At 42.7% G+C, this 72,089-nt stretch overlaps 2 protein-coding genes, 1 long non-coding RNA gene and 2 pseudogenes across 3 annotated transcripts; 3 read left to right on the top strand and 2 right to left on the bottom strand.

The window, feature by feature from the left end:
- The first annotated feature begins 8,643 nt into the window (after positions 1-8,643).
- On the top strand, positions 8,644-9,356 carry LOC147457015 (uncharacterized; annotated as a pseudogene).
- A 7,006-nt stretch (positions 9,357-16,362) lies between these two features.
- Positions 16,363-17,649, bottom strand: LOC147457014 (protein SRC2-like). The gene has a single exon (XM_086512060.1). It carries the CDS (start codon positions 17,518-17,520, stop codon positions 16,732-16,734), a length of 789 nt encoding a protein of 262 aa, XP_086368186.1. The 5' UTR covers positions 17,521-17,649; the 3' UTR covers positions 16,363-16,731.
- A 19,980-nt stretch (positions 17,650-37,629) lies between these two features.
- LOC147457013 (crinkler effector protein 15-like) lies at positions 37,630-41,183 on the top strand. Its single transcript, XM_086513494.1, has one exon. The coding sequence runs from the start codon at positions 38,368-38,370 to the stop codon at positions 39,115-39,117; it is 750 nt and encodes a 249-aa protein (XP_086369620.1). The 5' UTR covers positions 37,630-38,367; the 3' UTR covers positions 39,118-41,183.
- Positions 41,184-49,151: 7,968 nt separating this feature from the next.
- On the top strand, positions 49,152-50,297 carry LOC147457012 (uncharacterized). The gene is made up of 2 exons (XR_015188276.1): positions 49,152-49,363; positions 50,057-50,297. It is a non-coding gene; the product is annotated as an uncharacterized LOC147457012 (long non-coding RNA).
- LOC147457011 (uncharacterized) lies at positions 50,229-61,106 on the bottom strand (annotated as a pseudogene).
- Between the last annotated feature and the right edge of the window lie 10,983 nt (positions 61,107-72,089).

Here is a 72,089-nt window from a genome sequence, read left to right as displayed (position 1 = left end):
TCAATAACGTACAGTGTTTCTCTTTGGCCCAAAAAGGCTCAATGAAATACTTCTTTCACTGGATCCCATCATGCTACCCCTTATAGACTAGAACTTTTCTTTTGACGTAAGTGTAGTTATCTTGCTATGAACCAAGAGGATTTGTACACACAATTAATCCCAATCACTAGACAAAACATATATATTATGGTAAGCACAAAATTAGAATTCCAAAGAATAATTTGTAGCCTGTTTGGTCGGCAAAGGTTGAAATCCATTAACTCATCTATTAACCCTTTCATATTACCCATGATACGATATGACCATAGTCATCAAGTTTTCATCTTTGTGTTGTTTTGATATTCTCTTTTGTGTTCTTTCTTTGTGTGTGAGTGCAAGAGAGAAAGACTGGGGCTTCTTTGATTATACTTCCTTCCAAACCCTACACTTCATGGCATCTATGTCTTAGCTCCGTCATATAGTTTTTGAAGTTCTCTCACAAACTCTCACAGCCAAAACCCCGGTGCTTTCCTGGCAAGATCGCAAATTTCTCGACACCGTAGGGAAAAGTCGAGCTCAGGTAAGAGAAAATCCTTCTCAAACATCGATTGAAAGCTATAGACCTCAAGAACCTCAAGATCCCAAGTTCCTCAAGAACTTAAGTACCCAAGATCTCAGTGTACAATCATCACCCGAAGCGAAATGGATACTTTGCATGAAGATGATGAGCATGGAGCTGGTGAAGAAACATTTTTCCCACTAGGAGGATTTTTTGAACCTCCCCCTTTCCCATCTATGCCACGGGTTGTACCAAATCCTATGGAGGCTTTTCTCAAGTCGATGATGGAGATGATGCTACAACAAGAGACGCAACACGCCGCCTTGAATCGCAACCGTGAATAAATAACGGTACCCTTGGAGCATGAGCGTGAGCAAGCACGCTTGGCAGTCTAAGAAATAAGGGTAGTATTGGAGTGTGAGCTTGAGCAAGCGTGCTTGGCGATCAAAGAAAGAAAGGCAACTATCGAGCTTGAGCGTGAGCAAGCACGTGAAGCCCAATGCATAGTGGCTGAAGACAGATGAGCAACCTTGGAATTAGAACATGAGGTACAGAGGACCAATGCATACAAGAGTTGGTCCTATAGGTACTCACCTTCAAGTTTGAGTCACTCATGGAAAAATCATCAGGTAGCACAAGTCAAGAAGAGGATTCCAACAACGCCGTCACTGAGAACTTGACGTTCATTAAGTGTAAAGTTAAGATGGATGCTAACGTTATTAATTCTTTGTTGCATCAATTTTAATGCTTACTTTGTGAAAACTAAGAAAACAAGAAATAGCAAAGTTTTGACGGCAGCCATGTATCTTGCCAGTGATGTCATTAATTGGTGTCAAGTGTGGCAAGAGGCATAGTTGGCCGTGCACCTAGAGAAATCCAAAGAAGACATGCCCCTTTCTTTCAATTGGTCTGACTTCCAAGACAAGCTCAAGGCGCGGTTTATTCCACCTTAGTACTTAGCGTGGTTGAAAGAAGATTGGTGCAATCTCAAGCAAAATGGACGCCAGTCATGTCTTTCTCTAACCATGTTTGCAGCTCGGCACCCAATTACGTAAATCGGATGATGAGCGCAAAGAGGCATTCCTTTTTGGGTTGGACGAGTATATCAAGTTCAATGTTGAAGTCCTTGACCCAATAGATCTCAACAAAGTGGTAGCGATTGCTCTTGCGCAGGAGATGAAGCACAACAAAGGAAAGCCTAAGGAGAACAAGTCTTCTCACAGTATCTCTTAGACTCCTTAGAACCCACCGGTAAGAATGGTAACTCTTCTAGCCAATCTTCCTCTAATCCATTGGAAAAGAACTCTCAAAATGAATCTAAGGGTAAAGCTAAAGCACCTGCTAAACCTAAGCTAACCTCATATGAAAAAGCCACACTAGGAATTATAGGAGGATACATAATGCCAAAAGAACAAGTCATTTATTCTAAGGAAAGTCAATGTTATCAATGTCATGTCAAGGGTCATATAAAGAAGACATGACCTAAGAATGAATCTAGCGAATCTAAAAAACCCACAGAACCCACATTCTTTGTTATGCCATAAATGAGAACACTAGTGTGTCCCAAGTTCCTCATGAAGTGTTATGGTGATGTGAATGGTGAACACATTGTGATCTTGTTTGATTTTGGTGGTATACATGATGTGATTGGTGACTCTCTTGTAGATAGAGTCTGCTTGGAGTAAGACATCTCCTCTCGAGGTGTTGGGCTTCGCTCCCCGTATGGACTCTCTCATTACATGAGAGTGCCTTGATGTGTTATTCACTGTTCAGCAAGCGGCCTTCCGTCAAAATTTTTTAGTGTCTCCTCTTTCAGGATGTGACATGATTTTAGGCATTCAATGGTTTTGTGAGCATAACCCTCTCATTGATTGGGTAGACAATACTCTCTCTCCAAATACCAAAAGTGACTTTCCCATTATCATTCGTGGTGAGGAAGTTATTCATTCTTTAATGTGCATGCAAATCTTGAAAAGAAATAGGAGAAGGAGACTCTGTCAGTCCTTTCTTCTCCAAAGCACGACACACATGTTTTGCATGATAGAGATGTGATCGTTCACAAGGATGATGATTTAGATTATTATTTTTCTAGTGAAGCTAACCTCATTGCAGATACAATCAATCACACAGAACCGATCGAGGTCCAAAGAACCCACTATGAAGTATTGTGTGTTTGCATGATTAGTCAAGCACACATTGTTTGAGTTTTTTATTCGTGACAGTTTCTTGCATTTTTGTCACCATCTTTATGTGTTCCCTTTCCATAGGCATTCCGTATTGTACGATTCACATGATTTACTCGTGGATGAGCATGGATATATGTGGATCACTCTCGAAAATAAAAAATGTTTGCATTCAAGGAATTCACATTGTTTTTGCATCTTGGAAGCTATGATGCCATTCAAAGCACCAGAACGGGCAACAAAGTGATATTGCTAGTCAAAAATGATGGAATTGAAGTCATGAGCAGCTTTGCTTGGCCGGCATGTCATCCCTTACAGTGCCCGAAGTCCCTTTTGTCAATCACTTTTACATGTCTCTTCCTTGGCATGACACAGTCTCAATAAGAGCACGAGCAAGATTGTCCACATCAAGCATTGGCATTTCCGTTGTGATTTTCCACAGTTGATAGGTTTACGTTGACAAGTCAAGATTTGATCTCACTTTTTGCGCATGTTTGGTGAACGGTTTGGGATTGCGTCACTTTGTTCATCTGCATTGCATGCACAGTCATTTAGAAAGAATAGTATTTTTTCAGTTACTCTACGTGGAATGGGTATGATTATGATTTTGTGTTGGACATGGTTTCAGGAATTTTCATCCTCAGAGATTCTTGATGACAGTGGACCCAAGTCCATAGACATAGTTTCCGCATTGAAGCCTCCACAAATCACTTTGTGTCGCTTTTGGTGTGGCCCAAAGAAGCAAGAATTGCAGACCTTCATGAAGTTCAAGAATCGCATGACCCACACATCAGAGTGGGCCGACAAAGCGTTCTTTGCAGGATTCCAAGAGTTGTTGGCACACTCCCTCGATGCCATACAGCTTGATACTAGTACCTCACTTTGAAAAGGAGGGGATGTCACGTGCATATCTAACCCTATGTGCATGTGGACAAGCTACTTCAAGTCTAGGGTTCAGGTCAGCTTAGGAAGTGTTCAAGAACCTTTGTGAGCCTATGCGTAGACCGTGCATGTCCAGGCACTTAGAGTAGTTTCATATCCTCTGGTTGCACATAGCATGATCATCAGAGTGACATTCAATACCCATCATGAGTATTTTACAGTGCATAGAACCCATTTTTCCACTTTACTCATTTTTCACTTATTATTTAATAAGTGACTTTTGTTGGAAAAGTGAGTACGAAAAATTTTCCAAGTTACTATAGAAGAAGCCTAGTGCTAGCACTTTTTGATAGAAGAGGCAGAAGAAGTTCCAACAACTTGCAATGCACCTTCTCAGCAAGACCGGCAGGAGACCCTAGCGTTTTCAACCTACAGAAGTAGATGGCATTTTTGGCTACAGATCAAGCGTGGCGTTTTTGCTACAGATCAACCTAGCATTTTTAGTTTGCAACTTCAGACTAGCATTTGTAGATTCTGGTATCAGAACAGTCCAGCACTTAGACATTGTAGATTCAGCCTGTCCGCAGATTTCAACATATGCGCTTCATCTCATTGTCGTCGGCATCGCCGTCCTCGCCGACACAGTGTCAATATTCAACAAAAAGTCAATGTTTTGCATATTTTAGCCCTACTGCTTTCATATTTCAACCCATCCTCATCCTCGTCATCATTTGTTGTCGACATGTGGTTTGTCATTGCATTTGACCATTGTGTATTGAATTGATAGTAATCAATAGCATAGAAAGGGGGCCATTGAAGGGGGGTTTAGGGGGGGGTTTGGAGAACTTTTTTTCTCTCTCTCTCTCTCTCTCTCTCTCTCTCTCTCTCTCCTCTTCTCTCTCTCTCTCTCTCCTCTTCACAGTAGCATTCATTCATAGCATATTTGTTTTTATTTGTGAAAGAAGGTTCTCCCTTGGTAAGTAGGTATCTGGAAAGATATCTTGAGCTTTAGCATCTTCTTATCATACATTCACTCCGAGCACCTTACATTGTGAGTTGCTATATGGACACTGCATTTGCTCTTGGTCATTGTGATAGTGCATCAACTACTTGATTGTGCTCGCCAGCAATGTGAGCAATATGAAAATTGAATTGTAAAAGTAAATTTTTCCAATTCATTTGTTTGTCGGATAGCTTGGTTTGTATCATGAAGTACTTAAGACTTTGGTGATCCATGCGTAGAATAAATGGAGTCCCCAAAAGAAAGTGCTTCCATGTGTCAAGGGCATGTAGGACAGCTAGTAGCTCCTTCTTGTAGATGCCCAATACTTGCTCGTCAAAATTGAGTCTTCAACTCTCATATGCTATGGCATGCCCTTCTCGAAGCAAAACTGCTCCAAGGCAATCTCCACAAGCATCACATTGAACCTCAAAAAGTTTTGAGAGATCTGGTAGTGTAAGCATGGGTTGAGAGGTAAGCTTTTCTTTAAGCTTGTCAAAAGCATTTTGCTCCTTAGCAGTCCATATGTACTTAACATTTTTCTTTAAGTCATGTAATGGTCCTACTATTGGGAAAAATTTAGCTATGGAGAGTCTATAGTATGCACACATACCAATAAAGCTTTGTAGCTCATGTAGATTCCTTGGATTAGGCCGTCCTTTTCTTACCTCAAGCTTGGCTGGATCCATACGGATATGATCGTGAGAGATAATATGACCTAAGTTTTGAATCTCTTGGAGGAAAAAATCACTCTTCTTTTGGTTAATGAAAAGTTTATTCTCACTCATAGCTTGAAAAACTACTTGGAGATGTTGCTTATGCTCGTCTAAAGATTTGGAGTAGATGATAATGGCGTCAAAGAACACTCCAATGAACTTGCCATAGGGTCTAAAGATTTTCTCCATTGAGCAGTTGAATGTGGCTAGAGCATTTGTCAAACCAAAAGGCATGACAAGATATTCGTAAAGACCAAACATTATGTAGAACACAGTCTTTACCATATCTTCATTCACTATCCTTAGTTGATGATAGCCACTTTTAAGGTCAATTCTACTAAAGTAGGTCCAACCTTGTAGCTTATCAAACAGGCCTTCCACCTGCGGTACGGGAAATCTGTTTTTGATAGTGATTTGATTTAGTGCTCAATAATCCACGCACATGCAGTATGTGTCATCTTTCTTTTTCACCAAAAGGATTGGTGAACAAAAGGGAGAGGAGCTAGGCCTCACCATCCCCTTGTCTACTAGCTCATACACTTGCCTCATAATCTCCTCTTGTTGAGCTTGAGAAACTCTATAAGGAGTTTTATTAGGCAGTGAGCTCCCAGGTAGAAGCTCTATCTTATGGTCATCATCCCCTCATTTTGGAGGTACTCCATAGGGATGTCATTGATAAATACATCTTGGAATTTATTAGAAAATTAGACAAGTCTAATTCTTCTCGATTCCTACCACTTTGTTTTGTTAAAACATTAGCATCATTTAGAGACTCTTTGACGAAAATCACGTACGAGGAAACCGAGTTTTTCATTGACTTACCAAAAGCAGGTGAATTTACAAGTGGTATAGTACGACTAGACTCGTTAGCATCTATTATACATGCTCTTTCCCTGTAGGTGAAGTAGATTCTCCTTTCATGGAACTTCATGTTGGTAGCCATGCGGTTGAACCATGATGCCCCTAGGATGGCATCCTCATGTTGGAGAGGGGAGATAAAAAAGGTCTTCTTTGTCGACATGGCTTTGGACTTGAAGCCTTCATTTACCAATCAATGGGGTAACTGAGGCTTGATGTCCCTTGAAAGCTCCATCAGCAGTTATAGTATCTCCCATCTCAAAATCTTGTATGCCCAGCTTTGTGACCAACTCCGTTGATATGAAGTTGTGAGTAGAGCCAAGATCAAAAAGGATGAAAGCATCATGCTCCCTCACCTTTCCCCAAGCAGTATAGGAAAAAGGGATGGCCCTTTGCAATGAGAATCCTCTTATGGAGCTTCGATCGAGGAAGCTCTAGGAGTCTCATTGCGGGCATTTCTTTTGGGGAAAAAACAATAGACATGTCTTTGCTCCCCACACTTAAAGCATTTGTGATCTTTGCGAGAAGCCTCTAGCTCTTCAGGGGAGAGTTTATTTTTACCTTTATAGACTTCCTTCTCCTTGGTCTTCTTGTTGTTGTTGTTGGAATTGACTTGGGAAGAAATTTGAGCATTGTTCTTTCCGTTTGAATCATTTTAATCTTTGTTTTCCATGGGCTTGTCATTGCCCTTAGCCCCTTGTTGGAAATTAATATGAGAAGCAACCATAGTGTGGTGGATGACTTCAGCGATAGAACCAAGCCGTAGTGACTTGACATACTCGATCATTTCTTCAAGTAACCGCACAAAATTGTTGCGTTTGCTCAACGAAGTCTATCTTTTGAAAGACTGTAGCTTTGAGATGTAAATCCCAAAACTTGTCTGCATATTTGTGGATAGACTCGTTGGAGAGTAGCTTCAAACTCCGCCATTCAGTGAGTACTTTATGTTTGGCATCACTTGCAAGGAATTGCTTCATGATGGAAACTCGTAGAGTTTTCCATGTTTTTTGGAGCTTCCCGTTGCCACCTACGTTGCATTTATTTGACCGAATAATGTAATTTATATCGAATAACTTGTAATTATTTGCATATTATCGTAAATACGAGGTATTTTTGAATAATTTGTAATCTATTGATCGATAGAGTATCGATCAATACGCTAGATTAATTTAAAAAAATGTGCACCGTACTTCGATACGTTTTCGATCGATATCGATTTTTGAGCTTTCTAGTTGTCTACAGCTTACACTCTCTACCTCATACTCTCGAGCAGGCCAGCTTCGCGTCCTGGTAAGTAGATTTTCTCTTCAAATTCATTTTTTTATATGTGAATAATTTAAATACTACTTTCATGTGATTATATTATTGTATGTGTCTCTGATACGCCTTCGGGCCCTCTTAGTCACATAACAGTTTAGAATTTAGGATATAGATATTACTATGGCTTGTCTGATTTTATATCTTACTTCCATAATAATAATAAAAAATTTAGAAATAATTGACTCTTGTTCTAATATGCTTTGTAGCACTCTTACTTGAGTCAATGTTTAGGAATTTAGTTAACACCTTACATTGTTTTGATATGATTGTCGGCACTCATATTTTGTACGGTGTTTTAGGAGACCATTAGATAGCATGTGCATTTGTTTGATATTTCTCACGACACTCTTACTTTGTACGATGCTTTAGGTAAAATAAGTTACAATGAAATGTGAGCTTACAAACTGAGCCTTGATTCTTACAATGGAAGAAGATACTCCTAGACATGATCCGTGCAAAAAAAATATCTAGTGCGTCTTTAAGCTATACACTTTTCAATATACGTAGTCATGGACCACATGATTCGTAGATCTACATTGTAGATCTGTATAATGAGAAGTGTAATATTTAAACTACTCCCCGCGTCACGATCTTCGGTTCTTACAACGGGAGGAGTTTCTCTCAAATACAATTTGTGGAAAAAAACCATTATCTGATGAGCTACTGATTTTTATAGTGTAATCGTTCTCGACGTCTGAATTGAATGTTTATCTTTTGCTCTTACAACGGGAATAAAACCACTTTGTCTAGTGCTTAGGACTTGCTTAGATCCTTACAATGAGAAGGATATACACATGACACCATATTTTACATTAATCTTTGTAATTTGTAAAATAATACGCATTTCTATGACTTCGTCATGTTCCTATTGATAATGTCTCATACATGCGAGGTTTTGATTTCGAAAAATCATAACATATTTCTTTATGATATGAAAAATCATAATTAACATCATGCATAATCGTGTGCATGTTCTTGTGTATATTAATCATAAATTACATTCATGTAAACCTGTGGTCTAGGTTTTAGGGTGATTGCCCAATGGTTGTGTTGTAAAGAATGACTAGAATGTATTGTATTACATGTCACATATACTGCTGAGAAGTTTTGATTTTTTGTTTTTTCGTTTTAGCTTCTACGCACATCATGGGTACTACAGGCAAGATAACAAAAGTTGAGCGCAAATATGTCAAAGAATTCGTATGCACTCATCTTTATGGATTACGAAGTGATCCCATCCAGGAAGTCTCGCAAGAGTCCTCATACAAATCATTTTTGGATGAGTTATGTAGTGTTACATATGCAACACTAGTTGCAAAATTTTGTGGTGCTTCAGGTGGGATTGAAGTCCTTATAGGTGGTCAGTTGGGCCATGACGTGAGTCGAATCATAGGGCAAGTTTGCAGAGTTGCAAAAACCCTTGACAAGCAAATTGAAGGGAAGTCTAGCTTCATGGACCGCATGAAGGAAGTAGAGGTCCTCTACAAAAGCATGAAGCAACAGGGAAAGATACCAAGGATTGAAGAGAGCCCAAGGATATACCCGAAGTGCCTACCACTTTGGAAGTACCAATCTCTAGCAATGATCCAATGCCGCCCAGCATGGGAAGTTTAGACCCATGCAACCTCGTCATCATGCACATGGTTTGCATTGAATTTCCACAAATGGCAAGCATTGGAGAAGGTAGATACGGCATGGTCACGAAGGTGAAAGTCAACCATCAAACCTTCACAAATGAATTTTACACTGGCAAGCTAATCAAGGGTGATGGCCGGAAGAGTGCCAATGACATAGTGCTGCATGAAGCCACAATTATGAATATCACTCATATTGGAATCATTGCTACTTTGGATTGGTGAGACATGCCACGCGAGCGTCCACCCTCATCTTCAAGATGTGGAATGGTGGAAACCTCGACCATTGGCTAGAGAGACTCCAAAAGGAGGGGAAGAATGTGGCCATGAGCAAGGGTTTCAGAGACACCGAGGGGACCATTGAAGGCGTCAAGAAGAATATATGGCCTATCATTGATGGATTGCTCCGAACCTTCATCTTTTTTCACGCGAATAACATCACCTCACAATGATGTTCATGGGACTAATATCTTGCTGCATTTTGGATGGGCTGGAGTATATGTAGGCGTATGTGATTGGGGTAGTGCAACCTTGTTCCACAGAGAACACATTTCCAAAGTTGCCAGATCTTCTCCCATCGACAAGCGAAGCCTGGAGTAATCGATATTGGTAGATGGCTCTCGAATGTATATCAACAAATCCTTCGGTCTTCACGCACAGCCAAGATATCTACTCCCTTTGTAAATACATTCAAGAACTTCTTAAATATTTACCTAAGGATGATGACACTAATTATATCGCTTTCCTCAGACGCTTTTAAGAAGTCATGCGCACTTGTGTATCTACCAATCCCACCCAGCGCAAGTCCTCACATGATCTCCTCAACATGTTACAAGGCATTAAGCGTGTTGGTCGCACACTCCCAGATAGTGCAGGCTTGAGGCCATCCAATGATTGAAATTTGAAATCATACCTTGTAATTTGAAAACGTGTCTATACTTTGCAATGATACAATTTTGTCTTGTCTCATGTCCATTGATTTCAAATTTCATGCTATTTTATTACATTGCTATTGTCAAATTGATGAGATAGATGTGAATTTTAAAATTGTGTGAATGTTACCATTGATTGTAGTTTTTTAATCAATGTGTATCTATTTTTTTCGATCTAATTATTTATTGTCGTATGATTCGACAGGAAATGGCAGCCCCATACGCTCCTCCCAATGTCGACGATGAGCTCGATTACGAAGAGTCTCAACGCATCCTCAGAGAGGAGAGCATGCATTATGGGGCTCAAGACCTTTCCGCATTCTTTGTTGAACGCAGATCTTGAAGAAGTGGTGGATATCATACTTTCTTAAATACATTGTAGACTGTAGTTGAAAATTTTAATGGCAATTTATCTCGTCTTTTTTTGAGACGCATTGTATTCTCTCTATGTTTATGGCAATGAATTTGTTTTGGAGTTGTTAATTTATGACTTTGTTGAGAGTCAAGCAAATGTGTTTTTATTTGATTGCCAAGCAATGTCCTCAATACTTATGTTTATGCGAATTCTCTTCAATACTTGACTTTGTTGCTACTAAATCAAAAAAGTGAGATATATAGCTCAATAGGGAGCTACAATAAGAAAAAGTGAGATACATTATCATGAAAATATGTTTACATTTCGCCATCTATCACATTGAAGGTCCACAGTCTTCTTGATCTACACTCACTTCTTCTATGTTGACAGATGACGCACCTGTCATAAATTGTTGTCTCTTAGGAAAAAGTCCTGCCTGTTTGTATTTCTTTACATACCTTGCAAAATGGACCCATATGTCGTTAGGTGGTGCTCCACATTCTTTCACATTGGGATTAGTGCCGAATAAATGTTCTTTGATGCGAGTTGCATTGCGTGGCACGTTATGCCCACAACGTTTGCATTCCAAAAATGAAACTATCTTGCCTCTCTCTTTTTCCTCCACATACGACCACTCTTTTCCTCACACCATGCTTTCTGACTTCAACAAAATATATCCTACAATCAATAGATACACTATGATTATAATTTTTCACCATAATAGCGCAATGAGAAAGACAAAAGGTTATTGATATGATTTGCTAAATTAAAATGATGAATGAATAGTGTTAAGATAATATTTTAGGGAAGATCACCAATAGATATATCATTCTTGGCTACTAGGTGATAAAGAGCGTTTGCTCAAGACAACCTAAATGAGCGATGAGGTCATCTCACATTCTACTATTTATGTCTCTTGGAGGTAGGAGCTCGATAACATCCTAGGGAATTCTATAGGTAATCCACCATATTCACTTAGAGGTAAGAGCATAAGCTTGATAACAACCAAGTGAATCCTACTTCATACCTTACACCTCACTTGGAAGTAAGAGAATCATCTCATAACAATCAAGAGGCACTATGTGGACCTATTCTATGCAACCAAGTGAATCCTACTTCAGGAAGTAAGAGAATCATCTCATAACAACAAAGAAGCACTAAGTGGATCTATTCTATGTCTATATGGAGGTAAGAACATTTGTTCACGACAACCAAAAGACCCTACATGTATGTGTATATGTTTCAAAATCTATGAACTAACACTATTATTTGTGCACATATTATAGCTATGATAGATTTTAACCATCAAATATCACTTTTAGTATCCATTCTAAAACAAATAGAACTAAGAGTATAGCTTCTAATGTTTAGAATTGTACAATCGTACTATAGCTAGAAAAGTAGCCTCTAATGCGTACAATTATTTATTTATCTATTCTTAAACAAGTAGAGCTAAAAGTATAGTCTCTATTGTTTAAGTAATTTATTTAAACTTAGCAATAGAGTTAAAGAATAACTTCTATTGTTAAGAATTATAGATGATTCAAGTCTATATAATTATTTTATTTTTAATGTATAAAACATTAAAAATAAATGTTTCTTAAAAAATCAAAGATTTTTTAAGTTGACAACTCAACCTTTCTATGTTGGAGGTAACCTGACACTTTGCCGAAGGGAATTGTAGCACACAAATTTGGCCTTTATATACTACTACTATATCAATCGAAAACATATAGATCGATTTAACCTATTGATCGATATTTAATCGATCGATAAACTATCGATTGATATGTAAGCAATAAAACATTTTTTTCAGAAAAGTTGACGTGGCAACGAATAATACGCACGGATAAATCTTAAGAACGTATTAATCGACCATTATTCACGAATAAAACGAATGTCGAATAACGAATCACGCAACCCAAGTTGCCACGAAGGCTAGCCCACTATTGAGCAGATTTGAAAGTGCATAGCTACATGACGTAGCTTGGAGGAATTAGTGAAGCCCTCGTCTCCCCAAAGGCCGCATCGAATTGCTGGATGAAGGCCAATACTTTGCCAGTAGCACCAAAGGTGCCATCATAGGTGAGAAAAGAGATACTCTTTCCTCCCACTTTGAACTTCAAGCTTGTGGGACCTTCTCCAAGCAGGATAGGATTTGCAATGTCCTCTCCACTTGTATTCTCTAGGAGAATAGCCACTGCTTTCATCGGAAGAGGAGGAAGGTGATGAAGAAGGAGAAGAGGATGACCTCTTTCTCGTATTTCCTCTCTTCCCTTTTGGAGTGACGAGGTGAAGGACTATAGGATGATATTTTCCTCTTGGGAGGAGTTGGAGATCGTCGAGACCACCGTCTTCTTCATGCCACATCTTCAAGAGGAAATTTGGATTCTTTTTCTTATTCATTGGATTCCTCCTCTTCTCTTATCGAAGAGAGAGTCTTTCTTGGGAAGAGGCTTTCAAGCTCTCTCTCTTGGAGACGTTCCATAAGCACGAAGTTGTTGGGTAACTGTTGCAAGGCGGTTGCATAGCTTATTGCAACCTGGTAACAATAGGTTACATTGGACATCATCAGTAGCACCTTCATGTGCAAAATCAAAGTTGTCAATATTCATTCCTCTCTTTATTATTGTCAGCCATGCTAACTAAATTTATGTATGTGCTACTTTGTGCTTTGGTGCCCTCAAAAACCTTAGTTGCTAGTCTTCTTTACCTTTGAAAATTCATTCTCAAGCAGCCACACCCATGGTTTAAAGACTGTTGATTGCAAAGAGTAGTGGACAGGGTCTAACATTGCTCGGTTGATTAGGGTTATTGTTGATCTTGCTAGTAGCCCAATAATGGTTAAGCCGAAGTCAAACCCCAAAAGACTCCATTCATAGCCAAGAGTGTTGGTGTAGGCTCTCAACTTCTCAAGCTTGGAGAAGGAGCTCTTGCACTTTCACAAAGTGACAATGTGTGAAATGAGTGTGTGAGAGGGTGTATACCCCTCAAGCAAGCCCCCCCCCCCCCCCCCCCCCCCCCCCCCCCCCCCCCCCCCCCCCCCCCCCCCTTGTAGCTCAAGCTTGAATATGATTGGGCCTCTCTAAGCCTAGCCAATCACATGCATAAAGCATATCAAGCAACAAGGGTAGCATTAGGACAAGTGTCCTCTTTACCCCTTTGAGAGAGAGAGAGGGATTGATAATACCTAGATATTTGATTAATTAATCTAAATGCTCATTGGACCCCTCTTTAGCCTAGCCAATAGGATTCAAGCACACCATGTGGATAAGCATGGGGAGAACCAGACATGTGTCCATGTGCCCCTTGAGGAAGGGGTGTCCTTTGGGTGACTGAGAGGTTAAGTCAAACATTCCCCTAGCTTTGGGGATCGCCCCCTCCTTTGCAGGGCACCTTTTTGACTCAAACCCCTCTTGCACCTTACCCTCCAAGCGTGGGAAGCTCCTCAAGCACCTTAGTCACCAAGTACATGCTTAGTATGAGCATGGATTCTCTCTCTCTCTCTCTCTCTCTCTCTCTCTCTCTCTCTCTCTCTCTCTCGTAGGCTCGTAGGCTCGTCCTTCCTCTTTGTAGGGCTTAGCTTTGACTTGGACCTGGACACCCTCAAGCACGGGGCACTTGGACCTTAGCCATCAAGCATGCCTAGCACTTTAACTATTAAACACCTAAAGCATGGGCCTATCTTAACCTAAGGCCCTAGGTCTAAGTACTTTTAGCACTGACATTTGGAGGTCTTTAATGAAGCTAACCCTAAGGTCTTTCAAGCTCCATTAATTGGCATTGTTCTTTGACAGACCATCTCCCATTTGGACCCATTGCCTTTGGTCCTTTGATGAAGTTCCTATTGCACTACTATCTCATGGAGTTTCCAAGGTGACAAAGAGTTACCAGAAGATTCAACATGTTACAATAAGTCTCAAAAACACACATATGAATGTCCAAATGTCAAAAATCATATTGAGTTATCCAAAGTCCCCAACTAAAAGAGATGAAGCATATACACACACAGACAAAAGCGCAAATTAAAAGATTTGGTAGGCCTCCAAAATCTTCGTAAATACTACATTGTTAGGGAGAAACCAAAAGAAAGAGGTGGGCCATTGATCTAGAGCCACAATTACATCAATGGCCACCTCCTCAAACATAGTCAAAAGATAAGACATTTCTAGGAAGCCCACAAATCACTGAGTGGTGCTCGAGGGTGACACCAATGGAGTAGCACAGACTTATGCTATCACCAATTGCACATGAGTACCCAAGGTGCTTGTGGGCTACTCAGAGCCAGGTGGATACCACAAATTGTGCTCCAAATCGCTTACGAATGTCATCAACAACAATTAGCTACAAAGCAATGATTATACTACTTTTTGTCGTTCATTTCATTTCAAAATGTGAAATTGTCAGCCAAGAAGAAACATGATAAGCGTGGAAGTATAGCTTCAAGTCTTGAGGGTTTCACTTCAGAGTGAGTTAGAAAACAATCAACCCACCCAATTTGTTGTGAAGGGTTTGAACGTCTATGAGTCTTCAAGGAGAATTCCACACATCTATAAAATCCAAAATCTTTAAAGAATTATGGTTTTTTGCCTCTTCTTGATACATACTTTGAGGGAGATAGAGTTGTGAGGTGAAAGAAAACTTAACTCCATGCAAAGTTCTTGTAATCATTGCTTTCTCTAAGCTTTCCATGCTTGTAAGACGGTTATGTTCTTAATAGAAGCTGTCATTTCCCTATCTCCGTTGTTCAAGAATAAATTCTTGGTACTGATTAATTGATGGATTTGCTTTGAAGTTGAGTTGTAAGTAGAGTTTAATCAAGTGATTCTGAGCATGGAGACCGAGGCAGTTTGACTTGTGTGAGAATCTTAGGCTGTGAGAGGATGTTAGGCTGTAACATTCTCACACAGACTGAGGCTAGACTCTTAGTGAATAAAGCTTGGCTTCTTGTTAAAATCACCATAGTTAGTTTTAAGGGTCAATTTGACATTTGGGTCTTTCCATGCTGTGATCTAGTATTGTTGTGGTGGCGCATCCCACAAATTTGAAGGCCTTCCTTTCAAATGAGATGTCAGAGTTATCAATTCCAATTTCTTCAAACTGATAAGTCTTTCATTTTTTCTCCTTAAAAGCGTGATATGTTGTTTCGATGCCCTCCTTGGTGTGAAGGCTCATGTCCTAAGCTTTGTTGATACTCTGCTGATATAAGGAGATCCCCAACTGTAGGAAGGACGGACTCATTCTTGGTTTCTGCTTTTGCCCACACCATCACCCTTGCACACACCTATCAGAATACAAAACTTAAAACGCTACATTGTCTTTGATCTTAATATGAATGTCCAAATTTGGAACTTGAAAGGTTGACAAAGGTCATTCAAGTCTGCACTCAAGCGCTGGGCCAATCACGACCAAACAAGAGAGAAAATACCACACACATAAGCATTGCTAGTGAAAGCCTATTTATCCAACAGCACGGAAAAATCTCCTCATAAACAAGCCATCAGCAGCGTTACAAACTCATTATTAAGACTGTCTCTTCTCTCTTCGCAAAGATGGCAAAGAGCTAGTTTCAAACTAAGGATGAACACACTTTAAATGCCTGCAATTCAACTTCCCTCCTCTGCCACAAGCTGCCCATGCCATTCGCTGACAAGCAACAAGCATAAATTCAAGACACATGATACAGATTGTAACCAATGCGAGGTGTAGGCCAGTTTGGACTCGTCTTGAAAGAAATCCAGAGCCAACCTCACTGCAAATGAGAGATACAAAGCAAACCCAAGCCAAATGAAATAATTGACCTCAATAGACCGCACACTAGAAGGCTGTCAAAGTCCTTAAAATCGGTGGCAAATATTTCTGGCAATAAGACTTTGTATTTATACACGGGTCAATCGACCGCACACTAGAAGGCTGTCAAAGTCCTTAAAAACGGTGGCAAATATTTCTGGCAATAAGACTTTGTATTTATACACTCAAGGCTCTGCTGCTATACACAATTTCAGTAATAGGTAACAATACAATTCGCATCAAACTGCGAACAACTGCTTTCAATTATTTTCAACTACAAAAATTCACTAAAACAAGTGTAATTGTATTGTGCCTGATATGTACAGAATTTTGGCCAGAAACCTAAAAGCCACCGTCAAAGCCACCATCAAAACCACCACCATCAAAGCCACCATCATAACCTCCATCAAATGAATCACCAATCATGTCACCTACAATAAGCCCTCCAAGTGCACCCGCAAGGAGGCCGGTACCCATACCCATACCCATACTAAGAGATATGTACAGAATTTTGGCCAGAAACCTAAAAGCCACCGTCAAAGCCACCATCAAAACCACCACCATCAAAGCCACCATCATAACCTCCATCAAATGAATCACCAATCATGTCACCTACAATAAGCCCTCCAAGTGCACCCGCAAGGAGGCCGGTACCCATACCCATACCCATACCACCCATGCCAGGACGTCTAGGCGGTTGCTGATAGTACTGAGGTTGCTGATAGTAACCTTGCTGTGGAGGATAGTAACCCTGTGAGGGATATGGTTGGTATTGTTGAGGTGGATACGCCGGCAGGGACCCTCCATAACCTTGTGCATGATATGGCTTTTGACCATTCATTGGATAAGCTGTCACAGGTTCTGATGAGCCTGCTGCTGCACCAGGATAACCCATGTTACCCGGCATTGCCGTCTTCTCACCTATGTGCACAGACAGTCTCGCGGCGCCTTTCACCTTGCCTGACCTCCTCCTTAATTGATACATCAAGACCTCTTTACCATCAGACTGCTGCAGAAGCTCTGACAAGGGAATAATAGCCATACCTGCAAATTTGTTGCCCAAGACGGAGCCCTTGCTGAAGATCTCGACATGCAAGGCCGATCCCGGCTGATGAAAGAGATGTTCAGGAACAGAGAAGGAGAGGCGCTCATTCCAGGAAGGGTTGGAGTGGCCATCTTTGTCTACGCGAGTGGTGCGGCGATTCTGAGGATCAACCCAGACGATTGCATAGGGCTGCATCTTGCCGAAAAGGGTGACTTTCTTCAGATCTTCTGCCGAGACAACGGTGACATCAAGCGTACGATACTCCATGGCTAAGCGCAGGAGGAGATGAGGGGGAGCAGGAACGCAGAGAAAAGATCAAAGGAATGAGCTACACCTTGCTTGCCCAAGTTGCCCTATAAACGACGGAGGCTCAGCGTCGGGAACCTATCAACGACGCGTGGTAATATGCATCGGTCAGCGATTACCGTCATTTCTTGTTACCTTCCTTGTACTTTCCGTGAAGTTTTGACCGATCCTCCTGCACCGTTGGATCCAATCACAGGCCCAAAAGCTTCCGTGGATGTCGAGATCACCGTTCACTTGTCGCCCCATTGTGGAACTTAGGCCTGGTTTCTGGGTCACATGCACGCGGTGGACCCCTCCGTATGTGCACGTTGATTGGCTCTTGCATTAAATGGGCGTGTATATATATATATATATAGATATAGATATTACCGAAATACCCCTCAAATTTCAAAAATTCCCAAAATACCCTTGTATCTATTTTGGTGGGATTGTGTGTGTGTGTGTGTGTGTGTGTGTGTGTGTGAGAGAGAGAGAGAGAGAGAGAGGAGGGAATTGATCGCTCTAGATTTGTCACAGGTTCAAGAGATGCTTCTAAAGTGACCAAAACTTCTAAAGTATGGAGGGTGGTTTCTGAGCAAACTTCCTTTGAAAGTGTATAATGCATCTTGAAAGGAAATCCCACTATTATTTATTTCACAAAACCGTTGTGCAGAATCTAAAATAAAGATGCTCCTTCCTTGCCCACCCACATCATCAACTCCAAAGATTCCCTATAGTATTGCTTGCCAATTTAGAAAGCACAAGGAGTTCCACTTTTGATTAAAATTGGAAGCATTCATTGCTTTAAAATCAACCATTTCTACACATGCTTGGCATACATGCAAGCATGGTCTGTTTATTTATATTTTCTTTTACGACTTATTAATGTAAACAAGAAAATTGCAAAAACGTTGTTTACAATAGCATATTTTTCTCGGTCATCAAAGAATTCTATAGAAGAGAGTGAAACTTTGCTAGAAGGGTTCCTTGAAAATCTATAGAAAATCCATGAAACTTCTAGATCCAAGTCTCTAGAAAATTCATGTGTCTACGTGGAAACATATGTGCTTTAGTATATGTGCGCGTATGTCACACGTGTCAATGCAAGGGACTTGCCGATACACTGTGTGCGAGCCACAAATGGCTCCAAGCACACAATTAGACTAATCTAGCAAGCTCAAGAGAGCAAAGGTGTGTCACTCACCGCTCTACGCTCGCCTTTGTGGAGGATTCCTCGTCGCGAAGAAGAAGGAGTTACCGTCGTGCCGCGCTCAACCACTTCGTCATCGCTGTGCCGTCGTCGCAATGCTCTCTCTCTCTCTCTCTCTCTCTCTCTCTCTCTCTCTCTCTCTCTCGTATACACACACACACAAGGAGATGAAGAAGAAGAAGATGGAGATGGAGCAAGAGCACTCTTCAATTGCACAAATGAGAGAATGAGAGATTTTTAGGTTTAGGTGACTTTTATATGAACTCGCCCCATTCACACTTGAGCACCCATACTTAGCCAACTATCCCTTGAATATTTATGTTAGAGTGCGCCTCTCATCGGCGACCACTCTACCCTTTTTCTATTGGACCGACAAGCCCGGTATCTAACTCTACTAAATAATAATAGGGCTTCTATTGTAGGTGATAGGAATGTGTGTAAGGGTTAACATGCCCCCCTTCCTGATGTAGATTCTATCCTCGAAATCTATTGAGTTGAAGCTCGTTTGTTGAGGTGGAAGAGCCTTTGAGATGAGTGTCCTTAGCCTTCTTCACTCACTGCAAAATCAAACAAAATTGGCACAGTAATTGCATTCTTATATGCAAAAAAGCAAATGCAGTTTTGTAGGCAGACAATTTGATTGGTAACAAAATTTTAAACCATTTGTCAGCAACAAACATTAAATTGCAATATAATCAAACGCATAAACAGTTGTAAAGATTAAAAATTAAACAAGTCTGGGGTCGCTAATTTAACGGTCGAAAGGCACTAAAGATCGACTATTAATACCATGGGCAAGCTTCTCAATTTTCTCTTGACAATTAAGTTGTTTAATCGCGAGAGCCAAGTATTTCATGTCCGAGGGCTGACCAGAGGCTATACCTAGAAGACCTTGTAGTTAAGCTATGATAAAAGAAATTGCTCATGAAATCATTGCCTGACTTATTTTCTTTTCTTTGACCCCCCAAAGTCTTTTCTAAGTGATTCAATTTTGATGTGTGTGCTTATTTTGTATGCCTTGGGTTTTTTTCTTTTCAAGGAAAAGCACCTACACTGGAAACCTCTAGGGCTCTAGTACCATAGGCGATATATGTGAGTGAAGTACCAAATCAAGTTGAGATTCTCTTCCACCTTAAGATTTTACATTGTGGCACTTTGATTTTTGTTTGTTCGTTTTCAGCATTTTAATTTTGTAACTTTGGGGGGTCATATAACATTGTTACCCTCCCCAGGCTCATCACACTAGTAAACTCCCTATATCATACTTCAGCTAAAGGTCAATAGGGACTAAGCCCGCTAGAAAGCCCTAGTACATTGCACACAATGCTGCTTAAATCAGATTAAGAACCTAAGTAACCATTGATTATTAGGAAGGCATTCCCCATGGTATTAAGAGAAGATCTCTAACACCTAGCTTGGTCAAACTAGCTTAGTCAGACTGCTTGATTTTTAAACCTAGACAAGTGATTATGACAAAAAATTACATCGAATTTAATGATAAAAAAATTACATCGAATTTAATGTTTGATACTAAGCAAAGGCACTGAATATTTTCTACCAATCACAATTAAAGCAGACACACATGGATGCAAAAGAGATAAGCGGCCATGCTAATGGATAAGAAACATTTGTTTGTGTTGATGATCGCGCTTGATTTGAAGAGTGAGTTGAGATAAAGATTCCATGAAGGTCCAAATCCTAACAACTGCAACACGTTCCTGCACACACTAGGAAACACAAAGAATACCTCTAGGAGGCACATCAGTGGGAAAAAAGAACTTTGCTAATCACTAAACTCTAAAACATAAACACTCCTATTGTACTAATCCTACCTACCCTCCATCACTCGAGTGATGAGGATCAAAGGTTTTTGATGACATAGGTTTTTGTTTCAGTGTACCGGATGTGAATGTGTAGGTCTGGGTCAATGTTTTGACTTTTATTGTGCACACTCGTTGGCTAATTGCTCTTGCTTTTTTTTGAGTATAAGGCTTTATATATACATTCCCTAAGATTGGTGATTGAGAGGTCAGGGAAAGAAGGGTAAGAGGGAAATAATTCAATAGGCTGACATGAATGAAGACTTGCCCCCCTTCCTTGGGTAGGTCATACTGTTTGAAATGTGCTCATCACCCTTTGAAACCAATTGTTCCAGTTGGTAATAGGTGAGGATTTTTGCCAGTGGTTTTCTATTACCTTAGGTGCCTCGTCGAGTTGTAAGGGTGGTAAGGTACTCTCCCAGGATCGAACTTGAAGTGATTCATCAGGTGATTCTTCAACACTGGGAGGTGTGTATTACTTTGTAGCTTTATGGAGGTCCACTATTGTAGGTGGAGGCTGTGGCGAAGCTTTTACCTCTATGGATGTATTACATGAGAAGCTAGAAGCTTCATGGGACCTTCCTGAGCTAGGTGGAACAAATCGTTCTTTCTTTGGTACCCAAACTAGCTCTCGGAGTGGGTGTGTAGCATTTTGTGATTTTTTTTCTTTCCACGATCGTTGGTTCGTTTTAGAGCTACGGGATTGGGCTCACATGGGTCAGGTGAGCACCCAGATTTGATCATTTCCTAGATAGTAGCCTTGGGCTTCCAATAGTCGTTTAGCAATCCAACGCAACGTTTCTTTACATTTCTTGGGGCGAGTGGGTCGTTTCTTACAAGGCTTCTGTTTTTTAGCACTAGCTATGGTCGCTAAAGAATCTTTAGGGACCCGCTTGTATGTTTTCTTTGCTATATTAGGATGCGTCTTGTCAGAAGCTATATGCTTTGCTTCTAGCATATTTAAGGGTACGACTGGTGGCATTTCATCCCCTTCAGGTGTTACCCAAGTCCTCCCCCTATTTCCTCAAGTGTCTATGGTTGCTGCTAGGTGGACCCAATCCACATTGTCCGACTCAATCATCCTAGGTAGTACATCCATATAAGGAGAATCTTCCCCAACATTGTTCGCTTTACACATGTAACAGTACTGCAATGGGGCCGAGTGAACTGTGGTGTCAGATCTATGATCAATTATAAACCTGTTTCCTAGGGAATGTGCTCGACCAATTACAAGATCCACTTGAATGACAGAATCTTGGAACTGCAAGTAGACATGGTTTTTAGACCAGTTATGCACCATTTTTGCTTCCCTCATGAACGGACGTCCTAAGATCATCTCCGATGCCATAGTGTGCTTGGAGGAATCCATTACAATGAAGGTAATTCTTATTTTATGTCCAAAGACCTTAATCTTGAGATCTTCTAGCATCCCAATAGGTTTAGCAATAAACCCATTGGCCATCTTCATTACTATGGTTGTGGTAGCAAGGTGAGGTCTTCCCATAGCTTAGGCTCTTTATATAGTTTGGACATGATGGTGGTTCTACTTCTAAAGACATGAAATCCATCAATTTGGAAATGTTTAACGGCACCTTTTGGGCTTCAGTCTCTTGATGTGGGGAAGATGGGATCTCCATTTCTTTGATAGGATCAGGTAGTCCCTCTGTAAACATTCTTTCCATCAAGAAGTGAGTACACCCACTTTCCCATGACTTTAAGTCATTGTCTTCTTGGATGACACTAGGTATGGCTAAGGGTCTATGGACTTGGTGAGGTTGTTGCTGCATAGGGAACACGGTGTCTGTAATGTGGATCTGCCTAGGTGCTGGTTCTAGACCCCTTTGGGTATCTTCTACCAAATCCTTAATTGCTTGACTCGCTCGATCTCCTCTGTAGGGTTTGGATAAGTTCCTATCTTCTTCTTGGATCCTGGCCATTGTGGCTCATGAAGATCTTCCTTGTTGGTTTCTATCTTAGGGGTCGTTTTGGTCTCCATGGTTTCACTTGAATCAGAATCCTCTTCAACATTGTTTATATATACGGGGTCGTCACCAGTCCCTATGTTGGTCTTTGAACTGGGGTCTAACGTCGCTGCTTTTTGCGATCTCTTCCTTCGTGTTTTCTTCTTTTTTTGAGATTGGACAAATTATGTCGTGTCTCTTTCCTCAAGAATATAATTTTGTTTTTGGAGCATCGATCGTGTGAGTACGTTTACTGGTACCACGGGTGTACTTTGTGATGGCTCCTCGGTAACCTCAATCAAGTTTAATGGTGTGATCTTCATTGCATTTGGATTATTTGGACATTGGGCAATCAAATGATCTATGCCACATCGATTACACATGAGTATCGGCATTGTAGACGTGCTCGCTTGATTGGTTTGCATTAGTGTGGCGTTCTTTTGTAGCCTAATAGGACAGTCGGCCACACGATGTGGACCTCCACACTCATAGCATTGAAGAGGTGGTATCTTAGCAGTGTAATTGATATTTTGGCCTCTTGCAGCAAGAGTAGCTACTTGATAGACAAGTTTGACTTGTCTCCAATAGTCCTCCATGTAGTATTGTGGACTTTCTTCAAGCGCATCCATCCCATAGGCAATATTAGGGTTTATATCTTCCTCACAGCCTTCCAAACAAGCAATAGATGACTCACAACCCACTTGATTCACAGAAGTGATTCTCGGATGTGGTGGTTGTGGTCCTAGCGCTGGAGGTGGTAAGGGTGTTGTTTGAACAACCTTTTGGACCCTAGGGACCATGTGTTGTGACGTTTGTTCAAGAGGTGGGGCCGACATCAATGCAGGCACTCGAGGTGTGTCTGTCCATGCTAAGGTTTGTCTATTGGCCATCACGCGCTAAAATAATATGCAATCCTTAGCTTGATGACCATACCTCCCACAGGCATTGCAATTCCCATTGAATTTTACTCTAAAAGTAGGGCATTCACTGGTACTATGCGGTCCATAGCATACTGATCACCATTGTTGCTCCCTTCTTGGATACATATGATTGTTTTGCAGAGCACGATTATCTCTAAGACTCTCTTGAATGGTCTTGGTGAGATCTGTTAAACTCATCTCATATATCTTTGGCTCCTTAGCAATAGGCTTTAGGGTCATTGGCTGATACTCTGATGCTTGAAAGCTAATAGATTTAGGCTCAACAAACACTCTTTCTCCTTGAGTCATTAAATTATCCTCTAATTGGATCGCATTGGTGGTGACTTCTTCCCAAGTGGTGATACCTCTAATGTCTATGCCATTTTAGATATCCTCGTGTCGTAATCCCCTAATCAATCTATCAAGCAATTGATTATTATTGAAGCGCTCATTTGGATTACAAGAGAATTCAAATGCTTCAAGCAACTAATAAAGTCTCTGACAGACTCCCCTTTCTCTCTTTGGGCATTCTGGAGTTGAGAGGCTACACCCCAAAGCACTCCCTAGAGTAGGTTAATTCATTTTTTCTTCCACCTTGAGGGTTGTATACCAATCCCCAGCCTTCCCACTTAAGGTTAGGCTTAAATCATTACTCTTATGTAGGTCATTGTGTTCTCCTAAAGAATCGCATATTTGTTCAAACACTTCGATATGCTTTCTTACATCCCCGTATCCATTAAATTTTTGTGTGAACTTGGCTATTTGTACTGCCTTACTTCTAGGTTCTCTATCAGGCATGTTACGCATACTCTCAGCAATAGATCGACCAATAGCTTGAGCAAATGTTGCCAAGTCACCTAAGTGAGCAAGAACCTTGGGTGGAGGTGCTCCAGAGACTACATGTGGAGTAGGTATTGGCATTGGTCTTGGCGCATAGGAAGCCCTTGGATTCCACGTTTGGTACGGTGTTGTGCCATGTGGCGGTTCAAAGTTCATATGTGTGGCCCTAGGCATAGAAAACATCGGATGTATTGCGATTAGGGTTGCAGAGAAATGCACACAGCTTGGAGAAGACGAAGGAAGCTCAAGGCACACAATAGAGAGTGTGTTACTTAGTATGGAATGGAAAGATAGATAGTCCTAGAGTGATGGGCGTATATACAATGCACGGGGAAAAAACCTCCTAAAGAGGGAAAAAAATGCCCCGGCGGTCCTAGTGTGTTCACACACATCACTACCACATGTATATGGTAACAAATCCCCCCTGGAGTGATGCGGTGAACGAGAGCTGGCACATGAATAAAGGGAAGTGCCATGCCCTGAGGACATGATCCATCCACAAAGGGGAGCAAGCCCAAAGCTTTGCGGAAAGCTTCGAGCTTCTCAGGAGACAATGCCTTTGTGAAAAGATCTGCAAGGTTGTCTTGTGTTGGCACATAAGCCAAGCTGATCTCTCCTGTTGAGAGCCTCTCCTTGACATAGTGGTAATGCACCTCAATGTGCTTTGTGCGAGCATGAAAAACTGGGTTCCTCGCAACTGTCAATGCGCTCTGACTGTCAATGTAGATAGTGCTGGCAGTGTCCTGTCCAACACCCAAATCAACCAATAAGGCGTCTGAGCCATACACACTCAACCGTAGTTGTGAAGACTGCCCTGTACTCAGCCTCACAACTCGAAGTGGCCATAGTAGGTTGCTTCTTGATCAACCATGATATACATGAACTGCCAAGCATGAAACAAAAACCACTTGTGGACACTCGCGTATCAAAACAACCAGCCCAATCTGAGTCCAAAAAAGCATGTAAGTCTGGCGGCAATGATCCCCACTTGGGATAAAACAAGCCAAGATGTAAAGTGCCACTAAGGTAGCGGAAAATCCTCTTGACAGCCTGCCAATGCTTAGACGCTGGGCTATGCATAAATCTGTTGACCTGTGAGACTGCAAACTGAATATCCGGCCTCATGTTGCATACATAAATGAGACAGCCAACAGCAGTTTGGTAAAGAGTGACATCAGCAGGATCACCAGCATCATGTAGACTCAACTTCAAACCTGTTTCCATGGGAGTGGCAATAGGTTTGCAAACTTACATAGAATGTCTCTATGTACCTTTTCTGACACAAGGCAATACCACCATCACACTGCTTAAACTGTATACCTAAGTAATGACGCAACAACCCCAAATCTTTCATCTTGAAAGTAGCATTCAAATCAGCCTTAAATTCAGCAATATGTCTCTCATTTGGTCCAATGATCAGCAAATCATCAACATAAAGAACCACAATGAGAAGTACATCACCCTCACGCTTTACATACAATGTGCTTTCTGTTGGACTGTTACGAAAGCCTCGTTTAACCAAATGAGTGTCAGCTTTCTCATACCAAGGACAAGGAGATTGCTTCAACCCATACAAAGCCTTCTTACATCTACACACTTTGTCCTCTTGTCGTTTTATGACAAAACCGTGAGGCTACGTTACATAAACTTCCTCAAATATGTCACCATTCAAGAAAGCAGTAACAATGTCTGATTGATGTACATCCCAACCAAAATGAGCTACCCATGCACATAGAAAATGCACAGTAGTCATACGACAAGTGGGAGCAAAAGTCTCTTCATAATCTATGCCTTTTTGTTGTGCATAACCCTTTGCAACAAGTTGAGCCTTATGGCGATCGATCTCACCATCCGGCTTGCGTTTCAACTTGTAAACCCACTTTGTACCAATGGCCTTTTTGCCAGGAGGCAAATCACATAAAGTCCATGTGTCATTTTCTATAAGTGCATCATATTCAGATTTCATGGCAGCCATCCAATTTTCTGAATTTTGTGCTTCATCAAAAGATAGAGGCTCCTCAACATCATGTAAGCTAGACACAGCCAAAGCATAACAATCTGATGCATAAGATGCATGGCGAGAGCCTGAACGAGTACGACTAGACAAAGGTGCATCCAATTTATTGTCACGCAAAGTGTGCACCAGCCATTTTGGCATACCTCTAGCCTGCTCATTTTCAGCCCTTTCCTCATCAAGTACATCATGTACATCTGCATCAGTAATAGGCTGATCTGTAACATTTTCAAAAACCCCCATAGGCTGTACATTTGCCTCATTGGAAATTACATTCGTATTTCCACCACTCAAAAGAGGCAACAAAGTGTCGTAAATGTCCTGTGAGCTTACATTACTGTCTCTAGTACATGACAGCAAGGGCTAAACAGAATCTTCCACAAACACTACATCCCGTGAAACCAGAATACGCTTTGTTTGCGGATGATATAATCTGTAACCTTTGCTTTCAGCATTATAACCAACAAAAATACATTTGACAGCCTTATCATCCAATTTTCTGCGATGCACTTGTGGCACCAAAGCATATGCCAAACAATCAAAAACACGCATGTGCTCAATAGAAGGCTTTCTATCATGTTATGCTTCATAAGGAGTAATAGACTACAAAGATTTTGTAGGACACCTGTTTAGTACATAAGTGGCACACATGATGGCCTCAAGCCAGAAAGAATGCGGCAAAGCTTGACTTTTGACCATACATCGTGACATTTTCGTAAGTGACCTGTTTTTCCTCTCAGCAACACCATTTTGTTGACGTGTATAAGGCACTGTATATTGGTATTTTATCCCATGACTAGCCATAAATGCATTAAATACATGAGACATATACTCCCCCCCTCGATAGGAACGAAGGGTGCCCATAGTACATTTCGAGACATTTTCAGTCATAACTAGAAATTGTTTGAAGCACATAAAAAATTTGGACTTTGCTTTAAGCGGAAATACCCATGCATGCCTGGATTAATCATCAATGAAAGTCACGAAGTATAGGTAATTGCCCAAGGACGGAGTTTGCATGGGCCCCAAACATCACTATGCACAAGCTGCAACCTGCATGTGGCCCGAACTGAACCATCCTTTGGAAACTTAGAACGCTGCATCTTACCCAAAATACAGCCTTCACAAACATATTTGATAGGTGCTTCAAGAGGCGGCAAAGAAGCAACCATATCAGATTTCTGCAAACGCAACAAACTGGCAAAATTCAGATGACCAAAACGTGCATGCCAAATTTTTGCATCTGAAATAGCCCTTGAATCTGCAACATCATTTGCAAAATTTTGCCCACACTTGTCATACAAAGTGAGCTTATACAGCCCACGGCAAAAAAGGCCAGATGCAACAATTTCATCACCAAAACTAAGATCATGAACTGTACATCTGTCATCCACAAATTTGACTACAAGTCCAAGTCTAGCAAGTGCGGATACAGACAAGAGATTCTTCTTGATCCCAGGTACATAAAGTGCATCAACAAGTGTGAAGGAACTGCCATTTGCAGCAGTAAGCACAATCTTTCCAACTCCCTGAACCGGATAAAAGGCATTGTTGGCACAATTGATTGAATTCCCATGAGGGACAGACTCGAGAGAGGTGAACAATTCACGATGTGAGGTAATGTGCTTTGTAGCACCACCGTCGAAATATTGCACATGTGAATCTGCAACAACTGACAAGCATGCATTATGGACAGCAGGATTGTAAGTGCACTCTGCGCTAAAAGCCCATTCTGCATCGACATCAGCATGACAGTCTCCTTTCACAGAAGACTCAACAATGGCTGCATTTGTAGTGGAACCAGCATTTGCAGTGAAACCACCCTCTTTCTTCTTAGCCTCTTTGGCCTTCAACTTAGGACACGACTTGATCAAGTGATCATTAGCTTTACAATAATGACAACCCATCTTCTTTTTGCCCTTATCACCAGAATTTCTAGATGAGTTGCTGCTAGTAGAAGCATTAGGAACAAAAGTTTTTCCACTCGCAGCAGAACCATAAGAAGTGGCTACATTGCTGTTACCACCCTTTCTTTGAGAAGCAATAAAAGCCTATTCAACTGCACGTTGTCTAGTCCTGTTTTTTTTGGAAAGTGACTCTTGCAACAGCAATGTGCATAATGCATCAAACTTGACAACTTGTGGATTTCCTTGGGTCATAAGTCTCCAAGTACTTGCAAAATTCTAGTAAGAATCTGGTAAGGCATCAAGAACAATCTGCACAAGGGAACTGTCTGAAATGACTTCTCCTGCAGAAATAAGTTTCTCATTGATATCCTTGACGCTAGCAAGGAAAGTTTCCATATCATCTTCCTCATGCATAATCTTCGACTCCAGCTCTTTACGCAGCAAAGAAAATTTAGCCTCATTGCGACTTGCATAAAGACCAGCCAAAATATCCCAAGCCTGTTTTGCAGATTTTGTTGAACGGATGTGAGGAACAATGGTGCGCTTCATAGACAATGCAATCAATGTGTCAGGACAATGGTAGGACCAGTCATGGCCAAGGGCCAGGATGGACATGCAGTCAAGGGGGTCCCTATATTTAGAAGGCCAAGGGCCTATATAGGGGATGGTTGGGTGGTGATGAGCATGTTCCAGTCACCTTGTCCTTTCACTGGTATCAGAGCTAGGGGAGAGGAAGGCCATGGAGGAGGGAAGGAGAAGGGGCTTGCTTTTTGCATGGCTTAGGGCATGTCTTCTCTCTCTCTCTCTCTCTCTCTCTCTCTCTCTCTCTCTCTCTCTCTCTCTCTCTCTCTCTCTCTCTCTCTCTCTCTCTCGATCAAAGAATAAGATAATTCTCTCTCTCTTCGTCGCTTCGAGCTTGCCTGCCATGGCGTGGGTAGGGTCCCTTGGAAGGAGGAAGAAGATAGGGCCGCAGGAGCAGCCCCTTCCATAGGGGCTGAAGCTTGCATGAGTCATGACCGAGAAGGTGAGCGCGGGTAAGCACCCTTACACATGGGAGGGTCGGAATCGACCTCGGTGGAGCTGGGATTTCTTGAGCTCGTCTAGATCGCGGCACACTGCTAAGAAAAACGCATCATAGCGGCGATGAACAACAACCAACACAGCGCGCGCTCGGAGTTGGTCTTTACCCTGTGTAGACAGCCGCCATCGCTTTGAGTTTTTTTTCCTCATATTACCCTAGTTTAGGGTAATTTTACACGAACAGTTTAGGGATGGTGCCTTTAATGGCCCGTAGGATTATTGTATGTAATTTGCCTTAGATGAGCCTTGGGGAAGTTTAGTAAGACCCAACTTTTTTTCTTTTTCTTTAAAGGATAAGGCTCTTTTGTGCCTAATGGCAGGAGCCTCTTTTGCTTAGTTAATAGATGGATATAACTATTTAATCTTCTAAAAAGATTCGTTTTGATCTCGGCTATACTCCTTTGCAATGAAGATCTTCCCAGGTACCTTAAGCTACAAGGGACTTTTGGATCTTCCGTCTTTAGCCTTGAAAGGTACTTTCCCCTTAGAAGTATGTTCACGTTATTAGAGACATACTATTGTTAGGGTAAGTACTTCTCCCATTTTGAGCATTGATCTACTTCAAATCACAGGCTTTTAGTAGATCAAGGATCATGGAGCTTCCATTGCAAAAGAGACACCACCAATGCATTAGCAACAGCTAGGGATTCAATCCAATGCCAAGCTTGCACGAACCCGATGTCATGAAGCGAACTCCTACAAGCTTTTGGGTGAGTTTTCTTGCAAGCTGTGTGTCCAATTGGTGATTTCTTTATACCTATGGGTTCAGGGGAGTAGAGATACATATTAGGATCATAAAAGCCGAAAAGTGGTGACTTGCATTTTGCTTCCTGTCTTCATACGCGATTGTCGCATAGGGTGGTTTTGGGTAGGATATTGAGTCAAAGTCCATAGGGTAATGACCTCTCAACAATGAGAAGAGTATTTCCTATGATTTTCGTGACTTTTTGAGTGCGCTCGGTCTAGTGTCGGATAGCATGAACATTGTAGGTTGAGTTGCATTCACAACCGCGTAGGACATCTAGATTTGGTTTCCTTGAGTAAAGATTGTCTTAGAAGGTCGAGTAGGTGATTGACACCCATCTCCTTGTTTCCATGTGCCTACGGGTTGAGATTCATCCTTGGATGACATAGAGTTGTTGGTCTTGTTCTTGCTATGCTAGCGTCCGCTCGTGACATATCAGCCAACACCCCTCCATATAGAAACATTCCAAAATCTTGGATACATATTCCTGTTGTGACAGTGAAAGGAGACCTTTTGACCTATCCCTAAACATACACAATCCAAGAATATGATTGGCTTCATCGAGATCCTTCTTATCAAAGTTTTTGTGTCAAAGTGCATAGTAGGAATGTAGCTTTGAATCCATCATCAATGTTGAATTTCAAAGAAACCAACTTGTTGAAAACCGAGTTGAACTCATTAAGATGTACAATCATGGTTGCACCTTCCTTCATTCAAAGGTCCATGAACTTCTTCAACCAGTAAACCTTATTAGTAGCATTTTTTTGAGCATACAACTCCTCAAGTCTAGTCCACATAGCATGGTAGAATTCAACTTCTCTATGTTGAATAGCAAAGAGTTGGAAGCTGAAAGCTCTATTGTAGATCATGCAAGCCCATCCAAATATTCCCAATCTGAGTGCTCTATGTCTACTCATCGTACCCCATTTGTCTTGATAGGCTTCACATGTTTCTTCTGCACCAAGACATTGTAAAATTGTTTCTGCCATATGGAAAAATTGTGTGCACCCTCAAGCTTCTTGATGTGCAAAATATTGTTGTTGTCACTGTTGTTTGCCATGACTTCAATCCAAAAAAAGAAGAAAATTGAAGCCTTTGTGACCAAAATCTTAAACTTGGTTTATAGCATTGATAACCATTGACAAAGAAGGACAAGATTAGCCGCACACTCTGTTCTAATCTAGTCTCAAAAAAATATGCAAAATCTAGATTAACCAACAATGTGATTCAGTTGTAGCAATGCAGTTCAACTTCAACAATTCGGCCTCAACTTCAACAACTCGGATTTATATCTTTTGCACTTTTGGCACGCTCCTTTGAGAAACCCTTGTTGGAAACCCTCGCTCGTTGCCTAACTCAAAACTGAGTTACCAAGCTTATAGATTTGAGAGATTGAATCTCACAAGCACTCTCTCTTTGCAGGTTTGCTACTCCACCTTGTAATACCAAGATGACCTTGCTCTAAATCTTGCACACTAATGTAGTGACAAAGACTGCCTACACATTCTAATGCTAAACTAGAGTTCTGAAGTTGAACTACAACTCTGCTGCTAAAACACAGCTCTGATGCTAAACTAGAGTTCTGAAGTTGAACTACAACTCTGCTGCTAAAACACAGCTCTGATGTTGATCAACGCTCATCGCACCAAATTGTGAAACAACTTTGACACCAGTTTGTAAGGATCAAGTGAAGCTTGAACTGCATATTCTGACTCAATAGTCTGTCTAATCTACATATGTGGACTCAACACTCTACAAAATTTGGTCACAGCAGTCTAAATGTATTGCAATATCAAACGCAGTAGTAAAGTGATGGAGATGCACACACAAAAGTTAGAGATGGAGAGGATAGCTTTGACACAATGTTTGGGGTTACAAAAAAGAGTTGTACCTCTTTAGGTTTTTCCCATGGAGTCCACTATGTGAAAATTGCATATAGCACGTGCGAACAAGCGGTATTTAAATAATCCCTTACGTATATATTTTCAAGTATTATATGTACCCCTTATGTATACATTTTTGTATAAAAAAACTAGCCCTTATGTATGAAAATTTTCACTTTTTCAATTAAAAAATCCTTTAAGTATTTACATTTTTCGTAAACGTACCTAATTATAAGTCCCTTTTGTTTGCACGTGATATCTTACATATTTCCGAGTTAATGCCCTGGGAGGTCTTTTTGATAGATATAGTGTAGGATTATACAACCACTTGATAAGGGTACGAATATACAACCGCCCAATAAGGGGGTGGACGAGCACATGGTCCTTTATCCCAATAGTGTCTTTAAGAGAACAGTTTTTTGGGGTATAACCTTGTTTGTGATTAGATAAGCGTTGTTGGTCATTTGTTGGCCTCTTCACAATTGTACTTTCAAGGAAAGAAGTTCACCATCTGCCGCAAGGAATTTGGATTGGCGGGATCTAACCAAGGGGTTTGCCATTGCCAAGGCAACAACCATGGTTATCAATTAATATTGATATATTTTCACTAATCTCTACTTTTAGTGTTCAACAGGTCACAAAGATTTTGATATTATATCTATGAGAGTTGAAGATTATACTTGACCACCAAGTACATATAAGATCTTTCTCACCTCATCGTAAGTATATGAATTGACTCAGTTTCCTTTTCAAATAAGTTTGGTTACACTCTATAAGTGAGATGAAATTGCAAGCATGCTTTCATCCACTTTGCTCTTCAACCACATGACAAGGTCATGTACGAGCGTGAAATTTTAGGGAAGTAATATTTCAGGTATTGTTTCGCAAACTGTCACTTTCTCTCTTAGTTGTTCATTAGGGTACCATGAAGGGTTAGCTCCCTATTACAGCAGCTATACATACCTACATGGTAGGGTTTTGTTTGGCACATGTTGTTAGTCACAAGGTGTGCAACATGTTCCAGGAGCTCATGGAGTCCAATTTAGCCAGTGTGGAGCAAGTATTATGAGGGTCCCTCTTACTCATGGCGAGGTAGATTCTATTGTTGTTAATCCAATACATATGGTGAAGTTTGCATGACTAGATTCAGCAAGTCTAAGAAGAGAGGATAGAAAACATCAATTATGCCGACTTTGGCTCATGCAACATCTTCCTTTCAATGCTTAAGTGTAGATGTCAACCAAATTGCAGAGACATTAGCTCCACACTCTTACAATCATACATAGTTTCGAAGGATCACGGAGCATTTCCCTCTCCCAAGTCCTAAATCTATTGATGAGTCTTCAGTTGCTTGCTCTTCATCGCCACCTCGGAAAAGGTCGAAGCAAGAGCTTTGTAGGGCTCACAAGGGTGTCACAAGTGATTTGTTTGACCAGAAAGAATCGAAGAGTTCTGCATGTGAGATTTCAATATCATAATTGAAAGCACGTTTAAAATTCATTATATGAAGTTTTGACAATGTATCCTTACATTGCTTTTTTTTTTGGTATTTTGCAACCAAGGAATTGGTCGAAGAGTCCATTAATGTTGAGAAGGAGCCATATATCAAGTCACCTACTCCACTTCATACCTTTAATGAGATAGAACCACTACACATTGAGCCTTTCCTCCCATTACAAGTGACAGTCCTTCTGGATCCTATTGACATGACACCTCTTGATGTTGCCAGTAATCACATTCCAATCAAAATCGAGTCTTTTTCCCATCCTTTTGGTCAATATGAAGTGGGTCAATCATCCCATGTACATAGGGGAAATAACAATCTTAGTATTGTTTTGTTTGGTCAATATTTTTCTCCACAATTCTTGATTGATGACATCTCAGAGTCAAGCCCGTGCTTTTTCATTGAGGGGAAGATATTGAATGTGTAAAACACTTAAAAGGTGGCCTTGAACAAAGGAGATATAACTGCTATCTAAAGGCCAACTTGGTTAATGTAGAATGCAATAACACAATTACGGTGGTGGTCAACAATCCATACATAGAGCTAAGTTTTCTGTGGGTGAATTTGTCAAAATTGACAGCCTGGTTGTCAAGCAAAAAATTAGGAAAGGAGGAGGGTCAGCTTTGTATTTCTTGTACATTGATTCCATGACTGTGTTGACCCTTGGAGAACCATTTCCAGTGTCTCTTACCTTCTTCCCTGAATGCAAGATACATGTATTTCTCGATGATGTAAGTGTGCAACAACCTTCAAGTGGACGACCTCAATTGGCCAATGTTGCTTTGGTTATTTTGCAAAAGCATAAATCACATGCAAGATTTGGTGGACCTATTGGTGACCTTTTAGTTGCACATGGTCCTCTTCCATTAGATAGAGTGATTGTAAGATTCTAATTTTCTTTTGTGTTTCTTTTTTCCTTATTTTCTTGGTTTGAAATCTTCCATGATTTGTTACTACTTTCTCTAATTTTTTTTGCATTTTGAATCTTTCCTTGTAGGTGAGTTTTGTCAACTTCCTATCACAGACTTAGACCAAAGTTGTACCATAGCTAGGGCACACCACAAGGAGTCTAGTGGTCTTTTGAAAACTGAATTTGGATAACCAAAACCAACCCAAAAACACAAAACTATCAAGTATTCCAACAAAGTGCCATAATTGACCTAATTTTCAATCCAGAGGTCCAAATCCAAAAATTTCTGATACCATAGCACCTACTAATCATGCCGATTCTGATGGTACCAAGAAAAGTCAATCTGTTACCATATACATGTGTTAGTGATGTTTGTGAACACACTTAGGACTGCCGGGCATTTTTTCCCTCACTAGAAGGGTTTCTCCTCCGTGCATTGTATATACGCCCATCATTCTAGGGCTATCTATCTTTCCATTGGACACTAAGTAATACAATCTCTGTTGTATGCCTTGAGATTCCTTTGTCTTCTCCAAGCTGTGTGTTTTCCTGCAACCCTAATTTCAACAATTATTATCAAAGCAAGTTGCGTCCTCCGGGGCTTAGTTGCCAACAGCTCCAACACACGCCTGCTCACTTTCTATGATTTTTGTGAGCTTTGACGAGCATTCGTAGGTCGACAAAAATTTTGGGGGTTTGCTCAAAATTTTTATTTGGGCTCATTTTGGCCTCCGTTTCCACTACAAGCAGTACGGCACAAGCTCAGAAATTCTATCAATGCCATTTTCTACATAATAAGTTACTTATGGTCTTCTGCGGTTTTTTCTATATAGCACGTGTTGTTTCCGCTTTCCTTCTCCTCTTTTCAGGCCGTTTTCACATCAGATGCATCATTTACTATGGCTGACAACAATACAAATGTGTTTAAGATGTTTGCTACTGAGGACAGATTGGATGGGGACAATAAACCCTATGTGGGTTTATATGACGCAGCATTTTCTTGTGTCGAAGGGCATTTAGAACATTGTGCAGGGCATTGATGTACGTCTTGGTTCTGAGGATACATGCGATGTTGAGGATGTTGAATCTTGTTACTTTTACCATTGTTCTCCATATTTGCAAGCGAAGAGGTCTAGTGGATAAGGGGCGAGTGCATTAATGACCCTTAGGTCCATTTCCAACAGACTACACCTCACAGGTTGTGCATGTATCACATGCACCTTGCCTAAAGCTCCTACCATACCACAAGATTCTAAAACGCATGCACAAGTGGTCTCATTCGGACCAAAACCCCCCTATCGCAAACAGCAAGCACCTTGGTCCCCAAGTACCGTAAGCACCTCAAGCATCTTAGCCATCAAGCATACTATTAGCATGTGTGTGGATTCTCTCTCATGCCCCTAGCTTTAGGGCTCGCCCCCTTCTTTGTAGAAATTGGGTTTGACTTGGGACACCTCAAGCACATACCTACCTTACCAAGCACCTTAGTCATCAAGTATCTCAAGCACCTTAGTCATTAAGCACCTCAAGCATAGGCCTAGCTTAGCCTAAGGTCTAAGGACTTTTAACACTTAGCGTTTGGAGGTCTTTAATGAATCTAACCCTAAGGTCTTTTAAGCTCCATTATCAACACATAGTTCTTCAATAGACCATCTCCTTTTGAGCCCTTGTCGAGATGTAACCATCTCCTTTGTGGCCGCATGTTGAGCTTGGTCTAAAAACACATATCTATGTTCTAGCTATTGTTTCCCTTTCAACTTCCCATATTAAATGATCAGTTTAACATGAGAAAATCATTTGGGAAGATCTAGATATGAGATTTTATGACATTACCTCTCCCTTGAAACTATAGTCGTCCTCGACTATGAGGTAGATAAGATAAAGTCTTAGTCATTAGTCCATGTTTTTTAGTAGCGTGTAGAGGATCCCTTTTCACCCTATGACAATATTCTAGTATGGATGACTAATCTATTTGGTACTTGGGAGACTTAGCTGTCGCAAGTATATTTGCTCTTTAGTCCATATCACAGTTCCAGAGTAGAGTGAGAAGTTCTACTTGGTGTTTGAGAGACGCATCAACACAAACATGATTCTAAGCATGCATACTACTTAAATTTGTGCAAAATAAAAAAAGAACTAGTCTTATAAGATAAAAACATTGTTCATTTTAAAAGCATTTACATTTGCTTACTCTAGTGTAGCATTGTAAGCATTGACAAGGTTCATATTATCCATAAGATGTGTTCCTTACATCCATCTAGCACCTTCAAAAGGATAATTTTTGAACTTAATATCGTCGGATAATCTTACCATGCTGTAGTCCCTTGTCCTCATGTCGAAGGATAGCTTTGGGCTGTAGCACCTCTTCTTGATCTTCGATCTCTGCAGGGGTCTTCAATAATTGGTTCTCTTGGTGGCTCTCCTTTCCATATTAAATATTCAGTTTAACATGAAAAAATAATTTGGATAAAGCTAGATATTAGATTTTATGACACTCTGTTTCGCTTCCAACAAATGTGGAGAAAGGACGTCTCTCGAAATGCAGTTGCCTACGCTAGCATTCTGAAGTCAAGTAAAACGCTTACCCCGGCAAACAAACTCATGATGCGAGTGAGAGCAGAGGTGAGTGTTGGAGAAAACCAATTGCTCTAGTCATAGTATGTGCCAATTGTGGGTTGTGCGCTTTTGAAAGCACAACAAGTTTAGCAATCTTCTTGGGATGCACTCAAATGATTTGCCTAGGATATGCTTGGCAAGGATGTAGTGCTAGGAAACTCTTGGGTATTTCTGGTGAATGCAAAGCAAGGCGCTCCCTTGCAATGTAATTTCTTGAACTGCACTTTTAAGCGAACATGCCAGAACACCTACTGAAGGAAGATAAGGACTGTTTTCAACGGATGCACCAACAGGGTGTCTGTCCAAAGGCAAAGCGATCATGTAGATACAAATGCATTGTTTTCAATGGATGCACCAAGAGGGTGTCTGTCCAAAGGCAACGACGTCATCACCCAGATGCAATGTAGTCCTTTGCACCTGGTGGTTGTGGCGGCCAAATGCATGTTGGTAACATTACACAAGCAAAAGAAGGTTACTTGTTGGTAGCATTACACTAGGTAAGGAATGATACCGGAGTCCTCTCCGGATATGAGATGCCCGCGACAAGCACACGACCAAGAATCTCTTGCACGTGTTCATTAAATGCAAAGGGGAGACTTCCAAAAGTTCTAGAAGCTTCTTGGATGGGATGTCGTTTCTTGCTCTTCTCTGGGAATTCTATGGTAGATGATGTAGGTTTGCTAAGTTTTTTGAAAAAAGTTTTTTTCGAGCACTGTCACAAAGCTACTAGGGTAAAGGAGCCAGTAGAAAGACGTGACCAATACAAGTACGCCTATAACTTGAAGCTAGTATATTGTTGAGATAATGCAAATAGAGGATGGAAATGGATAGATGTGTGAGTAGATGTTCGCGAGTGCTACAATTTGATACCCATTTCAATGATTTTCATTGAGCATAAATGTAAAATTGAAGCATGACAATTTGCCCTGCTTTTTAACTGTACCTAACCTGGCTCATTTACCCTAGGGGTTTTCTATTTTACTCTCTCGCAAAGAAGCGCACCCCCAAGTGCACCGTTATGGCCTTCTGCAAGCGCCTTGTGTGCGCATCGAAGATGGTGCGGCCTGCTTTAGTGTTGGCTGCAACAGAGAGAGAGAGGGGAAGGCCATGATGGTCACGATCAGAGTGTCGGAGCGACTCAAAGTGGGCTGCGCGGGGCATCTGTATAGCACATCTGCGGGTGAACTTGTGGAAGCCTGGCATCAGCTGGCAGATCCTGAGCAGGCTTTTTTGAGAGAGTATGAAGTAGACGATGGTGGTATGAGCAAAGCCCAGTTTCTCGAATTTCGGGCAGGCAGTCCCTAGGCGACTGTTGTCTGTAAGGCTTTGGGCTATACTCAACGGGCATCCCCCTCTTTACGACCCTCAGTATATGTGAGAAGCTGTTACAAAGTCCTTTTGAAGCGCATAGAAGAGTGGATGGCGTGTTATCATCAGTCACAACAACTTGTCGCACCAGTGGGTGTGGTTATTTTGGGCAGTCGGGGTATTGGTAAGACCGGGTTTCTTGTATATTTACTCTGGCTGACTGTCACTCAAAGAAAGGAGGATTCGATCGCAAGTTTTCGAGAGGCAAATCTCCCTTTCTTTGCTTTCAAGTGGCTGGATGGTGGCTCCAGGCTGCAAGTCTCCTCTCACATGTCTCTTGACGATGCCTACAAGTTCTTTGATTTTGGGAGCAGTCCTTGGTACTTCTGCGATTCTAAAGCTCCCCGCACTCATCATCCTCTCAAGTGTGTTGTTGCTTGCTCCCCAGCCAAAGGCAATTATTATCAGTTCTCTAAGCGTGCCGACATTAAACTTTTGTATGATCCTGTGTGGACCTTGAACGAAATCCACATCTTGAACAAGCAGGTATTCCATTTTGATCCCGATGAGGTGGAGGAGCGATTTGGACGCTGGGGTGGAATCCCTAGGTATGTTTTGGGCAAAATAAACTCTGACATTCTTGACAAAGCAATTGATGGCATCACCAATTTTCAGCAGATGCTACACCATGTGAATGCCTTGGACAAAGATGAAGATGAGATTAGCCACAAGGTTTTTCATTTTGTTGTAGATGCACTGTACAGGCTACAATGTTGCGTTTGCCAGTCATTATGTCTCAGAGAGACTTTACAAAACTGCCCAGCTCAGGAGATGCGTGGAGTTGGGCGAAAGGTTTGCTGACATTGGCAAGGGAAAAATGGCGGTCAATTACATCACCGATCCAAGAGGGGGGTAAATTCATTGCACGGAGACTTGATGGGGAGGACGCCCAAGAGCAGATCGCAGTGCATTTTCCGAGGCTCCTCACCCAAACTTGGTTGTTGCCCGGAGTGGGGAGGAAAGGTGTAGCATCATTAGTCTCCTTTCCGGAGGCCATTTCGGATGGCCTATGTAACTTCGTCCAATTTTTGTCAACAAGGCGTCGGATGGTATAGCTATTTATGAGAGGAATGGGCCTACACCATCGCGGATCTTTCAGATGACCACAAGCGATATAGCTATGGAGAAGTTTGTATCCAGCATGAATAGGGCTCTACAGTATCTTGGCCAAGTTCGATCCGGATCTGTAGAGATCATTTTTGTTGTGCCAGAGTATAGGTTTAAGACCTTTTCTTTCGATTCAAAGGCATTAGGTGTATGCTTTGAAACTGTCGCCTTCTATGTAGTTCTAGCGGATTTTAGAAGAGCAAAGTGATCATGTTGAATACTAGATCAAGACAGTTAAATGTTGGATTTTGATATGCTTTCCAGGTTTTTATAGAACACTTCTCCCTCCGGTGGGTAATTAAAGGAGGTATCAAAGCTTGCTGCGTTCTTGCATCCGCAAGATAAGCAAAGCCCCTACAGCTTGTTATTATGGAATTTGAAGTCTTAAGTTCATCCTTGTCATTCTCTTTTTCGGGAAGCAGAAAGAAATTCCCCCCAGTGCTTCCTATTCTCTGGGTCATTATCATCTTCTGAAATTATACACCATCGTTTGCTACACCATTTTCTCTGTTGCCGGAGCTTCTTCCAAAGCCCCCAGTTCTTGCTTAAGCATATCAGCCGATCAGATAAGAGACATGCTCCGTATGTGTGCTGACACGAGCCTGGTGGGTGGTAAAGACCTTTTTACGCTTTATCAAGCACGTCTACAGAGATTGAGACGAAAAGATCGGGAAGAGAAAGAAGACTCTCTACACTGATGGGCCCCAAACTGGCGTCCCTTGCGGTATTTCAGAAAACTTCCAGTTACAAAGCTCCCGAATGCCAAGCTCAATTACGCGCTTCTTCCAGAACACAGAAACTTCACTGTGGAACCAGTAGTCGATGGACTTTTTTGGAAGAAATCGGTCGACTTTCCTGGAAGATGGCCCTGCTTCCAAAACAATTACCACAGATCCTCAGTGTCAACTGGCCAGAGATGCCAACACAGCACCCTCAGTTGAACCCAAGGTTGACCCGAGATCTACAAGACCAAAACTCCCAAACCCTAACACAGACCTTCATTCGAAATCCTAATCCGGCAAAGACAAACTCTGCTCAAGATCAACAATTCGCATGACAAATCAGCCTTAGGGTTGAAAAACAACAAATTTCTTCGAGAAACTTGCCAAGGAAATCGCTCAAGCATAGAAAGCTTCTTCCTTGCTCTGAGCATGCACAGTTTCAACGTGGATTTCAGCTTTTCTGTCTCCAAGTGGCAGCCATGCACCCAGAAAGAGCAAGTTTCTAATAAAATATATGAAGGCGCTTTCCCATGCAGCTTTATGTGAAGGCGCCTCCAATGAAAAGCAAACACACTTGTCCACCGGCCACAACAATTGGTTCACACATACGTGTCCACGTGTAAAAATACACAGCCACTTGACATAACCCCCACTTGAAAATGCAAACGTCCTTCGTTAGCATAGACGCAACTTTAAAATTCTGGTTGGAGGTTCGTCCACGTGGCAACACTTTTTAACGGGAGAACGTTCATTAGCTATCAGATCTGTGCGCTCAACTGTTGCTTCCTAGTTGATGAACATCGTGTAGCAAGGACGTAGTCTGTTTTCAGCAGATTGCAAGCGACGGCCTCTCTCCAGATGCAATCACCTATGTACTCCACCAATTGCAATCACCTATGCAGTATGGTGAAGGCATGTGGCTCTATGCATGCATCTTGAAGGCATGTGGTTCTACACAAGGTGCTAATATGGGCACAAAAAGTTTCACTCAACTTCAGCAGATGCGAAGCGAGGGCCTCTCTCCAGATTCAATTACCTATGCAGCATGGTGAAGGCATGTGGCTCTACGCATCTTGAAGGCATGTGGCTCTACGCATGCATCTTGAAGGCATGTGGTTCTACGCAAGGTGCTGATATTGACATAGAAATTCACAATTATATTGTTAATCAGCTCTTAAATCTGCGAGCTCAACTTTTGCTTCCTAGTTGATGAACATCGTGTAGCAAGGACGTAGTCTATTTTCAGTAGATGCCAAGCAAGGGCGCCTCTCTAGATGCAATCACCTACGTACTCCAACTGCAATCACATATGCAGCATGGTGAAGGCATGTGGCTCTATGCATGCATCTTGAAGGCATGTGGTCCTATGCAAGGTGCTAATATGGGCACATAAATTCACAATTATATAGTTAATCAGAGGCTGTTGAAAAAAGAAGTCGTGCTTGTCTTGGTCGATATGTGTGCCACTCAGCAGATGCGAAGCGAGGACCTCTCTCCAGATGCAATCACCTATGTAGCATGGTGAAGGCAAGTGGCTCTACGCATGCATCTTGAAGGCATGTGGTTCTACACAAGGTGTTGATATGGGCACAAAAATTCACAATTATATTGTTAATCAGAGGCTATCGAAAAAAGAAGTCGTGCTTGACATTGTCTTGGTCGATATGTGTACCACTCAGCAGATGCGAAGCGAGGGCCTCTCTCCAGATGTAATCACCTATGCAGCATGGTGAAGGCATGTGGTTCTACGCAAGGTGCTGATATGGGCACATAAATTCACAATTATATTGTTAATTAGAGGCTATTGAAAAAAGAAGTCATGCTTGGCACTGCCTTGGTCGATATGTGTGCCACTCAGCAGATGCGAAGCGATGGCCTCTCTCCAGATGCAATCACCTATGCAGCATGGTGAAGGCATGTGGCTCTACACATGCATCTTGAAGGCATGTGGTTCTATGCAAGGTGTTGATATGGGCACAGAAATTCACAATTATATTGTTGTTCAGAGCTGTTGAAAAAAGAATCTGTGTTTGGTTGTCTTGGTTGATATGTGTGCCACTCAGCAAATGCGAAGCGAGGGGGTTCTCTCCAGATGCAATCACCTACATACAACTGCAATCACCTATGCAGGTGGTGAAGGCATGTGGCTCTACGCATGCATCTTGAAGGTGCTGATATGGGCACAGAAATTCACAATTATATTGTTAATCAGAGGCTGTTGAAAAACAAGTCATGCTTGGCACTGTGTTGGTCGATATGTATGCCAAATGTTGTGCGCTTGAGAAAGCACAAAAAGTGCTTGAGGAGCTTCCTATCTAGAACGCCGCCTCTTGGAATGCATTGATTGCAGGATGTGCTCAATGAGAGCAGGGCTAGAAAGCTCTAGGCTCTTTTCAGAAGATGCGAAGCGAAGGCCACTATCCGGGTGCAACCAGAGCTCCCTATCCGGAATGCCACCACTTCCAATGAATGCAATGATTCCGGAATGTGCACAACGAGAGCAGGGCGAGCATCCATGTGGCTGTCCTCTTTTTTAACGTTTATCAGCTATCAGCTATTTTCATTTGCACGCTCAACTTTTACTTCCTGGTTGATGAACATCATGTGGCATGGACAAACAGTGCTTGAGGAGCTCCCTGTCCGTATTGCCACCACTTTCAATGAATGCAATGATGCCAAATGTGTTGGCTAGAAAAAGCACAAAAAGTGCTTGAGGAGCTTTATGTCCAGAATGTCACCTCTTCAAATGCACTGATTGTGAGATGTAAATGGATGTCGTGCTTGGCACACTGTCTTGGTCGATATGTCTTGGCCAAGCTCGCCTATATTTACCGTCTGTGCACTCAGCTTTTGCTTGCTCATTGCGCATCAGTTTTCATGGTTGATGAAGATCGTGTGGCAAGGAAGCACTGATTGCAGGATTGCGCAACAAGAGTAGGGCCAGAACTCTCCAGATACAATCCCCTACATAGGCATCTTGAAGGCATGTGGCTCTACGCAAGATGCTGATACACATTGTTACAAAAAGATGTCGTGCTTGGCACCGTCTTGGTTGATATGTATGCAAAATGTGGTGCGCTTGAGAAAACACAAAAATTGCTTCAGGAGCTTCCTGTCTAGACTGATTGCAGGATGCTCTCAATGAGAGCAGGGCTAGAAAGCTCTAGGATGTTTTCAGCAGATGCAAAGCGAGGGCCTCTCTCTAGGTGCAATCACCTACGCATGCCTCTTGAAAGCATGTTCTCTACTCAAGATGCTGATATGGGTAGAAAACAGTCGAAGATTGTTGAAAAAAGATGTTGTGCTTATCACTTTCTTGGTCGATATATATGTCAAATGTGGTGCGCTTGAGAAAGAACAAACAATGCTCGAGGAGCTCCCTACCCGGAATGTCACCACTTCCAATGAATGCAATGATTGCGGGATGTGCACGACGAGAGCAGGGCCAGAAAGTTCTAGGCTGTTTTCAGCAAATGCGTAGTGAGGGCCTCTCTCCAAATGCAACCACCTACGTCACAAGCTTTATTAATCGCAAGAAAATCGCATCGCGTAACCGCCTCTGCTAAACTCGTTGTTGTGGAGAAGTAGCCAGGATTCAACGATATCAGCATGGATATTGCTGCCTGTGCAGAGGTCCTTATGTCAGGCACAAAACTACGAAAGATGCTGATATGTGCACAAAAAATCACAATTACATTGTTAAAAAATGATGTCATACTTGGCACTGTCTTGGTCGATATGTATGCCAAATGTGGTGCGCTTGAGAAAGCACAAAAATTGCTTCAGGAGCTTCCTATCTAGAATGTCAGCATTGATTGCGGGATGTGCGCAACAAGAGCAGGGCCAGAAAGCTCTTGGATGTCTTCACTGGATGCAAAGTGAGAGCCTCTCTCAACATGAAATCACATAAGCGTGCATCTTTAAGGCATGTGGCTGTACACAAGATGCTGATATTGGCTTAGAAATTCACTCTGAAATTGTTAGTCAGGGGCTGTTGAAAAAAAAATTCATGCTTGGCAATGCCTTGGTCGATACGTATGCCAAATGTGTTGTGAGATGTCGTCTTTTGGAACGCACTAATTGCAGAATATGCCCGACAAGGGCTAGGCCAGGAAGCTTTGGGCAGGTGCTTGAGGAGCTTACTATTCGAAACGACGTTAACTGATTGCGGGATATGCACAATAGGAGCAGGGACAAAAACCTCTAGGCTATTTTCAGCGGATGCAAAGCGAGGGCCCTCTATCCAAATGCAATCACCTATACGTGAATCTTGAAGGCATGTGGCTCTACGCAAGATGTTGATATGGCCTTAAAAATTCACTATGATATTGTTAGTCAGGGGCTATTGCAAAAAATTCCGTGTTTGGCAATGCCTTGGTCGATATGTATACCAAATGTGGTAAAGGATGTCGTCTTTGGGAACACACGAATTGTAGGATATGCCCGGCAAGGAACCTCTAGGTTGTTTTCGGCAGGTGCTTGAGGAGCTTACTACTTGGAACGGCGTGAAAACTGATTGCGGGACACACACAACAGGAGCAGGGACAGAAAGCTCTAGGCTATTTTCAGCGGATTCAAAGCGAGGGCCTCTGTCCAGATGCAATCACCTATGCGTGCATCTTGAAGGTATATGGCTGCACGCAAGATGCCGATATCACTCTGATATTGTTAATTAGGGGTCGTTACAAAAAAGTTCCGTGCTTCGCAATGTCTTGGTCGATATGAATGCCAAATGTGGTGCAGGATGTTGTACGCATTGATTGCAGGATATGTCCAGGAAGTTCTAGGGTGTTTTCAGCATGCGCGTTAACTGATTGCAAGATACGCACAACAGGAGCAGGGACAAAAAGCTCTAGGCTATTTTCAGCAGATGCAAAGCGAGGGCCTCTGTCCAGATGCAATCACCTATGCACGTTGCAGGATATGTCCAAGAAGTTCTAGGGTGTTTTCAGCATGTGCGTTAGCTGATTGCAGGATACGCACAACAGGAGGAGTAGGGACAAAAAGCTCTAGGCTGTTTCAATAGATGCAAAGCGAGAGCCTCTGTCCAGATGCAATCACCTACGTGTGCATCTCGAAAGCATGTGGCTCTATGCAAGATATTGATATGGGCTTAAAAATTCACTTTGATATTGTTAGTCAGGGGCTGTTGCAGAAAATTCTGTGCTTGGCAATGCCTTGGTCGATGTGTATGCCAAATGTGGTGCGGAATGTCGTCTTTTGTAACGTAGGAACTGCAGGATATGCTTGACAAGGGACGGACCAGGAAGCTCTGGGCTGTTTTCAGCAAGTGATTGAGGAGATTACTTTTCAGAACAACGTTAAATGATTGTGGGATACGCACAACAGGAGCAGGGACAAAAAGCTCTAGGCTGTTTTCAGCGGATGCAAAGTAAGGGCCTCTATCCGGATGCAATCACCTAAGCGTGCATCTTGAAGGCATATGGCTCTATGCAAGATGTTGATATGGGCTTAAAAAATCACTCTGATATTGTTAGTCAAGGGCTATTGCAAAAAATTGTCTTGCTTGGCCATGCCTTGCTTGATACGTATGCTAAATGTGGTGCACTTCAAAAAGCGCCTGAGGAGCTTTCAGTCTTGAATGCCGTATCTTGGAGTGCATTGCTTGCGGGATACACGCAACAAGAGCAGGGAAGAAAGCTCTCGATTGTTTTCAATGGATTCAAAGGGAGGGCCTCTCGCAACACAAATCAAGCATAGACATGAAGAGCATGATGGGGAGTCAAAAACATGGCTATGGCAAGAAAGATCTGAGGTGTTTTAACCAAATACGAAGGGAAAGCCCACCCCGCCTCCAATATACACCTATCGTGCTCAAAACAAGTATGCACCTACCGCACTCAAAATGGTCCTCTACCACTATAAAAGAGCCCTCTTGGTGCTTCCATACCAAAGCTTGGTAACGCAACTTTAGGCTTTGCAATGTCCACTCTGCCTCCACTATCATGTTTGTTTCGAGCAGTGCTGTCATACGGAAGCTTAAATGCAACCTGTGTGCCTTGACGATAGTCAATCTATTGTACGGTGAGTAACCATTACCATTTCTTGATTTTTGACATTGAGAATAATGCAGTTAATGAATACGCTGAAAATGGCACGCTGCCGTGGGAATGGCACGTTCCCTCGTATTATAAAAATTGGGGAGGACTGTGCAAACTCCCCCATGCAAGGAGACTTGCATGTTTTCTTTTTTTTTTGAAACATAAAAATGGGACAACAAACAATTAATAACATTAACATCTTGTATGATTACGAATATCGAGCTTGGTAAAACTTTAACCCTCCTTGTGGTATTTTGCGAGGTAAACCTCTGAAAGACAAGGTCGATTTGCTCTAGACTGTCTTTGAGCAGATGCAATGTGAGGGTGTTTCGCCAAATGCAATGACGTACGTTTGCGCATTGAAGCTTGTGCCATAATCAAAGCTACGAAGCCGATTCATGATGAGATTCTAAGGCAGGGGCTTTTGCAAAGCCATATCGCACTGGGTGGTGTGCTTATGGACATGTAAATTTGAAATGTCATCTCTTGGAAAATGGGTTGATTATAGGATACCTGTAATGGCTGTGGCAAGGACACTTTGCTGCTGTCACTCGTGGATAGGAAGGGAAGAGCTGTTTTCAAATTCAAATCACCTATACTTGCACCTTCTAACCTTGTGGCCTTACGAAAGAAATCAACATGGGTGAGAGAATTCATGACGAGATCACCAGTCCAAGGTCTACTGGAGAACGATGGCATGCAATGGTTCTTGATTAATTGTGGATAGTAGTTGCAGACTCCACCCGAAGCTGCTTCATATGATACTAGAGATATACAAATTAAGAAACAACCAAACTTGCTTTGATGAAAGGTATCAAGCTCTCTCTCTCTCTCTCTCTCTCTCTCCCCCTCTCCATCCATTTTCTTCTTCAAGGATATATACTCTTGTTGAATCTTCAAATGACACAATCACACTTACACAAATGACAAGAATGCACACAATAGAGCGAGAGTGAATCCAAGAATTTATACGATCTAAAAATCAAAGACATATTTAGACAATATCAAAATTGAGACATGAAAATCATGCCATTGTAAACAAAGACCATGTCTAACTTCGGGTCATAGGATTTGTAGAAAACAAAGCATAAGCTCTCTCTCTCTCTCTCTCTCTCTCTCTCATAGCTTTTCCCTTCTAGGTTCTTATTACTTCGTTAGTACATAGCGAGATTCAAACATTTTCTTTTCTCTTACCCTTGGACTCACTTCAATTCAATACAAATGCAGCTAACGAAGCACTCTAGTTTGACTACTAATTAGATAGCACTTTCCTGGTTGCTGAGCAAGACATCCATGGCCCTCCTTGAGAACCCATAGCAACTCTCCCAGACTTATACACATGATTATCCTTGAGAATCCATGGCGGCTCCTTTGAGACTTATGCCCATGGCGCCTTGTCCAAAGATTCACGTCCACGTCTACTGCACGAGACTTACACTCATGGCTGTTCTCAAAGACCCACGATAGCTTCTCAAGAAAACTGATGATACATCAAGACACATTCCATGTATGCATACAAACATTCAGAGCATTGTGACCACTCCCAATACCCACATTAGCATACATCTGATTTGCATAAAATAACCATGCTCTGAAACACAGAGCCACCACCAAAATAGCCCCGTTGTGGCTAAAAACTCGCTTGTTGTCCCATCGTGCATAAAAGGATCATAGGACCCTTGATTTGTTCTTGGAAACATACCAGATCGTTGCCCAAAAACTCCTTGCATATTGGTCATCATCTGTGCTTGATTCTGTATTATGCACTCCATGACAGAGTTCAACATTGCATAGTCCTGCATTGCTAGGTGGATGAGGCTGTGAGCTCTCCGTCTTGCTTTTGGATTTATGATCCCTTGATCGTGCTCCAGAAGTTTTCTCTTCCGAGTCTTCAAATTCTGATTGTGATCTTTCCCTATGAGACATCCTTGCTTTGTCCATTGTCTGTCTCTCAACTCTTCAGCAAGCCAACCCTAGGCTCACCCCTTTAGAAAGATGGTGATATCCTGGCGATGGAATCAATGAAACTAGCTTGTTGAGTGGTAGAAACCCTAAGATCCGGCAAAGACACTTTGCTCAAGTTCAGCATTTACAAATCAGCCTTAGGGTTGAAAAATAGCAAATTCCTATGACAGAAACCTGCCAAGGAAATCGCCCAAGCATAGAAATCTTCTTCCTTGCTCTAGCCCAGGGCTAGAAAAATACATTTTTCCTAACCGATCAAAATAAGGGGAAACTTGAAATTCTCCCGGTTTTTAGGTCAAAATTTGAAGCTTTTGCCAGTACTTACACTAAAACTTGTGTAAATTTGCGGGTTTTCTTAAAGGCAAGCTCAAAATCTAACTGGGATTTTATAATTTCAACCGGTTAAAATACACTAGACCCCGGTTTTTTTCTAACACTGCTCTAGCCTATGCACGCGCAGTTCCAATTAGGCTGGTGTCACACTGGGACGGGGAATGGATGGCCATGCTGATTTGGCGTCCGCTCATTCGCCGTTGCAAAAAGAGAAAGCTGGCCGCGAGAGGATGTCAGAGGGGCGGCCTCGCACGTCTGGCCAACTTTCCAAACGCGCGGCCATCTGCAAAAGTATGCACGCGAAAGCCTTTGAGAGGTTTTGAGCCCTGACGTGCAGCGCCATAGGTGGATGATGTACCACTTGGACTATTCTCATTGCTTGAGAGGAAAGGCCGATGTTTTGTACATGTCCCAATGTGACAGCAATGGGCTGGCCACACCTGCAAATCACACTTGGGCGGGCGTCCCAGTGTGACATAGGCCTTATACCACAGATTTCAGCTTTTGTGTCTCAAGGTGGCAGCCATGCACTTATAAAGAAAGCCACTTTTAAATGAAAACTCTTTTCCCATGCAGCTTTATGTGAAGGCGCCTCCAGTGAAAAGCAACTTGCCTTTTCTGGCCTGCCATGCAGCAGGCTTAGCGTTTGGCCCAATTTTGAGACAAGCACGTGGCATCCATTCATTAGTTATTGAAGTTAATTGATTTAATTGGGCAAAATCGTAGGCTGTTGGCATCTTGCTTTCTTAAGCGCAGCCTTTTTGTCCCAAAAAGGGACCTCGAGATAAGTTATCGAGTGCGTGTGCCATGCCGTGCGCTTTTGGTGTGCAGTCCATGGATGACGCTGTGTTTAGAAAGGTCTGGTTCTCTCCTTTCTCAAGCTGGTGGGTGCGCAGCCTTTTCCACGTTATGCGTGTATCTTTTCTCTTGTAGGTTTGCTCCTACGCTCTCTCCCTCTCTCTCTCTCTCTCCCCGTCCGTCCTATAGGCTCCGCAAAAGGAACAGGGTATATCGTTGTTACTGCTTCTGCATTTGATTGTTGACTATATTCTTCTACAATAGTGTGTTAATGAACGACTGTATTACAACTGTTGTAGCTTCACGGCTGTTCTCACTACTCCACAAGCATTCATGAAGACCTTTGGAATGATGTGATCCTTCTCCATTGCTGCTCATTTGGTGTATTGTTAGTAACTAGAGATGGGATATTGAAGTGTATTTCTTCCTCTTTAGAGAGAGAGAGAGAGAGAGAGAGAGAGAGAGAGAGAGAGAGAGAGAGAGAGAGAGAGAGAGAGGATATCAAGCCTTCAAGCAAGCAAACATGGGAAGAGGCATCTATGCATTTCTTGATGCAGTGTGGCTTGTTTTTTTCTTAAATTGACAATTGATCGTTTTCTTTGTTGGCTTGCACCCTTGTGGAATCTGATGGTGTTCAATAGTATGTCAAGTTTGGGGTCGAGTTTGGGCAACTGCAATCTCTGTTGCTTTGATGCTTCCTTGATAATTTCGAGATAAGTGAGTTATGCTGACTTCGTGTCTTGTGATTGCTAGGTTGATGAAAAGCTTTACTGTTATTGGCAAGATTGTGTAAAGCCGTCTGAAGCCTTGGTGTTCTCTTTCGGCAAACGGACGTCAAATCGACTGAATTTGTCGTCATGGAAATGATAGGATTTCAAGTTGATGCGAAGTGATATGCTGTTCAACAGATGGTCGTGTCGTTCGACTAGGTCTGTTGTATGGAGTTGTCTTTCTCCTGGCATTCTGCCTTTAAAACCGCACCCCACTTGGCATATATGTGCACAAGAGCATTACCAAGATCCGTATGTTTTTGCAGCATTTCTTCCCTTGTAATTTTGTTGTGAATCTGTTTTTCTTTGTCAAAAGCTGTGGGTCTTTTATGTTCTCTATGATACTGTTTGAAGTCTTTCTCTTGGTCTTCTTCGTGATGCTCTGGATGTGGCTTATCCCGACGATTTGCACTACTAGCAACTGCATTCTCTTTTACATGTCTAGGAGGATCGACTGCAAATGGGCTGGCTTTTGGATGTAAACTTTTGTTTTGTGGCTGTTCTCTTCTTGCTGGCCATGTATTCTGCCTGCTGTGATGCGTCACATGCTGAGATTGATCATGATTATAGAGTTTTGATGGGAATATGCGTTCTTCACTGCAAACTTCTTGCTTTCGCACATTAAGGCTTGTAGCTTGAAGCAGTAGGTCGCCCTCTTCCTGAAGGCTTTGTGGCTTCTTGCCCAAAGACATTGGGCGTTTCACCAAGTCAAGTCCTCTACAGGCTGTAAAGGGTTTTTCATGTCTTTATGACTATTCTTTGTGGGCAGTTCGCTCCATTTTGGAGGTTCTTGTTGTCTGGTATAGGTTGCTTCCAACCCCCAGGATCTCTCTTCTTTTTCCTCCAGTGTGACCTTTTCAGAGGACTCCTCTTTATGCCATCTTGCACCCGGCAGTTTGTTAAAAAACTTTTCTCTTGGTTTTGATATGCCGTCTTGCTTGAACTCGATGCAGGGTTCTTCTGATCATCAATGGCTGCTGAAGGTGTTCTTCGTTCTGCCTTTTTTTTGCTCCTGAGAGATTGTTCTAGTGCAACGTACCTTGATTCTGAAGTGCTGAATCAGTTTGCTTGTCCGTGGCATAGTCATTGTTCTTCACAGTTGCAGCTGAAAACACTCTTCTGTGATCGTTTTTCTTGACTTGATTAGAGGCACCTTTATGTAAGCTTGAGGTTCCTACCTTCCTTTTTTCAGTGTAATCCAGATCCTCCTCATGATCAAATGAGGTCTGAATTTCTGTTACACAAGGAGTGGCTTTTGATGCCTACATTGATCCTATCACGTTTGTCATCATTATAATTTATGCTTTGGGGTGCTCTTGCTGCTCCTTTTTTGTCACAGCCTCCAGTACCTATAGATGGTGCTCACTTATTATTGTGATACTCATCATGAGGTCCACTTGAGCTGTGGCTCTTACTATTTTCTCGAGACAACTGACTTGGGTAAGTTGGCTCCCCTTCTCTTGTTATTTCATTAAAGTATGGGTTGTATTCATTGGGGAATAATTTTCAAGTTTTGGTATTTGATGAGAATTCATGTCTTCTGGATGTGGCTTCAATATACTTGCTTCTATGCGAACTTTCATAAGTGAAGTACTGCCCTTCGTCAAAAACTGGCCTCTCGGAAACATCTGCATTACATGACCCTGAACTTTCTCTATCAATTTGTGCATGTGCTTTGCCTAAAGCTGGTATTTCTGCATTGATCTTTCCATCGCTGCTCGCAATTGCAGCAAACAGTTTAGAGCTTGCATGGAAATTCCCATCGTGTTTGGCATGTTAGACAAGTAGCCAGTATCTTTTTTTCTTGAAACCCCCCATTTTCATCATCAACAGCATCTCACCCTTCGTGTCTTGGATGACACGAATTGTCGTTTGTATTATCCACAGTGACATTGCCATCATCCTTTGAAGAAGAGCGTTGTCGGGGGATATGTGTTCGCTACGTGAGCCGGGCAGGCGCCGGGCCTCTGGCTATGGGAGTTGTGAAAGAGAGAGAACAAGAACAACTAATGCTACTGACACTGGCAATCACCGTACCCGTCAATTAATTGATTAATGCATTTGAGTACAACTTAATCCTTAACCAATGCGGGCTGTTAAAGGCACCGGCACTTGGATCGTCTCCTAACTAGGAGTTTAAGCTCCTGCTTTACAGAATTAACTGGGCCGTTAACGACACCGGGCTTAACAGAATAATTAATCAAACATTAGCTGATGACGGTGAAGTAACTTCTGCAAACATTATCTCGACTCATTGTCTCAATCTTTAGGATTCAGAAATGATATGCAGCTTCCTACTCTATTTGCATGCACTGCCTCAGTTCCTGAAGCTCGATCCCCTTTCAACTCGGATCCCTTTGCTTCTGCACCCTTGCCTTATACTTGCTCAATCTCGGCTTATGTAGGCTCAAAGCTTATGCTTGCTCGAAGCTTGATGTCCTTTCAACTCCCTTACTTATGTATGATGCTCGTTGCCTTGTCTTATCCTCTTTCTTCTTTTTGTCTTCAACTCATCCAGATTTAGACCCTCCTTGGACCTTCTTCTTCAGCTTATGCTACCTTCCCCTTCGAAGCTTCCCAATTTTCCTTCCTGCTCGACTTGCTCCGAGATCTCAAGGCTTGCCTTGCTTGCTATGTTCAAGCTCAAGAGGGAGAGAGGAAGAGAAAGCCTTGCTTTGTATCTCTGATATGAGAACGAGAGAGAGCGGGAGAGAGAAGCTTTGCCTTGTCCAAGCTTGAAAGAGAGAGCGAGAGCTTTCTTTCTCGAGCATGAGATTGAGAGAGATTTTTCCTTGCCCTCGTTATCCTCCTTCTTCATAGCCTTTGTTGCTATCCCACCTTGTTATCTTTCCCTCTCATTATGTCCTAAAAAAAAACCCTTCTACTCATAGCTTTTTTTGCCTCCCTTAGCAACGACGGCGCTGTCGTTGCTAGGGGGCATAAAAGTCACCTCTTGCTGACGTGGTAGGGTCGGACCCCGGTTGCTTGAAAACCGCTGGAAACAGAGCCGAACCCGTGCGCCATGGCATGTCAAGATGTTTTCATCCCCTGGACGCTGCCGTCTGAGCAACGATGCTACAACGTGAGCTGCTCCCTGCCTATCACGCTGCCTGTACCCCTTGCTCGCCATGTCCTATAATTCTTTTCTTATTTCTTCCCTTCCACACTTAATCCCTTGGAAGTTTTAATGGGCGGCCTTTGAACTTAGGTGGGCGGCCACGCCCCTTTGAGAATATGGGCGGCTTCTCCATAAGGGCATACATGCCGGCCATAGCCCTTGCAAGGGTGCCACATTTGGTACATGTTGGCAATCATCACACTCCATGAGACGACATTTCAACAATGAGCTCATCAAGAGCTTTTCGTGTTTTCGTAGCGGCACCACATTAAGCATACACGCTGCACAAGCAATACCAAGCACTCGACAACCTTGGTACACCCCAGTTGGCATACATACTGACTAAAGCATCGCCAAGCACAACATCTTTCTTCAGCAGTCCTTGACTAACAATATCATCGTGAATTTTCTGGCCCTCTCCAGCATCTCGTATAATGCCAAAATAACCCAGCTCAGCATTGCCGACAACTGACACCGGACTCTGTCTGCCAAGCTGAAGACTTCTCAAACTACATAGAACGCATACAAACTCTGATGAGGAGGCAAAAATTCCCAGATGGCACCCCGATCGAGCCGACCGGACTGGTACACCGGACTGGTACGGAGTCGGCCCCCAGTGAATCTTTAACGGCTAATATCTTGGCGACCGAGACTCCGATCACTGATCTGAAAAGACCGACGTGCTCCACCAAGTGAGCGCTTCAAGCCCGTGCATTCATTTCATCTCTGTCACCTCACCTGCAGTTGCCCAATCCAGTACGGATCTTCAATCGACTCAAACTGCACTATAGTTCTACATCATAAACTCCCATCTGTGCTCACTTCAAGCAAATTTATTTTTGGCATCATTAAGGCATTTGTTGGCCCTTTTAAGCCGCATCTGGCATACATTAATCATTAAACTTGGCCTGTTAACAAGCCCTGATCTCACAGACCATTAATCAACTAGGTTTCAAAGAAGCTTGATGTGCATTTTCTTGGCATCTTTCTTAGTATGGGAGCGGAGCTGCACGACATCCACCCCCTCTGAACCTGCACAGCCTCCGGTCTGTGCCAACTGCACTTCAATCTGTATCTGCTTTAGGTACCTTAAGCTTCTTACCCATCATTAGACTCACATAACTGGTAAACATATGAAAAATGAAATAAGGCTTATACCCTATCATCAATGTCCTAGCTTAATCATTAGGTAGCTGCCCGTCAAAAATCTTTGAACTGTATCTGCCGTATCTTCAAAGCATTCAATCATGGATAAATTTTTATCATCTGCTGAATTGGAACAAACTTGCTCACGCATGAATCTAGATTGATTGGTATCCTTAGCATCTGTGTTTGAGAACCCTTCCAAAGCTTTGTCCAGTAAGCACATAAGGTCTAGGTCCACTGCTTCAGAAGGTTCCTCCAACTTGCACATCTCAGGTTTGTGTAAACTAAGATTTCCACATGTGGCATGCATACTAAATGCATCTGCTGTAAACTGCTCTTTAAGTCTTTCACCCTCAGCTAAATATCTTTGCACTTTTGTAGCACAAAGTTCAGCATGCACATTGAAAATTTCATCTACTGTCCTGTCTGTATCATCGGCACAATGAAACCAATCATATTCATCAACAAGAGATTGCACTTCACTATGCACCCCCTCTGAATCAGCATCATCAAGTTCATGATCGGTCTGCCATAGTGTGAGCCCCGTGTCACAAATTCTTGATAGAGAAGATGTTTGCTCCCTCTCTAAATCACCATCATCAAATTCAGGATCAGTCTGTCAGATCGGTAGCTCTAAGTCACAGAAGTGTGTCAAAGAAGTCTGTACCCCCTTTGAATCATCATAATCACGTTCAAGATTAATTTTCCAATTTGGTAGCTGTGCTTCACAAAAAATTGTCAATGAAGGAGTCTGCACCCCCTCTGAATCAAGCACATACTCTGCTTAGCCAAGTCCTCAAAATCTGGTACATCCAAATTCGGTAAATTTGGTATACGAAAATCCATGGTCTTGCCGCTCTCAACAACAGCCTTGCTTTGACCTATAACATCTGTATCATTATGCAACTCTTTGGAAAAACCTGTACTAGTATCTTCAATCACCTCTATGGTAGAATCTGTACCAGAAAAATTTTGCTCTAATTCTGGTTCACTAGCAAAAGTATCAGCTGTAACTGACTCTTCCTGCATGTCTACTTGAATATGACTGCACTCATTCACCTGCACAATTTCTTCCTGAGCTTTAGCCACTTTGTTGTTTTGATCCCATGATTTCTTTTCTTCCTGTACTACAGGTATATGGTTTTTGCAAAATTCACCCTGTGTAGTTTGAGGCTGTAGAGACTCACCCTCAAGGACTTCTACTTCATGCACGGCATCTATAAAACCCAACTTTGCATACACAGCTTTGACTATGTCTTCATCGTTAGCCTGTAAGAAGGTAGCATCCTGGACAATAAACTCATCAATCACAACTTCTAACTTTGATCGTACTTTTCCTTGGATATCTATGTAGTCTGGTAGACTTGAACTCTGTTCTTGATAGCCTTCGTTGCTATCCCACCTTGTTATCTTTCCTCTCGTTATGCCCTAAAAAAAAAACCCTTCTACTCATAGACTTTTTTTCCTCCCTTAGCAACAACGGCGCCGTCGTTACTAGGGGGCATAAAAGTCACCTCTTGCCGACGTGGCAGGGTCGGACCCCGGTTGCTTGAAAACCGCTGGAAACAGAGCCGAACCCGTGCGCCATGGCATGTCAAGATGTTTTCATCCCCTGGACGCTGCCGTCTAAGCAACGAGTGGCTACAACGCGAGCTGCTCCCTGCCTGTCACGCTGCCTGCACCCCTTGCTCGCCATGTCCTATAATTCTTTTCTTATTTCTTCCCTTCCACACTTAATCCCTTTGAACTTGGGTGGGCGGCCTTTGAACTTGGGTGGGCGGCCACGCCCCTTTGAGAATATGGGCGGCTTCTCCATAAGGGCATACATGCGGGCCATAGCCCTTGCAAGGGTGCCACATTTGGTATACATGTTGGCAATCATCACACTCCATGAGACGACATTTCAACAATGAGCTCATCAAGAGCTTTTCGTGTTTTCGTAGCGGCACCACATTAAGCATACACGCTGCACAAGCAATACCAAGCACTCGACAACCTTGGTACACCCCAGTTGGCATACATACTGACTAAAGCATCGCCAAGCACAACATCTTTCTTCAGCAGTCCTTGACTAACAATATCATCGTGAATTTTATGGCCCTCTCCAGCATCTCATATAATGCCAAAATAACCCAGCTCAGCATTGCGGACAACTGACACTGGACTCTGTCTGCCAAGCTGTAGACTTCTCAAACTGCATAGAACGCATACAAACCCTGATGAGGAGGCCAAAATTCCCAGATGGCACCCCGGCCGAGCTGACCGGACTGGTACGGAGCCGGCCCCTAATGAATCTTTAACGGCTAATATCTTGGGGATCGGGACTCCGATCACTGATCTGAAAAGACCGACGCGCTCTACAAAGTGAGCACTTCAGGCCCGTGCATTCATTTCATCTCTGTCACCTCACTTGCAGTTGCCCAATCCGGTACGGATCTTCAATCGACTCAAACTGCACTATAGTTCTAGATCATAAACTCCCATCTGTGCTCACTTCAAGCAAAATCATTTTTGGCATCTGTTGGCCCTTTTAAGCCGCATCTGGCATACATTAATCATGAAACTTGACCTGTTAACAAACCTTGATCACTGACCATTAATCAACTAGGTTTCAAAGACGCTTGATGTGCATTTTCCTGGCATCTTTCTTAGTATGGGAGCGGAGCTACACGACAGCGTGATCTAAAGTACTTTTGTGCATAGTTTAGAATGGCAAGTGTCACAAAGTGATGACGTGGCGGACAACAGAAACCCTAATTTCTGCCAAAAACCCTAATTTCCGGAAATCGCGGAGACTGAATTTTTTTTAAAAAAAAAAGTGAATTTTTTCCTACCAGAGATACACTTTTTGGGACACATTGTGTCAACAGCAGGAGTGCAAATGAACCCGGCCAAGATAGAGACTATCCGTGATTGGCCCGATTTGAGGAATGTCCATGAAGTTAGAAGCTTCTTGGGACTGTGTTCGTACTACAGGCGGTTCATACGAAAGTTTGCAGAGGTTGCTTCCCCTTTGCATACCTTGACACAGAAAGGAGTACCTTTTTCGTGGGGACCCACAGAGGTGACTGCCTTTCAGACATTGAAAGAGAAATTCACTACAAGACCAGATTTGACTTTGCCGGACTTGCAGAAGTCATTTGAAGTATTTTGTGATGCTTGTGGTCGTAGTCTGGGTGCGGTCTTGATGCAAGAAGGCCATGTCATAGCTTACGAGAGCCGTTTGTTCTCTAGGCCGGAGATGACAGCACAGATCTATGGGAAAGAGCTTTTGGTGGTTATCCATGCTCTTACTCAGTGGCGGCATTACCTACTCGGAGCGGATTTTACTGTCTTTACAGACCATCAGAGTTGGCGCTACTTCTTGTCATAGAAGCAGCTTTCGGAAAAGCAGATGCAGTGGACGAACATCTTGTCATAGTTCCACTTCCAGATTGTCCATGTGTAGGGACAGAAGAATGTGGTGGCAGATGCTTTGTCTTGAAAACCGTTGATTCTGGCTATTTCCGCGATACATCATAGGAGCTTCGAGGATATGGTCGATCAGTGGGCCACAGATACAGATTTTGCCGATATTTTCACACGGATACGGGATGGGGAGACAGTAGCTGGATACTCCCTTCGGGAAGGCTACTTGATGAAAAAGACTATGTTGTGCGTTACACAACTGTTGAGGGAAAAGGTTATGACTGATTGCCACTGTCCACCTTTTACGGGTCACCGCGGCATTGCTACCACCATGAAAGGGGTAGAGAGAGATTTCTTTTGGCGGAGACTGAAGAAGGATGTGGAAGAGTTTGTGCGCAGTTGCTTGGTATGCCAGAAGGTCAAGTTTGACAGGCATAAGGCACAGGGATTGTTACAGCCTTTACCCATACCCACCCGTCCCTGGGAAAATATTGAAATGGAATTCCTGATTATGATACTGATTTGTTCTGGACTTCTTGTGAGTGTAGGAACTGATAGCCGAAATGACTGCAGCATTTTGGTCTGATTGATCTCGAATAGACATGGTTGCAATAGGGGTTAGTCAATCGGACATCGATGAGGTCTCGATTGGACCTAGATGTGATTGCTAGCTACATTGCCGATAAATCATGGTCTAAGATCCGAATGAATGTTGAATGTCATGTGATGTCCTGTGATGTCCTGTGATGTGACTGTCGATTTTGTACATGTGCTAGATGTGTGTTCCTAGTACGTAGGTACTAACAGTCAGTGTCTGCTAAGACGGTTTATGGCTTTTTTCGGTTTTGCAGGCGTAATCGCGGTCGATTACAATGCTTTCAAGAGGGGGGTATGTCACAAAGTGATGATGTGGCGGACAACAGAAACCCTAATTTTTGCCAAAAACCCTAATTTCCGGAAATCGCGGAGACTGAATTTTTTTTTTTTTTTTTTTTTGGAAAATGATGAGCGACGCAAATTTCGCTTTTTTTCTACTTAAATGAGAAAGAGAGAGAGAATGCTTTTGCTTTCATGTTTTGACTCTCTGTGAGAGAGAGAGAGCAATTGTTTTTGATTTGAAGTTTTTGGGGCTCTGCTTTTGGGCATCCCTTGTAACCTTTAAATTAGTGGTGAGGGCCTCACTTCTTAGAGCATCTGGACGTAGAGTCTGAGAGTGAAACCCTAACCGCTCTCTTGTACTTTGATGATTGATTAATACAAAAAGAAATACCGAAAGGGGCGCCAGTCTTTGGGGCCAATATCTCTAGGCACGGAACTCCGCCGGGCCAGTGCAAATCTATTGTGATCTGTGAATTGTTTTGAAGTGGTTATTTGGTGCTGTCGTGGTTGATTCTTGACTTGAAGTGTCCAAGTCTGTTACAGCAAGCCGGGCAGGTTCTTCAGCAATTGCCTTGGCTGTGGAAGTAAACTCCTGCTCATCGAAGACATCAGCATTGTCAGGAGATGAAGCAACAGACTCTTGACAACTTTTTCTACCCAAGGATGTTGGACACTCACATTCTCATTTTCCATATTGCCTCTTTGAGAGTTGCTCCTAGGATAGCCAGAATCTCTGCTTGCAGGCGCTCTCAAGTTTGTGTTGCTAGACTTGCATTCTTTTGATGAGTTTCTTGACACACTTGAGGCTGTTAATGTGCCTTCTTTCTAAGAGAGGACTGCATCATTATCTTCAACATAGACAAAAAATGTCGCTGCCACTGTCAGTTATCTCATCTGGATGTTGCGTGAGGTTTTCAGTTCTGTCGCGATTGTTTTCTTCCTGGTAATCTGGCACTTTATGACGAGCTGGTGATGCTTTCTTAGTCTTACCAAGCTCATGTAGTTGCTTGCGAAGCGGGCTATATCTTGATGCTTTGTATATTTGTTCCTTGTTGCCTTTTGAGACGACTTCATCATTGTCCCTTGTATCATGCATCATGACTGAACCTGGTTTGTAAGGCTCATTAGCTCCTTTCATATTGTCCCTTGTATCATGCATCATGACTGAACCTGGTTTGTAAGGCTCATTAGCTCCTTTCATATTGGCCCTTGTAGCCTTGTCTCCGAGAAGCGGGCCAAATGTGGGGCCATAGGACTGAGGAATATGTCTCTTGTCGGAGATTCTTAAATTGCTTCTTGCGAGCTCTTCTCTTAGAAAAGAGCTTTCTTGCTCTGGGTCATAGCCAAGTGAAGCAGGATCATATTTGGGGAATAAACCCTTCTTTGGAGTGCGTCTAGATGCACAGAGTTTGGGGAGATGCCCTCGGGCTACATAAGCTCAAAACACTGGAGCGCTTGCTCATCTTGACCACGTAGTGCATATCCTGTGATCAATGCATTGCAAGAAACAACATCCCGAGACCTTAGTTCCTCAAGAACTCCTCTTGCTTTTGCAAAGGCACCACATTTGGCATACATCTCCACCAGAGCATTGCTGAGTACATACTATGCAATAGCTCCTATTGTTCTACATGCTTTGAGGACATTAAGACAAGTCACGTTATCTGGCATGATGCCCTCATGCTTCATTCAGCTAAAAGACTTAAGTGCTAGCTGGTCTTGGCCATGAGCTGCAAGGTCCGTGATCAGTGCATTTCAAGAGACGACATCCCGACGGGGAAGCTCTTCAAGTACGGTCTCTACCTTTGACAGACCTCCGCCCCGGGAATCTTTTCATGAATTTCGTCTCCCTTATCATGGGCACTCAAAAGTCCACATGCTTTCATGAAAGTCAGTGCATTTGGAGGAATGCCCTCACGATGCGTGCAATTGAAACAAAACAATGCTTGCTCACGTTGACCATTTTCTACATAACCAACAATAAGTGTTTTCCAAGTTACAATGTCTTGAAAAGGAGCGCTTCAAGCATACATTCTGCCTTTAAAACCGCACCCCACTTGGTATACATGTCTACAAGAGCATTGCCAAGATTGGTATGTTTCTGCAACATTTCTTCCCTTGCAATTCTATTGTGAATATGTTTCCTTTGTCAAAAGCTCCACTACAGCCGCATGCTTTCATGGCACAAGGATAGGTCACCGAGTTTGGAGAGATGCTCTCAAGATACATAAGCTCAAAAAACTGGATTGCTTGTTCATATTGACCATGTAGTGCATATCCTGTGATCGACGCATTCCAAGAAACATCCTGAGATCTGAGTTTCTCAAAAACAGTTCTTGCTTTTGCAAAGGCACCATATTTGGCATACATGTCCACCAGAGCATTGCTGAGTACATACATATGCAATAGCTCCTATTACTCCACATGCTTTGAGGACAGAAAGATAACGCATGTTATCTGGCATAATGTCCTCATGCTTCATTCGGTTAAAAGACTTAAGTGCCAGCTGGCCTTGGCCATGGGCTGCAAGGTCCGTGGTCGGTGCATTTCAAGAGACATCCCGACGGGGAAGCTCTTCAAGTACGACCTCTATCTTTTAGAGAGCTCTGCCCTTCGCATACATGTCAACAAGATCATTGCCCAGAGCAATGTGATTTTTCAACAATCCATGTCTCACTGTCTCTTCATGTATCTGTGTTCCCCTATCCAAGGGTCAGCTTTGAAAGGGCCTCCCTCGCAACTGTGTTGTCGCCCGTATGAGTGTTTTATAGTGTGAATGGAATGTGCATAGACGGAATATCTCGGGCAGATTCGATTAGTGAATGTCGCCACAGTAATTTCTAAAGACGAGACAACTTTGGGGCTGTTTTGATGCATGTTTTGATTCTTTTGGGCACTGAGGAGTGGATCTGGGGCTGATTTGTATTCTCAATGTCAAAGAGATGAAGGGCTGAAAATACAAATCTTGATGATTGCGATGGAATTGAAGTAGTGAGAATCTAGATTTCACACTTCCACTAATGTCTGCTTCGCTTCTTGCATTGATGACTGTTTAACATAAACGGTGACTTCTCCTCCTTTTCCAGGAGACAAGATACAAGAGAGCGGTGGAGCTGTGGAGAGAGAGAGAGAGAGAGAGAGAGAGAGAGAGAGAGAGAGAAAGACGCTCGCCAGGGTTTGAAGCAAGCTTCTCAAGGGCTTCTCACATCATTGCTGACAAAGTATTTATTAAGACATTGTGAATGGAATGTACATGCATGTAATACCTTGACTTGAGACTCTACTGACTTGAAGGATGAACGTCGTTGCGGTGAATTCTGATGACAAGAAAGTTGCGGGGTTGTTTTGGTCTTCTTTGGGATTCTTTTGAACACCAGGAGATAGACATGGGGCTAATCTCCATTCCCATTGTTAGAGAAACGAAGGACTGAAATTGCAAATGTCGATGATGTCGACGATGGATAGTGATGAAAGCACTTGGTTTCAGAGAGGGAGCGATCGAACAGAGCCTCAGCTATTTGCTGAAGTACCGGATTAGATCGTAAAGGCAGAACTAATCCAGTCTTTAGTGACAGAAAGGGTTGAAACTGGAAAATGATGAGGCTGACGCGGTGTACAGACTAGCATTAGGATTGCCTCATCGGCATGGAACAGAAAAGCCTAGATTCGATTCAGGAGCAGAAACTATTAGAAGACTGTAAGCTCTGTAAAAACGCTGAAGAAGACTTGCTACTAGTGCTCCTAAACCATCTATGTGGAAATGCTACTTTCTCAATCTGGCTTTCGGACGCGTGCTACAAATGTGTTGTTACAATCGTGTTCGAGTTTCAAGGAAAAAACTCTCTGTAAATGGAATGTGCATAGACGCAATATCTCAGGCAGACTCGATCAGTGAATGTAATACCTTGAGTTGAGACTCTACTGACTTGAAGGATGAATGTCGTTGCGGTGATTTCTAACGACAAGGAAGTTGCGAGGCTGTTTCGATGTTCTTTACGACTCTTTTGAACACCAGGAGATAGACATGGGGCTGATCTGCATTCCCATTGTTAGATAAACGAAGGGCTGAAATTGCAAATCTTGATGATGTCGACGATGGATAGTGATGAAAGCACTCGGTTTCAGAGAGGGAGCGACCGAGTAGAGCCTCAGTTGTTTGCTGAAGCACCATTCGGTTAAAAGACTTAAGTGCTAGCTGGCCTTGGGCTGCAAGGTCCGTGATTAGTGCATTTCAAGAGATGAAATCCCGACGGGGAAGCTCTTCAAGTACGACCTCTATCTTTGAGAGAGCTCTACCCTTCGCATACATGTCAACGAGAGCATTGCCCAGAGCAATGTGATTTTTCAACAATCCATGTCTCACTGTCTCTTCTTAAATTTGCTTTTCCCTATCCAAGGGTCAGCTTTGAAAAGGGCCTCCCTAGCAGCTGTGTTGTTGCCCGTATGAGTGTTTTATAGTGTGAATGGAATGTGCATAGACGGAATATTTCAGGCAGATTCGATTCGTGAATGTCGCCACAGTGATGTCTGAAGACGAGACAACTTTGGGGCTGTTTTGATGCATGTTTTGATTCTTTTGGGCACTAAGGAGTGGATCTGGGGCTGATTTGTATTCTCAATGTCAAAGAGATGAAGGGCTGAAATTACAAATCTTGACGATTGCGATGGAATTGAAGTAGTGAGAATCTAGATTTCACACTTTCACTAATGTCTGCTTCGCTTCTTGTATTAGTGACTGTTTAACATGAACGGTGACTTCTCCTCCTTTTCCAGGAGACAAGATACAAGAGAGCGGTGGAGCTGTGTAGAGAGAGAGAGAGAGAGAGAGAGAGAGAGAGAGAGAGAGAGAGAGAGAGAGAGAGAGAGAGAGAGTAGAATGACGCTTGCCGGGGTTTGAAGCAACCTTCTAAAGGGCTTCTCGCATGATCGCTGACATAGTATTTATTAAGACATTGTGAATGGAATGTACATGCATGTAGTACCTTGACTTGAGACTCTGCTGACTTGAAGGATGTACGTCGTTACGATGATTTCTGAGGACAAGGAAGTTGCGAGGCTGTTTCGGTCTTCTTGGGGATTCTTTTGAACACCAGGAGATAGACATGGGGCTGATCTGCATTCCCATTGTTAGAAAAACGAAGGCTGAAATTGCAAATGTTGATGATGTCGACAATGGATAGTGATGAAAGCACTTGGTATCAGAGAAGGAGCGATCGAACAGAGACTCAGTTGTTTGTTGAAGCACCGGATTAGATCGTAAAGGCAGAACTAATCCAATCTTTAGTGACAGAAAGGATGAAACTGGAAAATGATGAGGGTGACGTGGTGTACAGACTAGCATTAGGACTCCCTCATCAGTATGGAACAGAAAAGCTAGGGCTGCTCTTGAGTAAAAAAACCTAGATTCGATTCAGGAGCAGAAACCATTAGCAGACTGTAAGTTTTGTAAAAACGTTGAAGAAGACTTGCTACTAGTGCTCCTAAACCATCTACGTGGAAATGCTGCTTTCTCAATCTGGCTTTTGGAGGCGTGCTATAAATGTGTTGTTTCAATCGTGTTCGAGTTTCAAGGAAAAAACTCTCTGTAAATGGAATGTGCATAGAAGCAATATCTCACGTAGACTCGATCAGTGAATGTAATACCTTGAGTCAAGACTCTACTGACTTGAATGATGAATGTTGTTGTGGTGATTTCTGACGACAAGGAAGTTGCAGGGCTGTTTCGGTGTTCTTTGCGACTCTTTTGAACACTAGGAGACAGACATGGGGCTGATTTGCATTCCCATTGTTAGAGAAACGAAGGGCTGAAATTGCAAATCTTGATGATATCGACGATGGATAGTGATGAAAGCACTTGGTTTCAGAGAGGGAGAGAGCCTCTATTGTTTGCTGAAGCACCAGATTAGATCGTAAAGGCAAAACTATCCAATCTTCAGTGACAGAAAGGGTTGAAACTAGAAAACGATGAGACTCATGTGGTGTGCAGACTAGCATTAGGACTGCCTCATCGGCATGGAACAGAAAAGCTAGGGCTGCTCTTGCGTAAAGAAACCTAGGTTCGATTTAGGAGCAGAAACCATTAGCAGACTGTAAGCTCTGTAAAAACGCTGCAGAAGACTTGCTCTACTAGTGCTCCTAAACCATCCACGTGGAAATGCGGCTTTCTCAATCTGGCTTTCGGAGGTGTGCTACAGATACATTGTTTTAGTCATGTTCGAGTTTCAAGGAAAAACTCTCTGTAAATGGAATGTGCATAGACGCAATATCTCAGGCAGACTTGATCAGTGAATGTAATACCTTGAGTCGAGACTCTACTGACTTGAAGGATGAAGGTCGTTGCAGTGATTTCTGACGACAAGGAAGTTGCAGGGCTGTTTCGGTGTTCTTTGCGACTCTTTTGAACAGTGGGAGACAGATATGGGGCTGATCTGCATTCCCTTGTTAGAGAAACGAAGGGTTGAAATTGCAAATCTCGATGATGTCGATGATGGATAGTGATGAAGGAACTTGATTTCAAAGAGGAAGTGATCGAACAGAGTCTTGTTGTTTGCTAAAGCACCAGATTACAGAAAAGAGATCGGGAAGACAGAACTAATCCAGTCTTCAGTGACAACAAAGATCGAAGCTGGAAAACAGTGAGGCTGACATGGTGTACAGACTAGCATTAGGACTATCTTATCGGCATGGAGCAGAAAAGCTAGGGCTACACTTGCGTAAAAAATCCTAGATCTGATTTAGGAGCAGAAACCATTAGTAGACTACAAGTTTTGTAAAAAACGTTGCAGAAGACTTGCTACTAGTGCTCCTAAACCATCTACGTGGACATGTTATTTTCTCAATTTGACCTTCGGAGGCGTGCTACGAATGCGTTATTTCAGTTGCGTTCGAATTTCAAGGAAAAAACTCTCTTTTTTTATGACCGTGATGCCTTGTCTTATTGCAGCCCTAGGTGACTGCCTTTCTATAAGCAGCGCAAGAAAATGTATTTCAACAACTTGCTTTCTCCCAACTTTAGGTACCTTTTCAAGAAAGTAACCGCTACTGAGATGCCTGCCATAAAACATGGGCACGTGTCCAATTCAAAGCTTAATATGAAAGAGCTACAATACTCATTGAACCTAGTGTGATCAGCCTAGGCTTAGGTATAGGTACATAAATCTAACTTTTTGCCATCACGAAGGCTGAACCCAAATGAATAGGTGCAATTGAAAATGTTTCAGCGGCATCATGTAGCTGGATATGGTCTGAAAGAAAATAACTTGCCATGAGCAGTCTTCCTAACCAATTGGCATGTCTATAATGAGATAAATAAGTCCTTCCCAAGTTGCACGCTTGTGGTTTCACGGACGGCAAGTAGCAAGTTTTGCTTGGCGTCATCTCTTAGCAAGAGTTAGAAACTGGCCTTGACAATGCTACTTTTCTTCCCGATTCTGCTAAGGTGAACATCAACTTGATTTCATTAGCGCTCATGTTTAAAGAACGTAGAAGAAAGTGTTAGATTGAAAGGAAAGGCCTACAGTTAGATATCTTTAGACACCTTGCACATTGATAGGTAGAAAGGGTCGAAGTTCAGCGTGATACGATATCAAAACGCAATGGAGAAGTAATATTCTTCTACTTTTGTCTTTCTTTTGTGAACGCTTGTGCAATTAGAAACTTCGAGTCTCTCTTGGATCCGGCTCCATAGTTGACTCTTCGGATGTGATAAGCTTCTCGAGATCAAATCAACGACTTTGTTTAGGGTCATCCAAACAAACTAGAAAACAATGTGCATTGGAATTGAGTGTCTCATGAAGACAAAGGCCATATCCTTGAAAAGGACACTCAAACATGTCCAAACACAGTGCTGAGGACCACAAGTGCATAGAAAAGAGAATTTGCTGGAATTCTTAAAAGATCTAATGTCTTACGATCTCTTGGTAAGCTCAAAATCGACATGTGAGAACAACCCAACAAGCTATTGTCGCACCAGGGAATGTTGGACTGCCTTCATGCTCCAATATTGCTATTAGCTAAGAGAAACTTGTAATTATGAGAATACATATGGTACAAAGAGTGGTCTTTTTTGAATGCGCAAGACACAAATAGAGAGAGAGAGAGAGAGAGAGAGAGAGAGAGAGAGAGAGAGAGAGAGAGAGAGAGAGAGAGAGAGAGAGAGAGAGAGAGAGAGAGAGAGAGAGAGAGAGAGAGAGAGAGAGAGAGAGAGAGAGAGAGAGAGAGAGAGAGAGAGAGAGAGAGAGAGAGAGAGAGAGAGAGAGAGAGAGAGAGAGAGAGAGAGAGAGAGAGAGAGAGAGAGAGAGAGAGAGAGAGAGAGAGAGAGAGAGAGAGAGAGAGAGAGAGAGAGAGAGAGAGAGAGAGAGAGAGAGAGAGAGATGAAATGAAATGTTATATTAACATCTTCAAAAGGCCAAAGTGACCTATGAGACCAGAAAGTTACGATGCGGTGTATCTGATACAAAGTCAGATTAACAAAATAAATTAAACTAGGATAACAGAATATAAATACTGCGGAATCCTAAACTAAGCTGAAAGGTGTGAAAGGTGAAAGGCGTGAAATGTGTGAACTAAGCAGTACAATGTGTAGACAATATGGGAGGGAAGTAGAGATCCATGTTCATCTGCACTTTGGACGACGAAAAGTTATGGTTCGAATCCTTTGCTGTAGCCTCCTTCGAAACTGTGTAGCTCCTCTTCTCCATCGAAGTCGTCTAGATCTCCCTAGCTCCAATGCTCGGTCTATGAGAATTCCAGTAGTGCGGGCAAACCTCTCCACTGTTGGCCGCTCCTCTGCCTATTCTTCTGGGTGTACAATATCTAGTGTAAAGAAATCTGTGATCTGTCTCTAGGGTTGTCTCTCTTCAGCTCTCCTCAGTAAAGTTTGTCTATGCCTGTGCAACTCAAGTAGATATAGCCCAAGACATCTCTGATCCTCATAACTCATGACCCTAGATAGAGGCCCAAAACCTTCTCTGAATAGACAATGAAAATGGCCTCGTATCTCATAGTACACTGTGCAATGACATATGTAATGTACCTCTGTCTCTGGCTCTAGATGGCATAAGAGGAATCTGCCAGTTTCAATCTTGAGCTGATGTGAGGACGTGCGTATCTCGCCAATGGCACAACGCAAACCATGAGAAAGTGCGTGTCCATATAGCTAGGTCGAATCACAAACCCATCCCCCGTGAAGTGGAGAAAATGCTCTCTATAGAAAGCCATCTTTGTGACAAACTCCTGTATCGGCTCTATCCACGTCCTCCTCGTGTCCAACTGGATCAGATCTTGACGAATGAGTCTATTAATCTCTACCCGCGTCAGAGACCTCAAGGGTGCCTATAGAGAGTATTGAAAAGGAGGCAATTTGTCCATGGTGAAACCATGTGTCTGAAACCATGATGCCATTTGTGCATACCAGCATGATGTATCCCCATTAAGAGCTAATTGTCTGGAGAACTCTAGAGCCACCCTAGCATATCTGTCTCTGGTAGTATCCCACAAACTGTGTACAAAGGAGGCTGATCTAGTAAGCGCCTCAATCTCCGTAGGGGGGAGCAACTAATTCCGCTCGAATGATATCATGCGGTACGGAAGCCTTGGCTCTAATTAGCCGAGAGATCATAGATACCAGGGGCTTCTCCATACGCCTCCACCCATCCTGGCCTACAGAAGGTCCCCAAACCTACACCCCATATAACATAGTAGAGGCAACCAAAGTATCATAGAGCCATAACTTTGTCCTAGGTTCCTGGAACTGAACCTGCGAACACATCCTCTCCGTTCCTCCCAGAGCCGCACCAGCCCTAGTTAGTCTAGTCTCTGCTGCTCTTCTCAAAGAAAATCTCGGCCCAGTAAAGACTACCCCCAGGTAACTGTATGCATCTGTATACTCCACAATCTCCTGACCATATTTGAAAGTAGGTACTGATCTCCTGACCCATTGCGGTGTGGTGTTAAACACCATAACCTTGGTTTTACCTAGGTTTACACACAATCCACTATCCTCTGCAAAACTGCGTAGTGCATCCAAATGTCGTTGCATACCTTCTGGTGAGTCAGATATCAGCACAATATCATCAGCATATAGCAACAATGGGATCCACATCCCTGCCAGCTGGGCACCTCGGTCACCCTCTCTGTCAATGTAATCAGACACCTCATCAACATACATACTAAATAGAGTAAAAGACAATGGGCAGCCCTATTTCACTCCAATAGTAGAGTGAACTAAATCAGAAACCCTTCCGAAGTGCGTACATGTCCCATCACTGATCTGTACAAAGCCATAATCTCCCAAATCACCTCTATGGGTACCCCCATCTCTTGTAGTCTGCGCATCAATCGAGCTCTTGGTACCATGTCAAATGCTTTGCGAAAATCCACAAAGCTACAATAGATCCGTCTCCCATGTGCTCTGCCCTCCTCAATGATGGCCCTGAGTGTCAGAATATGATCAAGAGTGGAGAAACCCCTCTTGAAGCCGTCCTGACCCTTTGCTCGTACACCCTCGCCCTCTGCCCAATTACTCAAGTGTTGCTCTAGGATAGATGCATACAACCGTGCCAATGTGTGTCTGACCATAATAGTGCGGTAGTTCCTAGGCTCTATAGGGTCACCAGCCTTGAGGATGGGCACAATATTAGACAACCTCCAAGTCTCAGGTATCCCCTCACACATGGCACAATTGAACAACACTACGAGAACCTCCATCAGCATATCCCTGGCATGTATAAAGTGCTCCGCTACTAGACCGTCATGATCATATTCCTTCTCGGTCCTCATCCTGTCGATGGCCCTTTGTACCATCTCAGATGTAAAGAAAGTGCTCGTAGCTGGGCAAGGCTTGGAAGGGTCTGGAAGGGGTTCCTGTCCAGGAACCGTGTATAATGATGTCGCATATTGGCCCCACACATCAGGTGAAGTAATCACTGGGGGAGGGGAGTGCTCATGGAAGAGTCGCCATGCCTCTCCTGAGTCCCTACTCAAGAACATCTGATATAAGTCTCGCTCCATCTGTGCTAGGTAAGCTCGCTTCTTCTGTTGCACAAGGCGTCGGAAAGCAATCCGAGACTGTCTGTAAGTGATGAGTCCTAAAAGAAGATCCCTCTGAAGCTGGGCTCTCATCTCTCTGCACTCCTCATCATACCAACTATTCTGGGGCATGCTCCCAGAATGTCGTCTCTTGCCCGGCTGAGTGTGTGGGTATGCCACTGATGCAGCCCCATGCAGTGTCTTAGTCAGTAGAGTGGTGCACTCCTCCACTGAGAGGCCTGTACCATTTGTGCCAGATGTTCCTTCCAATAGACGATCCCAGATCTCCTCTGTATAAACAAAATCAGTCTCTGGTGTAAATGTATAGCGGGTGTGTGACCTACCTCCTGATGTCTGGGTTGTACTATATTGAAATTTAACAGACACTGTCAAGAGAGCATGATCTATTGCTATGCCCACTGGCCTCTGGCTCCCACTGTGAAATCTTGAATACAGGGGACAAAGCTCGGTTGTGTCATAACATAATCCACTGTACTAGCCCCATGTCTGTGTGGAAAGCATGTGAAACCGGCTGCTCCAGGAAATCGCTGTAAACCATTAAGTATGGCTAATCCATGTGTAGTCGTCATTTCCATGAGGTATCTTCCATACTCCGTTTGCTCCCTATCATTTGAGCATCTGTCAAGCCCCAAATCACCCACATCCAGCTCTCTAAGTATCTCATATGAAGTGTCATAGAAGACTGTCTGAGAGTTGCCCGCTCGGGCATTGAAGTCCCCTAGGAGAATGATATCACCATCCCTAGAAAACTCCCATATGTCATCATCTAGAATAGAGAAAGGAGACTGTCCTCTGGATGCAGCATACACTGATATACTGGGAGGAAAGTAACATATGAAAATATATAGGAATCGACATGTGTCAGCTCTCAGTCTCACCCACATATATTTAGCATGATCATCTCTTCATACAATATGTAGTAATGGTTGTAGTTCCTCTCTGAATAGCACTGCTACTCCTCCTGAACCTCTACTCCCATGCTCAGATCTCGCATTTGACCTGTCTCCCATCTATATCCCACCACATGTGGCATCACCTGTCCAAGGGCCTGATGAGTCTCTGAGAAGAAATCAATATCCTTGTCTTTGAAACTGTCCTCAAATGCACCCACGTCCAACCTCATAGACCCATTACAATTCCAAGTAGACATCTTCAGTAAGGTCCCATAGGTCTCGCACCGTCATGCAGTGCGCCGCTCTAAAATCACCACCCGTCCATCTCTGTAGAAGGCTATCTTTCCTTTCTCCCTTGCCGCTGTAATCTCTGGCATTACCTCTCTCATATGTGCGAGCTGTGAAAGAGTCATGTCATCACCGAGGAAAATACTTGTCTTTTTGAGAGTAGGCCTCTTCCTCAAGAATTCCTTCTTCTCTTCCAACGAGGGGAAGCGTAGTATGAGAGCTCTTCCCTTTGAAGACTCTCCCGTGCCATCACTTTTCTTACTTACCCTCCATGCCTTTGTATGCAAAGGCTTCTCCATCCCCACCATGGATGTAAGGCTTGTGACCTCTTTCTCCACATTGTTTATGTCCTTGAGACCGGTCACTCTCACATGCAGTGCTCGCATCCGCCTTCTTTGTTCCTCTTTGAGGGTCATGTTGATAAGCGTCGGTGTACAAGGAGTTTCTTGACCTTTCCCTTTCTTGGCGATCTCAATCCATTTTTCGGCCTCGTCCGCCGTTTTCTGTGTCCTTGTTATCATCTCCGCCCATGAAGATGTCTTTGCCACACTCAGTTTCTCTTCCTTTGTGATCATCCTTACCCGTTCCTTGATTTCCTTGATTTCATCTATTACCGAGGGTTGAAATTCGCCTTCCTCTAGTCCACTGCTTACTCTATCAACAAGCTCCTATTTAAGGGCTGAGACTTCTTTTTTGAGTGTCCATCTCGGCGTTTGGGTTCTCTTGTTTGAGAGCTGAGACTTCTTCTTTGAGTGTTTGTAATTCTGCGTTAAGGCTCTCTTTCTCCTTCTTCCATTGTGCACCTTCATTGAAGACCATCTGAAGGAGGTTGGCCTTCTCCTTCCACCATTCTTCCATCTCTGTTTTCCACTCCTTCATTTCGCTCTGCACCATCCGTTTGTTCGTGAGCATGAAGGTTGCCTTTGCTCGCGACTTGCAAACAGGTGAGACATTGACGGCTTCCGTGTCCTGTGCAGGGGAGATTGCTTCCATGTTTTGTCGTTCAAGAGATGTATCGGACTCACTTACCATTTCGCACACAAAATTTCCCACTGAATCCTGCGCGTATAATGTCGAGTATGATGTCCGGGTCTATAGTGGCCGGCACACTAGAAACCACTCCAAAACAGGGATATGTGAGCGAGGATATGTCCTCCTCAACTCGACGAGCCTAGCATGGCTCACAATACAAGATAACAAGGGTTCAGAGCTCAAGGGGCTCACCCTTCTACTGG

This window comes from Adiantum capillus-veneris, chromosome 5, assembly GCF_014529385.1.
Source record: "Adiantum capillus-veneris isolate H3 chromosome 5, ASM1452938v2, whole genome shotgun sequence".
Lineage (NCBI taxonomy): Eukaryota > Viridiplantae > Streptophyta > Polypodiopsida > Polypodiales > Pteridaceae > Adiantum > Adiantum capillus-veneris.
This window is presented reverse-complemented; position numbering and strand designations above follow the sequence as displayed.

Bases quoted from the DNA above. Each gene is read 5' to 3' on its own strand.
- LOC147457013 (XM_086513494.1), top strand. From the start codon at position 38,368: ATGGCGTGTTATCATCAGTCACAACAACTTGTCGCACCAGTGGGTGTG.
- LOC147457014 (XM_086512060.1), bottom strand. From the start codon at position 17,520: ATGGAGTATCGTACGCTTGATGTCACCGTTGTCTCGGCAGAAGATCTG.